General features: G+C 43.7%; 3 protein-coding genes and 1 pseudogene across 3 annotated transcripts; all 4 read left to right on the forward strand.

The window, feature by feature from the left end:
- Positions 1-25,804: 25,804 nt before the first annotated feature.
- LOC123067045 (cytochrome P450 72A15) lies at positions 25,805-27,900 on the forward strand. The gene is made up of 4 exons (XM_044490005.1): positions 25,805-26,361; positions 26,461-26,705; positions 26,853-27,237; positions 27,324-27,900. Exons 1-4 carry the CDS (start codon positions 25,834-25,836, stop codon positions 27,753-27,755), a joined length of 1,590 nt encoding a protein of 529 aa, XP_044345940.1. The 5' UTR covers positions 25,805-25,833; the 3' UTR covers positions 27,756-27,900.
- A 4,982-nt stretch (positions 27,901-32,882) lies between these two features.
- On the forward strand, positions 32,883-33,540 carry LOC123067047 (uncharacterized). Its single transcript, XM_044490007.1, has 2 exons — positions 32,883-33,103; positions 33,228-33,540. The coding sequence occupies exons 1-2, from the start codon at positions 32,960-32,962 to the stop codon at positions 33,297-33,299; spliced, it is 216 nt and encodes a 71-aa protein (XP_044345942.1). The 5' UTR covers positions 32,883-32,959; the 3' UTR covers positions 33,300-33,540.
- Positions 33,541-35,824: 2,284 nt separating this feature from the next.
- On the forward strand, positions 35,825-36,357 carry LOC123067046 (uncharacterized). Its single transcript, XM_044490006.1, has 2 exons — positions 35,825-36,027; positions 36,130-36,357. Exons 1-2 carry the CDS (start codon positions 35,905-35,907, stop codon positions 36,310-36,312), a joined length of 306 nt encoding a protein of 101 aa, XP_044345941.1. The 5' UTR covers positions 35,825-35,904; the 3' UTR covers positions 36,313-36,357.
- Positions 36,358-44,067: 7,710 nt separating this feature from the next.
- On the forward strand, positions 44,068-44,967 carry LOC123067048 (pre-mRNA-splicing factor ISY1 homolog; annotated as a pseudogene).
- The last annotated feature ends 27,122 nt before the right edge of the window (positions 44,968-72,089 follow it).

Genomic DNA, 72,089 nt, shown 5'->3' on the forward strand with positions numbered 1-72,089 from the left:
CTGCATTAGGACTCAAAGTGTGCCATATTAGCATATGTGTTAAATTATTATCTAAATTTTAGTACCGTATTGGACTAGACGTAGTACATACGGTTTGAGCCTTTGCGTTGGTACCGCCGCGTATGAGTACAACTTGGTTACTTGTCCTCCAAGGACTCTCATGTATTGCCCGCATATATACCCCATGTAGTCGCACCTAAGACGGTTTTGTCGTCTCGTGCTTGTAATACTCCTCCTTATAGTAATTGCGCCTTCATGCGTCCGTGGTTTTCTCACGCAAGGGTTTCCACGTAAAAATCCGTGTCTCTCTGTCTTGTTTATTTCTCGTTATTATCTAATAAGTGGTATACATAGCTAAGGTTTCAGATACGAGATTTTTTGAGACGAGAGAATTAGGGTTTTCGGGTGCGCCGCCGCAGGCGTCTCTGCGATCCGTCGAATCCAAAGACAGATCGCTGCTGCAGCCGCCGTTGAAACCGAGACCGACAGGAAAGCGATCTGCGCTGCTGTCCCGCCTACAAAGCCGTGCGCTGTTGGAGCCGCTCTTTCGATCTGCCAAGCCATGCGTTGCTGCAAGCACACGCATTAATCCGCCGAGTTGCCGCTGGTGCTAATCAAAGCAACCGGCTTCAATTCCCGAGGAGAAGGGATCTGTCCAAGTCGTCGTTCCTTCACGTGAAGCTAAGTTATTTGCTTTTTTGCTTTCATCACCGATTACTTTGGTCAGCCAGCTACTAGTACTGGTATTCGTCACGTGAAGGATACATGGCTATTTTTCCTTGGTCAACTGCTACGTACAGACTATCAGACTATCAGGTGCTACTTTTCCTATCCCGTTTGATCCGCATATTAAATTCTGTCAAGAATTTTACTACCGGGCTTGTACTACTTTGTGTACACAGATTTTATCCAGATTTTATCTACTCATGGCATCCATGAAGTACGATCTTCCGCTGCTGGACCGTGACACAAGGTTTACCCTATGGCAAGTCAAGATGCGGGCGTTGTTGGTCCGACTATGATGAAGCACTGGATAGTTTTAGGAAGAACAAAATTCAGGACTGGACTGATGAGGAGAAAAGAATTGATTGTAAGGCTTTGTCACAAATTCAACTCCATTTGCATAACAATATTTTGCAGGAAGTTTTGAGCGAGAAAACTGCCGCCGCTCTATGGTTAAAGCTGGAAGGGATTTGCATGACTAAAGATCTCACGAGCAAGATGCATCTGAAGCAAAAATTATTCCTGCACAGGTTACCCGAGGGAGGTAATGTTTTGAATCATATTTCAGAATTTAAAGAGATCATATCTGATCTAGCTGCAATGGAGGTTAAGTATGAAGAGGAAGATACTGCTTTAATGTTACTTTGTTCACTGCCAAGTTCTTATACCAATTTTAGAGACACCATATTATACAGTCGTGATACTCTCACGCTTAATGAAGTTTATGAAGTGCCTCATGATGGTTCGAGTTCATCCCAAGCCGAGGGATTATCTGTTCGTGGCAGGACAAAGGAGAAGAACTCCAATAATGGAAACAGAGGCAAAAGTAAAAACGGCTACAGGGGCCGGTCGCAATCCAGAGACAAGAAATATTGCAGATATTGCAAGAGAGACGGGCATGACATCTCAGAGTGTTTCAAGTTGCAGAACAAGGAAAAGAGGAAAGGTAACAAACAAGGTGAAAATTCTGCTAATGTTGCTCGTGATGATAGTTCCGATGATGCTCTTGTCGTTATTGCTGGATGTGCTGAGACCAATGACGAGTGGGTACTTGACACTGCATGCACTTTTCATATGTGTCCACATAGAGATTGGTTTAATACTTTTGATTCCACTACTTCTGCTGGTTTCGTTTTGGGTTTTGATAATTCACCATGCAAGATTGAAGGCATAGGTTCCGTTCGAATCAAGATGTTTGATGGCACAATCAGAACTTTGACAGATGTTCGGTATATTCCGAAGATGAAGAGAAATCTTATCTCTGTTAGTGCCCTTGATGCAAAGCGGTACAAGTATTCAGGTGGAGATAGTGTTTTGAAAGTCACCAAAGGTTCCTTGTTGTGATGAAAGGTGACTTAAGTTCGACCAATGGTCTTTATTACCTTCGAGGTTCTACAGTTTCAGGTAACGCTACTCCAGTTGTTTCAAAGAATTCTGATTGTGATGCTGCTAACCTTTGGCATATGCGTCTTGGACATATGAGTGAACTTGGTTTAGCAGAGTTAAATAAGAGAGGTCTTCTTGATGGATATGAACCTGGTAAATTGAAATTTTGTGAGCATTGTATCTTCGGCAAGCACAAGAGGGTGAAGTTCAACACTTCGACTCATACAACTGAAGGTATTCTTGATTATGTGCATTCTGATTTATGGGGACCATCTCGCAAGAAGTCATTAGGTGGTGCAAGTTACATGCTGACTATTATTGATGATTATTCGAGAAAAGTTTGGCCTTATTTCTTGAAGCATAAATATGAAGCATTCTCAGCATTTAAGGAGTGGAAGATTATGATTGAAAGGCAAACTGAAAGGAAGGTAAAAATACTTCGCACTGATAATGGTATGGAATTCTGTTCTAAGCAATTTAAGAATTATTGCAAGACTGAAGGCATTGTCAGACATTACACCATTCCTTATACTCCTCAACAAAATGGTGTTGCTGAGCGTATGAACAGGACCATTATTTCCAGAGCCCGTTGCATGTTGTCCAATGCAGGTTTGCATAGGCGTTTTTGGGCTGAGGCCGCTTCCACTGCTTGTTATCTCATTAACCGTTCACCATCTATTGCTCTTAATAAGAAAACTCCAATTGAGGTATGGTCTGGTTCACCTGCTGATTATTCACAGTTGAGAGTTTTTGGTTGCACTGCTTATGCTCATGTTGATAATGGAAAATTGGAGCCTAGGGCTATTAAGTGCATCTTTCTTGGTTATAAATCTGGTGTTAAAGGTTTTAAATTGTGGAATCCTGAAACCCAGAAGGTGGTTATTAGCAGAAATGTTATCTTTAATGAATCTGCTATGTTACATGATGTTCCATCTACTAATGTTCCTGTTGAGAGTGAACAGCAGCCTACTATTCAGCAGCCTACTGTTCAGGTGGAGCATGTTATTGAAACAGGTGATACATCTGGTAATGAAATTGTTGATGCACATGATGAACCCGTCGTTAATGATGATCATGTCACTCCCACTCCAAATCAGCCTATTGTTCCACCCAGTTGGAATCTTGCACGTGACAGAGTTAGGCGGGGTATTAATAAACCTGACAGGTTAATTGAAGAGTGCAATATTGTTTCTTTTGCTTTATCTGTTGCAGAAGAAATTGAAGGTAATTCTGAGCCTTCTTCATATTCCGAGGCTATTATTTCTGGTGATAGTAATAAGTGGATGACTGCTATGCATGATGAGATGGAATCACTTGAAAAGAATGGCACTTGGGATTTAGTAAAATTGCCTAGAGAGAAGAAACCTATTCGTTGCAAGTGGGTTTTCAAGAGGAAAGAAGGTGTTTCTCCTAATGATGAGACAAGATATAAAGCAAGGTTAGTTGCTAAAGGTTATAGCCAGATTCCAGGTATTGACTATAACGAAGTCTTTTCTCCTGTTGTGAAGCATAGCTCTATTCGCACTTTACTCAGTATTGTTGCCATGCATGATTTTGAGCTTGAACAATTGGATGTTAAAACTGCATTCTTACATGGAGAATTAGAAGAGGATATTTATATGGAACAACCTGAAGGTTTTGTTATTCCTGGAAAAGAAAAGCTTGTCTGCAAGTTAAAGAAATCTCTGTATGGATTGAAGCAATCCCCTAGACAGTGGTACAAGAGATTTGACACCTTTATGCTCTCTCAAGGTTTCAAAAGGTCTAATTATGATAGTTGTGTTTATTTGAAAACTGTCAATGGTTCAACTATTTATTTGCTCCTTTATGTTGATGATATGCTTATTGCTGCAAAGAGTATGTCAGAGATTAATGAACTAAAGAAGCAATTGAGTAATGAATTTGAGATGAAGGATTTGGGTGCAGCAAAGAAAATTCTTGGCATGGAAATATCCAGAGATAGACCGTCTGGAAAAGTATATCTAAGTCAGAAGGGATATATTGATAAAGTTCTTCGTCGTTTTAATATGCATAATGCCAAGCCGGTGAGTACACCATTAGCTGCACACTTCAAATTGTCATCAGCTTTATGTCCTAAGTCAGATTCCGATATTGAGTACATGTCTAGAGTTCCCTATTCAAGTGCAGTTGGTTCACTTATGTATTCCATGGTTTGTTCTCGTCCGGATTTATCTTATGCATTGAGTGTTGTCAGTAGATACATGGCTAATCCTGGAAAAGAGCATTGGAAAGCAGTTCAGTGGATTTTCAGATACCCGCATGGTACTTCTAATGCTTACTTATAGTTTGGGAAAACTGGAGATGGACTTGTTGGTTTTGTTGATTCTGATTTTCTGGTGATTTGGATAAGAGAAGATCACTCACAGGTTATGTTTTCACCATTGGTGGTTGTGCTGTGAGTTGGAGAGCAACTTTGCAGTCTATTGTGACTTGTTCCACTACTGATGCCGAGTATATGGCTATTTCTGAGGCATGCAAAGAAGCTATCTGGTTGAAAGGTTTGTACACTGAGCTTTGTGGAGATTCATCTTGCCCTACCGTATTTAGTGACAGTCAAAGTGCTATATATCTTACAAGAATCCAATGTATCATGAGAGAACAAAGCACATTGATGTCAGATATCACTATATTCGAGATGTTGTTGCTCAAGATGATTTGAAGGTATGCAAGATAAGTACTCATGATAATCCCGCTGATATGATGACAAAGCCAGTTCCGACCAATAAGTTTGAGCTTTGCTCAGACTTAGTTGGTATTTCTCATTAGTCCTATGGACTTTGACGCACAAGGTGTTTATGATGATTTGGATGGAGTTATTCACTTTCTTCGACTACTGGAGGAATTTGGATCAAGGTGGAGATTGTTAAATTATGATCTAAATTCTAGTACCGTATTGGACTAGACGTAGTACATACAGTATGGGCCTTTGCGTTGGCACCGACGCGTATGAGTACAACTCGTTTACTTGTTCTCCAAGGACTCTCATGTATTGCCCTCATATATACCTCATGTAGTCGCATATAAGATGGTCTGTCGTATCGTGCTTGTAATACTCCTCCTCATAGTGATTGCGTCTTCGTGCGTCCGTGGTTTTCTCCCACAAGGGTTTCCACGTAAAAATCCGTGTCTCTCTGTCTCGTTTATTTCTCGTTATTATATAACAGTATGTATCTTGTCACTAGCATTGGAGGCCGCCGCGCTAACCCCGCTGCTACATGACTATTCTTTATTTTTATTTCTTTAAATGTCTGCGCAAGCGCCTAGGCATTAGACATGCCCGTAGCAGCCAAATCCAGTTCCACACGCAACCGCCAACGCATCAGTATTGACCTAGCTAGTTCATGAGCGTTCGCGTGGTGACTAATCAATTTGTGACCGTTGTCAACACCTTATACAACATGAGGTTCTAAACCAATTCTAGCAGGTCGACATGGCAACTAGTTAGTGACAGCAGCAGCTTAACGATTTTGATGATCCATCTATCGACCACACGTCCACACACACCAGGCAGAAGCAGAGCAGTTGCACCGATCCAAGATAGCTGTGCTAACGTCAAGACGTGTGATAATCTCACACTAGTCTATGCACAGTTCTTTTGGCACTTTGTATGACTCGACCAACGACTATCTAATTAAATGGATAGGTATATCAGCTATCAGGATAAGGTTTTGCGAGCTAGGTCAAAGAAAATATCATGGCATCCTTGGCCAGTGTGTGCGTGTGTACGCCTGAAACAATGCATGCCACCACCGCTAGCACGGTTTTAGTTGCAGGCGCGTGAGGAAGCACTACCGACAGTTATAACCCAATCGATTGATCGGTCCCGAGCAGCAACTCTGATTAATTTGCTTATGTATCGTTGTCGTCGTCCCAGTAGTTGCGACATGTGAAATCTCCAATCGACATGCATGTATTGTATATATTCCACAGCCCACATGCACAATAATTCAGCTTGGATCAATTGGATGAATCATGCCAAAATGGCATGGCTAAGATGGTTACTTGATTCAACGTGGATATTCAAATGTCGTTTTCGCAAGGAAACCCCATTGTTTTTGTAGACGGTGGGATCGGCAAATGTGCAGAGTGTGCCTGTGCTAAAGCGAGTATAAAAGGCCACACTCGGAATTTCAATGAGAACCGAACTCCACACATTTTTTTTTCATAATATACTAACAGAAATTATGCCAGTAATATCTAATATATATGTTTTACGATATAAAATCATCATCATACAAAACTATTTTGGAATACAATTCTAATGACATCATAGTATGCCCTTAAATAAATTATATAGTAATAGAGTACTTATTGGTTAAAGCTTATTTTATAGCAAGAATTCGTCTACAAAAAGAAAAAAACAGAAAGAGTAGTATTTCTTTCTTTTTGTCCAAACGATAGGTGCTTTGCCTTTCCATTGAAGATCATGAATATGCATACTGCATACACTTATCGTTACAAATAGAGGGGAAACAGTTGCTGAAAAGTGAGGTCTCTACTACTACCTCCATCTCATATGAATTGACACTCAAACGGATGTATCTAGCGCTGTCTAAGCTAATACACAGAGACCAAAACAAAGACTAATGCGTGCAACCGCAAGAATTTCCACAGGTAACACCTGTGCTAATTAATGAACCTTCAGTTTGACTCCTACCATGGCTCTGGGCTGTATTCCCTCCCTTCGGGGCGGAACTTAGTTGTAGTGTCCCGGAATTGGTCAAATTAATTCGAAATGCTTTTGTGCAAGTGTGCTGAAAAGTCTAGCTACCTAGCTGCACAGACTGCAAGCTTCGAGACGACAGTGTGGTTTGACCTTTGACCTGGTGCTTGTTGTCATGCATTGCCTCCTTTTTATGTGACTGATCGATTGACTAACTGACAGCACTTTGGTCATTGGTTGTGACTATAGCTATAACCAGTACACGTAATGGTGCATGCTGAGAAAATTCCAAGCATGCCTATGCAGCCATAATTACATAGTCGCAAGTATTAAGAGCTACTCCAAACAATAAGGCTGGTCAAAATGGGGAGGAATTTAGGAGTAAGATCACACACTCCAATACAACTTTGCTTATGTGGCACATATTTAATGAAGAGAGAGATGCATGTGGTAACTAGCTAAGTTACCGGAACATCACCCACACTCCAAGAAACAATGAGTCTATAACCTAATAAATACATCGTTGCATGACACTACATAGATGTTCCTACCCACTATGAAGGTAGTAACATAGTCTAGGGAAGTGTGTAAGTTACTAGCTTATGTTCTTGCCCATTATGACCAGCCTAAGATGGTTTTTTTGCGGGTACAAACAATAAGATGTTCTAACATTATTCTAAATCAGATGTATATATACATGTTTTAGTGTGTCTGTTCACTTATTCCAGTCTGCTGGTAGTCCACATTGTAATATCCACAACGTCTTATAGTTAGGAACGGAGGTGATAGCAATTAACTTTGCCACGCTAAGCTAGATTGAGTTTCATTTCGAAAGTTAATTTTCTGTCGATTTTGACAACTAAAATCATTTCGCATTTCGTTGCATTGAATGCTTGGCATCATCATCATTTCGCTTATGACATACTCCCTTTGTTCACACAGATATAAGATGTTCTAATTTGCATGTGATGGTCAGACACGGCTGGGCTGGCTATTTATAACATAATCATGCGGCGTGAGCTAGCGCGCAGATTAGTTGGCGGAAACCCACGTTGCTAATTACTAATCAGACATGCACGTACGACCGAAGGTACCTACTCCACTGTCCACTGACGATGCATGAACGCGCGCGGCTCCTCTGCTGAACAAACAATTCCATAATCCATCCACCCACCGGCGGTAGCGGGCCTGCCTTTAATTTCGAGACGATCACGTGTCGGCGTCTTTTAATCTCTTTATTTTTTCTTGTTAGTCCAAATTAAAGAACCAGTACACTAATGCTAGGCAGCGAAAATATGTACTCCATCTTAGTGATCTAAACGCTTTTATTTTAGTTTACAAAGAAAGTACTTACACAATAGTAGTTGCAAGATCAACTCAAACCGCCGCCTAATTAACTAGCAGACGGCGACATGTCATGCTGCGTGATCATCAGTGAACTGAATAGTACTTACATTACGAACTGGAACGGAATAATCACAACAAATGTAACATACGGAAGGGCAATGGCGCAGCTTGTAGCAAAAAACTGGACGGGCTACAGTGCAAAGGAATGCTCATGGCTGACTCTTTTCTATACCCATGGCTGACTGTAATAGAAGCAAATGCTACAAAGCTGGGTGGGCCTTGTCGTAGCTCCGCCACTACGGAAGCGGGTCCATCAAGTCTCGAAGAGGTGGCCACCGTACGAGATGCTTAACTAATGGAATTAACCCAAATCACAGAATGCATCATATTTCTCTCCGTGGGAGAAGGATTCTACTATTACCTTCGTCTAGGAATAATTGACGTGGTTTTAGTTTAAATTTGAGGATACAAATTAAACCAGTTTCACCTAGTTGGTTCCCTGATTTTAACATCTTACTACTAGTAGCCAAGTACTATGTTAGTAGATTCCATATTTCTTTTTCAGCATGTAATACACATGTCCAATTACTCCCAATTCGCGTCAGAATAGAACACATGGGTGCAACCATGCAGGCAGCTTAATTTTGATTCGGTCCCCTATAACCCACATGCGCGCGTGCGAAGAACGCGTCTAATTGCTCGTGCGCAGAAGTTTATCGGAATTACCAACTCATCATGGTCATCGTCGTTGTCGCTAGCTAGCGTGTAATGCAATTAGGGCAAGGCGATTAATCAAATTGTCATTGTTAACACCTACCTACTGATTCTAGAAAAACTACACCTACCCACTGTACACCTGAGGTCCTAAACCAATAGTTCAATATTTATCTTGGTGACGAACATGACAAATATCTATCGATCGGCCTAACACCAACCTACCGGACTCGATCCATCATCCATCAACCACACATGCCAGGAAGAAGAAGCAGAGCACTTGCATCCATACAAGATCGCTGTGCTGATTAACCGAATTAACTAGCAAAATTAAGACGTGTAACCGTGTCACATTAGTCTATGATCGATTCTTCTCTTGGCAGTTGACACTACATATGACCCGATTGATAAAAAACATGTTTCGCGAGCCGGTCATACTAGAAAATATCATGGCATACTTGGCCATGGCTAGTTGGCGGTCGCGCGTGGGTATGTACGTACGCACGTGCCTGCAACCATATACATATGCCGGCGTGAGAGGAAGTATGCAAGTGGTTACAATTTAACATCATCTTGTTTGTATTCCCCTCTAATTCTGACCCAATGGGATGATCAGTCGACAAAAGTTATTGCAAGACGTGGAACAACAACTTTGTGACTATTAGCTTATCTATCGCTGTCGTACGTCATCACCTGAGCCGCGGCACGGAGGACGAATCACCAGTCGACATGTCTGTATGTGTGGTGTATATTTCTCCAGTAGGAACAATAATTCAAGGTTTGTATCAATTGATGGATGGATGAATCATCCGAAAATGACATGGCATATACTATGTGGCGAGATATAATTAAAGGAGATAGTTCGACGCAGATATTTAGCAGCACAATAGAGGTGTTTCCCCATCGAAAAATAATTTTGTCCACACTAGGATGGGGAGGGAGGCGGCGGTGACTTGGTGTCGGCTAGGGTTTTGGGGGGAGAAGAGCCTAGTCATCTCAGGTTTGGCAACATAATTAGCTTAGATGTCATTGTTGTTGTCCCATGTGTTGAGACACGCACACCAAATGAGACATTGGCCGACATGTATGTGTGTACGTATGTATGGTGTATTGGTCCAACATCACTGTCAATAATTGAAGTATCTGATCAACCGACGATGAATGATGAATCGTCCAGAAGTGGCCTGACATATGTATGATGTATGGTCCCTTGCCATATGATGGCATATCATCTGGTTACTTAATTTAAGTCAGATATTTTGTTGGTTCTGTAGGTGTTATTGGATATAAGTTTTTCCATTTTTTTATGGCATCATATTGAGGTATAAGAATGTGACATGTTCTGTATTAGGAAGAGAGGCTCTTTTACGAACAGATGGATCGAAGAAGATACTAACAAGTTTAGTGATCGATAATGCATTTTACTTCTTATATATTCATCAAAATCAACAAGGCGGCCAGCATGGAAGAAAAAGTTCAACGAGAAGGCCCAATAGTCTGGAGCCCATGTTCTATCACCCCGTAGCCTAAATACTTGCCTGACTGGATTCTTTCACATTCAAAACAATAAAGGATCCAACAATGATTCTAAAAAAAGGACCCAACAAAAACTTTAGCTAATATATTACATGCAGTGCATAATACTGATAATGAAGCGTCTTACCAAGAAGTTAATTTGGCATGCACCATTTGTCAATTAATGATGTATATCATGATGATGACCATTAACATGGTATGTCTGTCAGGACAAGGCTAGGAATTTTAAGTGCATATATGAACCAACTAAGGTTGCTGGGTCAAAGAAATACTCCCTCTCCTTTCACAAATATAAGATGTTTTAGATATTTCAATATAAAGTACATATGGAATGAAATGAGTGAACAAACACAACAAAACGTGTCTATGTACATCCTATTCAGAAAAAATGTTAAAATGTCTTATATTTGTGAACGAAGCCAGTATGTATCATGTTGTAATTACATACATGCCACAACAACCATACCACCGACACATACGGGCGTGTGAAGTGAGAGGAAGCACCTACTATTGAGTATCGATTAACAACTTATTCCTGTTTGTAATCTGTAACTTGCAAGAAGACATAGACTAGCAAATTGTTTTGGACCCGTTATATGATAACTAGTAGCTTATCTATCGTTGTCGTACCACGTCCCATGAGCTGCACCACGGACGTCAAATCACCAGTCGACATGTATGTCTGATGGTGTATATTCCACCAGCACAATATATTTTTCTTCAATAATTCAAGTCGGATCAACTCATGGATGAATCATCTGAAAATGACATGGTGTATATCTATGGTTTAAGATGTCCGGAAAAAAAACATGTATTTCCCCACAGATTCTTTCCACGAGGGTCCACATGGAAGTGGGCAAGGTACATGATGGTTTTCTGAATAAAGGCACAAATGGATAGGGCATTGTGCCTCTTGTCACACAGAGCAGTTGCATCCATCCTAGATCGTTGCTAATTCATCTGAATTAATCTGTAGATTAACCGATTAGTTAAGATGTCCAGTCATCTCACATTAGTTTATCAGCCGTTTTCTAGCTTGGCAAAAACCTTGCTCGACCTTTTGATGCTGGTAGCGGTGACACCGACAGGTGTCGTCCCTTTCTTGAAGGTGCTGCCATGACTGCTATCTGTTCCCCTCTTCGAGCATCCCCCTGTTTGAGCATCAGGGGAACCCTAGGTTCGGTTTTTTGGATTGGGCGGGGATGGCGTCTTGGCGTCATTTTTCTTTGTGATGGCGCTTCTTGTTTGCTCATGGTGTCCTTGGCCGTAGATTTGGAGGTGTTGGCCGCGATGTTGGTTTGATTTGGGCTGTTTCCCAGGACGGCGAGTTTAGCTATGTTTTTTTGTTTGGACTAAGAATCCCATGTCTCTTTGCTCCGGGCACCATGTTGACACCTCCTGCATTCATGTGATACGATTGTACCACCTCATGTACTCACTCTTAACTTCTTCTTTCAATCGAATGATACGCAAGCTCTACATATTTGTGAAAGAAAAAACGGCGTGAGAGGAAGCACATCCAACAAGTTGTTAACATCGTCTTCTTGTTTGTATATTGATGGGTCGACCAAGTTATTACAAAACGTCATGCACTGCTGGAATCAACTTCTTTGCCGTCTGCCATGGCAGACGGCAAAGGCATGGATGGCGGACGGCAAAATGTCCGGCCGAACGAGTGTCGGCAAAGGCCTTCTTTGTCGTCTGCTTCATAGAAGCGGATGGCAAAGAGTTGTGCCATCCTCCGTCGTAGCCAAGCAGACGACAAATATATTGGACGGCGGTGGGGTGGGGTGAGAGCCGTTAGGGGTTAACGGCGTGTTCTTTGCCGTCCGCCAGCAAACTGCAAAGAGGCCAAGCTCTTTGCCGTCTGTTGGCGGACGGCAAAGAGCTCAGCTCGGCCGGCATTGACAAGCTGCCACGTGGCCAGCTATGCCGTGGAAGGCCAAATAGCACCTTTTCGGGAGGTGTCGGGGGTCGGGGTGTCGTGGGTGTCGTGTCGGGGTCGGGGTGTCGGGGTGTCGTGTCGGGGTCGGGGTGTCGGGGTCAGGGGTCAGGGGTCGGGGTGCCGTGTAGGGGTCGGTGTGCTGTTTCGGGGTCGGGGTGTGGTGTCGGGGTCGGGGTGTCGGGGTGTGGTGTCGGGGTCGGGGTATCGGGGTGTGGTGTCGGGGTCGGGGTGTCGGGGTCAGGGTGTCAGGGGGTCGGGGTGCTGTTTCGGGGTCAGGGTGTGGTGTCGGGGTCGGGGTGTCGGGGTGTGGTGTCAGGGTGTGGTGTCGGGTCCGGAGGGTCGGGGTGTGGTGTCGGGGTCGGGGTGTCAGGGTCAGGGGGTCGGGGTGCCGTGTCGGGGTCGGGGTGCTGTTTCGGGGTCGGGGTGTCGGGGTGTCGTATCGGGGTCGGGGTGTCGGGGTCAGGGCGTTAGGGGATCGAGGTCTTTCCTTCTCTTCTTCTTCTTCTTCTTTCCTTTCTTCTTCTTCTTCTTTCCTTCTCTTCTTCTTCTTTTATTTCTTCCTTATTTTCCTTTTTCTACTTCTTTTAATTATATGACTAATTAACTTAAACACATGCACTAGTCTAATCCAATATAATCTAGCACTAAATCTAACACTAACACATATCTAGTCTAATCTAACAATTAAACAGCAAACAAAAAAAGAAATAACAGAAGAAAAAAACTCACCAGAGATGGCGTTGGCCGGGGCTTCGCAGCGGCAGGGTGGCGGTGGCGACAGGGGCCGCAGGCTCCTGGGCGGTGGCGCTGGGGCACTGGGCAGGTGGTGGGGGCAGCGGGGCGCCGTGGTGGTGGGCCGTTCGGGCGGCGGGGCGGTTGGGCACCGCGGCGGTGGGCCGTTCGAGCGGCAGGGCAGCGGGGCGGTGGCGGGAGGTCGGGGCGACAGGGCGACGGGGCGAGGGGTGACGGGGCAAGGGGGCGGCAACGGGTGGTGGGGTGGTGGGGCAAGGGGGCGGCGGGTGGTCGGGCGACGGGTGAGGGGCGGTGGGTGGGCGGGTGGCAGGGCAAGGGGGCGGCGGCGGGTGGAGGGGGCGGCGGTGGTCGTCGGGGAAGACAGAGAGAGAGAGAGGGGGGGGGGGTGGGGGCTCGGCCGTTAGTTAGGTCAATTTTTTGCCGTCCGCCCTCCTTTGTCATCTGCTTTTTTGCTAGCAGACGGCAAAGAGGGGGGCTGTTAGGTTTTTTCTAAGCAGCTCGTTAGTGGGCCCACCTCTCTCTTTGCCGTCTGCTGGCTGACGGCAAAAATTCTTTGCCATCTGTCCGTTTTCTGTAAGCGGACGGCAAAGACCTTCTTTGCCGTCAGCCAGCAGACGGCCAATTGGCAGACGGCAAATAAGCTAATTCCAGTAGTGATCATGACTATTAGTTGATTTATCGTGGTCGTACATCGTCACCTAAGGTGTGACATGGGCGTTGAACCACCAATCCACATGTACGCATGTGTGGCATATTAGACCAGCACGAACTATAATTCAAGGTTTAGGTCAATTGACGAATAGATGAATCATCCGATAATAACATGGCATATACTATATGGTGCGATATAGTTTGTATGCAGATATTTAGCAGCACAACGGGGTGTTTCCGCATTGATAACAAATTGTTTCCACACTAGGATGATGGGGAGGGAGGAGGAAGGAATTGGTGTCGGTCAGGGTTTTGGGGAGAAGGGCCTAGTTATCTGAGTTTGGCAACATAATTAGCTTAGATATCATTGTTGTTGTCCCATGTATTGCGACAGACATGGCAGATAAGCATCAGCCGCGTATGCATGGTGTACATGTATGCCAAATGATGTTTTGGATCAATTGATGGATGATGAATCATCCGAAAATGAAATGGCCTGCGTGTGATGTATGGTCCCTTGTCATCTTCTGGCATATCATTTGGTTAATTAATTCAACTCAGATATTTATTGGCACCATAGTTGTTATTGGAAATAACATTTTCTTTTATTATGGCATCATGGTGAACTATAAGAATGTGACAGGTTCTATATTAGGTAAGACATGTTCTTTTACAAACATATGGATCGAACAAGTTCAGTGATCTTTCCCTAAAAGAGAAACAAGTTTAGTGTTCCGGAATGCATTTTACACTTCATATATTCAACAAAATCGGGACCTCTTGTTTGACGTCTTAAGTGTCGAGCTGCTCCCTATCGCTCACGCGCCCCCTCTGATGGGCTGGCCAAAGAAAAAGGCAAGCGCTCGCCTGGGTTCCTGGTCGCTCGATCGCGTTTGTCAGTTGACCAGTCAACCATTGACTTTCCAAAAAAATGAAAGAAATCACCAAAAAATTAAAAAAAACAATCATAAGTTCGAAAATGTCCACGAATTTTGAAAAGAAACTTCAAAAAGTTCAAAAAAGTTCATTGATTTGAATAAATGTTCATTTGATTTAAAAAAACTTCATTGAATTTGAAAAAATCAAAATTTGAAAAAAAAGTATACCTTTTTTGTAAAAAAATTAAACAAATTTGAGAAAATTTTGTCAAAATTGAAAAAGTTCATTGCATCAAAATTGAAAAAAGATCATCAAATTTGAAAAAAGTTCCTCTGTTTGAAAAAAAAATCATTGATTTGAAAATTAAGTTTGATGAACTTGAGAAAGTTCATGCATTTTGGAAAAAGGAACAAAACAAAGAAAAGAAGTAAAGGAAAAGGAAATATATTAAAGAAAAGAAACTGTAATAGAAAGAAAAAACCAAAGAAAAATGGTCCAAAAAACTAGAGAAAAAGAACGTCCAGAACCAGGAGAGGGGAGCTTTCTGTGGTGCGTTTGGGCCGACCCATTTAGATCGACAGAAGAGAGAGTATGTGTGTTGCAGGAGAAAAATCCTAAAACGGGCGCTTAAGGCGCTGTATAGAAAATGCCTCAAATTAAACAAGATGGCTAGAAAAAAAAGATTCAACGAGACGGGCCAATAGTTTGAAACTCATCTTCTGTTACCTCGTAGCCCAAATACTCGCCTCAAGAGAGCTCCTAGTTACGTCCGTGCCCAATCCCTATTTTGTGCCCTATTTACTGCCGGTCAGAGTGCATTTCTCCAACCGCCGAACACCCATCTCCATACTGGGCTTGGCCCATTTAAGTTTTTTTCCTCATTCGGGAGCTGCTACTGTAGCCTAGTTTTGGGGAGGTTTAAGCTTGCCAAACAATTTTTATTTGTTCTTCTCTTTTCGGTTTTCATTTTCCGTTTCCTTTTTCTGTTTCTGTTTCTTTTTTCATTTGATTTCTTTCCTTTCATTTTTTCATTTTCATTTTTTGTTTTTCCATTTTTTTCCTCTTTTGTTACTCAATTATTTATGTATAAAAATTAAATGATGGGTTAATTAGAAGCAAGAGAATTAGTCTAAAAAATTCCACGTTAATTAGAAAATACTAGCCCTCGATCTGGTCGGTCTTTTAAAATTATAATCATGTAACCATTAGATTTGCGTAACATATATAGCAACACCGTAATAGACCACGAGTCTTTAACGTGTCATACCTTTATTTTTTAATTTACATACATGCTAACGTGACATACCTGGTCTCTCAGGAAAACTATTACGTAACCACTAGCACAAATGCCCGTGCGTTGCAACGGGATTTTTTTTCTGTTCCTATGAACCATGGTTGATTGGGTCGAGGAACTATGTCGCGGGATATGTTTCTTATGACCAAACAAATTTGAATAAATTTGAGGATCACGAGTTCAAGACATGGAGCTTAGGACATGGGTGCGATGCAGAGTAAATTGATCTGACTGGCAACATATTCTTTTGGTAAAACTTTTGATCTATTCATAACATCATGGCAAAATAAAGAACATCAAAACTAATAAAATGTAGTAAGTAATAAAAATTACATCGTGCATTTCAATGGAAAATAAATTTGTTTCGAATCTGGTAAGGAATAGACAACGTCTGGGAGAAAAATCTAGTTTCCATAAAAAACAAGAATTTATATGATTACTAGTACTCCCTTCGATTCAAACATAAGCGTCATGCTTTTCGTTCTAGGGAGTACCTATTAGTAGCCTATCTATCATTGTCGTGGCATGTCCCGTGAGCTGCGACATTAACTTCAAATCAGCATTCCACATGCATGTGTGCTTGTTGTATATTTCACCGGTACAATAATTGGGGTTGGATCAACTAATAGATGAATCATCCGAAAACAAAATTGTGTATATCTATAGTTGAAGATGTCCAAAAAATAAAAGAAGACACAACTATTTTGTGGTATTTCTATACGTATTAATTATCTATATCTATACTTAATAATAAATAATCTACTGTTTCCGACGGTACGCCATTAAAATTGCCCCCAAAATTGCAACACATTACTCACCAATGCCACCTAAAAGTGGCAAAAAACGTTTTGCAGGAAATTCCTCACCTGGGCCGGCCCAAGCATAGTGACCGACTACACTATGCTCGACGCGCTAGAGAAGACACACAGCGCACCCGTTTGGGCCGGCTAATTGTCGGGCGCCTATTTTGTTCTTTAATTTTAGTTTTTTTACTTTATTTTTCTGTTCTGTTTTTATTTTTTCTATTTGAAATAATTTGGAAATTCAGAAAACTTTTGAAATTTAAAAAAAAAACAGACAATTTTGATATAAAATGTTCAAGAAAACATAAAATGCTTGTGAATTCAAAAAATGCTCGGGAGTTTACTAACAATGTTTGCATATTCAAAATAATATTCGCAATTTTAAGAAAAATGTTCTTCAAATAAAAAAAGTTCATGATTTTGAAAAAATAAGTACGTGTATTCAAAATTATTAATGAAATTGAACAAATTTTTGGCTAATTCAAAAATATTTCATGCATTTTACAAAATGTCCTAAACTTCTAAAAACAGTTCGTGAATTACAAAAGAGAGTTTATTGATTCATAAAATGTTTGCTAACTAAGAATCTGATCATGCATTTCAAAAACTGTTCGTGCATGTTCAAAGAAAAATCAACCCATTTCGAAAATTCATCTTTTATAGAACTGTTCGCCGATTCAAAGTAAAATGCTTAAAAATCTTTCGCTATTAAAAAATAGTCACAACTTTTAAAAAAAAATTAAATAGTAAAACATGTTCACGATTTTTAAAAAATGTTCCCATATTTGTTAAATAAATCATGAATGGTCGAAAGTATGTAGTTAAATAGTAATGCGTCTGAATATTTGTTACTATACACCCGCGTGAATTTCGAGGAATTAACTGTCAGGATGGATCGGAATATTATAGTGTGTTTTCTAAAAATATTTTTTGAAATTCAGAATATTTTTTTGAATTACCAAGTGTTTTGACAACCACGATTTTTTTTCCGAAAATGTGAGCAATGCTTCAGTTTGTGTCGCTACAGGCTGGTTGTGTCCTTCCGCTCGGTATGAATTGCTTCAACAGACTAGTGGTGGTGCATGGTTATGTCGTCTAATGCAAATCAACCAACGACTGCCACTTGCGAGGACGGTGTGACACCTTCGGAGCGGCCCAAACTTGGGATTTTGGTGGTGGCAATGTCCTTTCTCTCTGTCAAAGACTTCGTCGTGCAGTGGCGAGCGCCTCTTGTGCATATGCAGCTACAGGGATTGTGGCAAGTGGAGGAGACAACACATGACTTCGATTCGTAGTGCTTTGCAGTGAGTACCCTATCTCGAGCTACGGGATGAAAATCCTAGGTGTGACCCTAGTCTATTATAACTGGGCAATGTCAGCATTCTATGCGTCATAACGTTGGTGAAGGCATTGCTCGGAGTTTGTTCGGACTTGATCATCATGGTGAAACCACGATCTGACCTTCGATAATTGGATCCGGCGATGGTGGCGTTTGCATGTCGTTCACTTCCTGGAGACGCCGCTTTTTGAACATCTTTCTCGTGGTTCTTCTGTTTTCATGATATGATGGTGCTGATGGTCACCGCTATCACTGTTTTTCATTGCTTCGGGAGTTTGTGTTTTTTCTTTTCCATCCGCGGGCATAGCTTCCGTCACGTATGAATTTGCTTCTTGCGTGTGTGACCTTTTGTGTGTGTGCGCTAGTGTTGGTTGTGTGCATCCTAAATATGCAGAGGCCGGGTGTGAACTCATTATGATTGTATCCCTTGATGCTACAATATGAATCAATAAAAAAATGCACTTTATACAATAAAAAAAGTGTACTAACACCGTTGCAAACTTCCAATTGACCTTAGTTGATCCTATTCAACTGGCATGCATATAGCATGCATCTACCTCAAGTGATTACATTGTACTAATTTTTTTAGGTCAGGTTTAATTCTCCTAAAAACCTAATTGAAGGTGCCAACGAGCTGTGATAGGAGTGAGTAATGAAATCTGAATTATTGATGAGTTTGAGTTTGGTGCTTTGATTGATAGAAAATTTTGGAGAATGCTGACCTTACTTTTACTGTCTGAGCGTTTTGGACAGCAGCAGATGGAGAACTGTACATTCCTTGAGGAGTGAGTATCCCCTGGTTATTTCGTCTTGCAGTTCAAATATAGCAGTGTTGACGGCTTGAGCGATACATTTTATTGCTTTGGTCTGAATATTAGGTTTATATCTCGCAAAAAAAATGAATTCATCAATGAAATTTATTAGAGGCATATACTTTGATTTATCGAAATTTTCTTCTTTTCTCAAATGGCATTGGCCTCATAATTGAACAGTTTGATGTCGAAACCTGGCCTTCTCCGTGCGCTGGGATGTGGTGTTGTCGGTGTACCTTATGTAGGCAAGCATGGCTATGTCTCATGTGGACGGTTAATTGCCTATATTTCTTTCTCTCTTAAATTTATTGTTGTTTTCCCGAGAAATCCAATAGTACTTTCTCAATGTATAGACATGCAAGAAATTGATACTATTCTTTCAAATGACAAGTGGTGGCAACTGGTTGACGAGGGCTAGAAGGAGGATAAGCAGCGACATGGATGGCATGCCGTGTCAAAATAAAAGATGTGTGGTGGGGGTGAGTCTTGAGTCATGCTTATTTGTCAAAGGTTTATTGTGTCAAAGGTGTAATTTCTTTATAACAGAACGCTTTTTTCTTCTTTCTTTTCCAAAAAGCTAGGGTTTCTTTTGTCTCCCGTCGGCGCCGCCGCCGGTCCGCCCCATCTCCGGTGGCCTTAGGGCCATGGAGGCGGAGTGTATCTCGGCCCTTGCCGGTGGGAGGGCTTCGTTTTTAGATCTTTTTTTGAGTTTTTTGTTAGGGTTTGTGTCCTACTCAGGAAGGCGAGACGGCGGCGACTCCCTGAAGATGGAATAAAGGTCTCCCCGCCTAGCCCCCGTTTCGGTGATGTGTTTAGCATCGTCGGTGGGCGTGTGGAGGTGTGTCTCCGAACGGATCTGTCTTTGGTGGATTTGCTCGGAGCTATTCGTCGTTCGTCTGTGTTCTTGTGTCTTCAGGTTGGATCCTTCTGATCTACACTCTTCATCGGCGGCGGTTACTGTTCTGGTGCATAGGTTCTCTGGGACCTTCGCACGATCACTTTTCGACTGTCTACTACAACAAGGTTTGCCCGGCTCCAGCGATGGAGGGGCGATGACAGCAGCGCGCCTTCGGCTCGCTTCAGTGCTTGTAGTCGTCGCTAGGTGGTTTATGTATCTGGATGTAATTTTTATTATTTCTAGTGTTCGTTGTACTACCATGATTGAAGATGGATAGATTGAAAGTTTTTCTCGCAAATAAAAAGGTGTAATTTTTTTTTCCCGTTACAGCGCAGGGGTATACTTACTAATCTCAGAATCAACACAGACAGATTGTTTCCGCGAGGGTCGGCCCTAACCGAAAATCTATGAAATTGAGCGCATCTAGCTGAAAGAGGGTGGAAATGGATATGACCTTCTACTCGTCACGCAGAGCAGTTGCATCCATCCTAATTAATCCGCCTTCACCTGCAAATCAACCAATTGATTAAGACGTCTAGTCATCTCACATTAGTCTATCAGCCCTTCTCTACCTTGGCAGCATGTATGACTCTATCCCTAGAAAAGTCGATCCCATAGGGTAGATGGATAGATAGTAGACAAATATCTTGCAACCAAAGTCAAAAAATAAAAATCACGCGTGCGTGTGTACATGACACCTGCTATGCCAGCGCTGTAACAAGTCGTTGCGGGCGTGAGAGGAACCACAACCAACAATTTAGCCTCCTCTTTTTGTTTGTATTCTAATTCAAGTTCGAATCCGAATTCTGAGCCTATTGGTCCCTTGCCATCTGAGGGGATGTCAGGTGGTTACTTTTTTTCGAAAAGGGGTTTTACCCCAGTCTCTGCATCAAAAAGATGCATACGGCTCATATTATTAATAAAAAAACCCAGCAACAAGTCTCCAAGTCTCGAAGTATGAAATAAACAAATGCTCATAAGAGCTAAACAAAAAGCCACAACCGGCTGGCAAATAAAATAGGAGCACTACATGCCTATCCTATTACATGACCACCATCCAAACCGGTTGAAAATATCCCGAGCTACCATCTCCCATCGGGTAGACGCAGTAATCAAACGCTCTCTGGCCTCCGTCGGAGTGAGTAGTGACCACATACGGATCAACGCCATGGCCCTGAAGATAACCTGCAAAAAGTGAATGTCCGTTGATCTGTTAAAAACCAAATCATTTCTGCAGTTCCAGACAACCCATAATAAAGCACAAACGCCAACACGAATGTGCCTCGCTGTATCTGAGTCAACCCCATCAAGCCACGTTCTAAATAACGTGTTGGTGGAAGTAGGCGGATTAATATTAAAAGCAATATGAATCGACCGCCGCAGAATCTTAGCCAGCGGACAATCAAGAAAGAGGTGTTTGATAATTTCGTTATGGTCACAAAAACTACATCTTGCAGAACCCACCCAGTTGCGTTTTGCCAGATTATCCTTAGTCAAAATAACTTGTTTATGCACAAACCACATAAACACTTTGATTCGCAAAGGTACATTTACTTTATAAACGTGCTTCGAGAGGAAGGAATGACGCTAGAGTTTATGACATCCACATACATGGATTTGACCGAGAACACGCCGTGCTTAGTTAGTTTTCAATACAACTGATCTGGCTGCTGAGACAGCTGGACATCCATAAAATGTCTTACAAATGAAGCCAGGCCTCCCAACGATTTCCAACCAGCGTCCTCCGAAAACTAATATTGAGGGGAGTGGATTGTAGAACGGTTGCAACGTAAGCTTCTCTACGTTGAACAACATTATACAACGTAGGATACTGAAGTTCAAGGGGAGTCTCCCCAAGCCACGTATCCTCCCAGAACCTCGTATTAGCTCCATTTCCGACTAAGAATCTTGTCCTGTTGAAAAAGAGTGGTTTGACTCTCATCAAGCCTTTCCAAAATGGTGAGTCAGTCGGCCTCACTGTCACCTGGGCCAAGGTTTTAGACTGAAGATACTTATTTCGCAAAATCTGAGTCCAAGTAGCCTCCGTCTCGGACGAAAGTTTAAACAGCCACTTGCTAAGGAGACATTTGATTTTGACTTCCAGATTTTCAATACCTAGACCCCCTTGGTCCTTCGGCCTACAGATTATATCCCATTTAGCAAGCCTATACTTTCATTTAAGCTCATCACTCTGCCAAAAGAATCGAGATCGATAGAAGTCTAGCCTCTTCCTGACACCCACCGGACCTCGAAATAGGATAGGAGAACCATAGGCATACTGGTGAGGACCGAATTAATCAAAATTAATCGCCCTCCATATGACATGAGCTTCCCTTTCCAATAACTCAGTTTCTTCTCAAAACGATCCTCGATGCATTTCCACTCTTTGTTAGTCAGCTTACGATGATGAATGGGTATACCTAGATACGTGAACGGTAACGTGCCCAATTCACATCCGAACAATTGTTTATAAGCCTCCTGGTCATCATTAGATCTTCCAAAACAGACAATTCGCTAATGTGGAAGTTAATTTTGAGCACGGACAATTGTTCAAATAAGCATAACACAAGCTTCATGTTTCTCGCTTTCGCCAAGTCGTGTTCCATAAAGATGATAGTATCATCAGCATACTGAAGGATGGAAATACCTCCATCAACTAGATGCGGAACAAGGCCACCTACCTGCCCCGCATCCTTAGCCCGTCATATTAAAATAGTCAGCATATCAACCACTATGTTGAATAGGATGGGTGACATGGGATCTCCTTGCCTTAACCCTTTGTGTGTCTGGAAATAGTGACCTATGTCGTCATTCACTTTAATCTCTACACTCCCTTTTTGCGTAAAGGATTCAATCTGGTTTCTCCAGGCCGTGTCAAATCCTTTCATACGCAAAGCTTGTTGAAGAAAAGGCCATTTAACTTTATCGTATGCTTTTTTAAAATCCACTTTAAAAACAACGCCATCTAGTTTTTTAAAGTGAATCTCATGGAGCGTTTCATGCAAGACGACAACCCCTTCAAGGATATTTCTATCTGGCATGAAAGCAGTCTGGGACGGTTGCACAACAGAATGCGCAATATGCGTAGTCTGTTCATCCCGACCTTGGTGAAGATTTTGAAACTAACATTAAGCAGACATATAGGCCTGAACTGCTCAATGCGAACGGCCTCTGTCTTCTTAGAAAGAAGAGTTATCGTTCCAAAATTCAGCTTAAACAAATGAAGTTGTCCAGCAAAAAACTCATGAAACATCGGCATCAGGTCTCCCTTAATGAAGTGCCAACACTTTTTATAAAACTCCGCTGGAAACCCATCCGGTCCTGGAGCCTTATTATTTTTCATTTGTGCGATGGCCTCAAACACCTCTTTCTTCGTAAAGGGAGCAGTCAAAATCTCATTCTCGTCAGTCTCAAGTTGAGGAACATCCTCAACCCTTGACTCATCTAAGAACACCAAATTCTCTTCCGGAGGTCCAAACAACTGCTTATAATAGTTGGTAATGTAAACTTTCAGGTTTTCTTGACCAACTATCGTTCCTTCGTCTTGTTCTAATTGGAAAATTCTCTTCTTACGATGCTTCCCAGTAGCAATCAAATGAAAGAATTGAGTGTTATCCTCGCCTTGGAAGATTTTGAGAACCTTAGCTCGCAACGCCCACTTCAATTCCTCCTCGCGGAGAAGCTCTTTCAGCCGCAACTCAGCCTCCATCTTAGTTTCCAGCTCACTGGTACCTAAGATAGAAGTTTCAACTTTTACTTCTAGGGTCTGAATAAGTAGAAGGAGTCGCTCCTTCTCCGCCTTATAAATCCCATGCGTATGCTTAGCCCATCCACGAAGGAACCTTCGAAGATGACGAATCTTGCATTGCCATCGCTCAATGGGCGACCTTCCTCCTGAGCCTTTAGCCCACTCTCTAGCTAACAACTCGAGGAACCCTTCTCTTTCAAACCATGCAAGTTCAAACGAGAAAATATTCTTGTTACCCACATCTGTTTGAGCCCCCGAGTCAACTAGTAACGGCGTGTGATCCGAGATACCTCGTGTCAACGCCTGCACTGTTACCAGGGGAAACTTCTGTTCCCATTCGACACTAGCTAAAACACGGTCAAGCTTCTCAAAAGTCGGTACCGGTAACGAGTTAGCCCAACTGAATTTCCTACCCGAGAGCTCTATCTCTCTGAGATCCAAGATAGGGAGCTGCTCGTTACCGCAGACACGGACCAGATCGGCCAAGAAATCTGGCTTGAGTTCTGGTTGCGCGGCTCCGTAAACCGCCACCAAAGCCCAATCAAATCCATCGGCCTTAGTTCTGACCCGAAACTTTACCGCAAACTCTCCCAAAACTACACTCCGAACTTCCAAAGTCTCACACTTAACCCCAAGTAAAACCCCATCGGATCTTCCTCGCGGGGGGAGGCAATGCCAGTTGAAATCTACCCCCCCCCCCCCCCGATAAAGTGCTAAGAAATTGTAAGGTGAAGTTGTCTCTTCCAGTCTCAGACAAAGCAATAAAATCCAAATGATGTTCAAAAGAAGCATCCGCTAGAAACCTTCTTTTAGCCAAGTCTTTAAGACCTCTGCTATTCCAGAAAATGCCTCTCATATTTCATCATGAAATTTTTTATAGGTACGGATCTTAGCACTTCTACGCACAGACGACACTGGATAAACCTTCTGTTTCTAAGTCCTTTTAGGCTTAATGCGATCTTCAGATCGGTCACCACACTCGGGCTCTGCCGCAATCACCAAAGACTCATCTACATGGTTAGAGGTCTCAGGATAGGCAAACCCCTCCTCCTCCTCCGTCTCCGGTAACGAAGGGTCAAGATCGGCACACAAACCATCAAGAGCCCTAACGCCAAGCGCATCAATCTCCGACTCATTCATAGGCTTAACGACAGCTATGTTACGAATCATTGCTAACGCTCGTTCAGCTTCCAAATCAAGAATGTCATTAACTGACCTAGAGATCTCCATATCATTATTACCAAGCGATACTCCTAGTTGGTTTGCATTGTGAACAATCTCATCATTGGTAAAATGCATAATTGAATTCGATTTATTAACAGACAGCTGCATGTCATCAACGTCCGGCTGCTCCTGCAGCCTCCCACTGATCCGCCTCCCCTCAGAGACAGGATCCGGGATCCCACCAAAGGCGATGACCTCCTCGCGCGAAGCTCTGCTAGGGAAAGGGCCTCTTGCCCGTCCCCCAACAGCGGTGACTCGTGCCGGGACCACCGGCGCAGCACCACAAGACGACGACAACTCCCGCGGCCTGTCCACGGAAGTCCCGCTGAAAGCCAAGACCGGCGAGACCAGCCTAGGGCGATCCGGCGAGTGTGGCGACAAAACGGCCACGCCACCCGACCCGCCCTCCGAAGCAGGACGCGTCCTGGCAGGAGGGGATACGGCGGCCTCCTGCACGCCCACCCCTGTCTGGTGATTACTTGATTCTAACTCAGATATTTTATGGTATTATAGGAGTGTAGATGTTATCGGATATAATATTTTCATTTATATACGAGAAGAGACAGGTTTTTTTTTGAAGAAATACACCCGAAGGGCATCAAGAGAGGTTTTTTATTAGCACATGGATGTATGGATGCAAGAAGATGCTAGAGGTATAGAGCTGGGCATTTATATATTCATCGAAATCAACCAGAAGGCCAGCTAAGAAAAGAATCAATGAGATGGCCCAATAGTATATATGAAGCCCATCTTCTGTCACCCCTGTAGCTAGAATACTCAGCCTCAGGGAGTTCTTTCACACACAAAACTATGATTTCACGGAGGCACCACCGCTGTACCCATTCAGATGACGTCACCCCTGTAGCTAATGGATATTGTTGAAAAAAATAGAGTTTCTTGCCGGCCAAGTTCCTTTGGACGAGGCATTGACTCTGGCGTCTGGTTGACTAAGATGTCCACATGCCACACCATTAATTGCAGCGCAAGAAACATAAACAAATGAGCAGACAAGACTTATCTGTCCTAGCTAGTGACACTTGTACATATATATTCAGAGTTGTGAATGCCAATCCAATCCATCCCACGAGAGGCAAGCAATGAATCCTGAATCGGTATTCAGTCCAGCAGCACTACCATGGAGCTACCTCGCCTGCGGCCTCTTGGGCCTGGCGCTCCTGTGGCCGACCACCCGGCTGCTAGACCAGCTATGGTGGCGGCCGAGGCGGCTGGAGCAGGCTCTTCGCGCACAGGGCCTCCGTGGGACGTCGTACCGTTTCCTCCTCGGCGACATGAGCGACTACGGCAGGCAGAACAAGGAGGCGTGGTCGAAGCCTCTGCCGCTGCGCTGCCACGACATCGGTGCCCACGTCTTGCCTTTCCTCTACAGCACCGTCGAGGAGCACGGCAAGCAGTGCATCTCCTGGTTCGGTCCGGTTCCCAAGGTGAGCATCACCGATCCTAACCTGGTCAGGGAGATCATGTCCAACAAGTTCGGGCACATCCAGAAGGTCAAGTTCCCGGCACTGTCCAAGCTCCTCGCCGTAGGCGTGGCGACCCACGAGGGCGAGAAATGGGTCAAGCACAGAAGGATACTCAACCCTGCGTTCCATGTCGAGAAGCTCAAGGTAACTACATACCTGCGCAGTTGCACCTAGCTCTTTCTGATAGCATCTGTGACAAATCTACTGCGTGACTGATCATTCGCTCGCTCAATTTACATACAGATCATGTTGCCAGCCTTCTCTTTGTGTTGTGAAGAGCTTGTCAACAAATGGACACAGTCCCTTGGTCCCGACGGGTCATGCGAGGTGGATGCTTCCCTAGAGCTCCAGAGCCTCACCGGAGATGTCATCTCACGCACCGCATTCGGCAGCAGTTATCTCGAAGGAAGAAGGATTTTTCAACTGCAGTCTGAGCAGGTCGGACGGTTCATGGCAGCCATTCACAAGATCATGATTCCCGGTTACATGTGAGTTTCCTTCTTTTTTTCTTCTTCTTTTACAAAGCCATGTATTTACAAATAGAATTTTATCCTTCTAGTTAGTACTACTTACCACCACCGGTCGGGTGCTTTGTGCTTATTTACTCGTATACTGACAACGCAAGTGCACTTTAGGTCCTTCCCTACTAAAAATAATCGAAGGATGCGCCAAATTAACAACGAGATAGAGTCCATTCTACGAGGTCTAATTGGGAAAAGGATGCAAGCTATGCAAGAAGGAGAAAGCACAAATGATGACTTACTCGGCTTATTGCTCGAGTCAAACAAGACTGACGTAAATGAAAATGGCCAATCCGTTCCAGGAATGTCCACTGAAGAGGTAATAGAGGAGTGCAAGCTGTTCTACTTTGCAGGAATGGAGACGACATCAATATTACTCACATGGACGATGGTCGTACTTAGCATGCACCCAGAGTGGCAGGACCGTGCAAGGGAGGAGGTTCTTGGCCTATTTGGAAAACATAAGCTTGACTACGAGGCTCTTAATCGACTCAAAACTGTGAGTGTTTATTGAAATTACTTGAGTTGATGCAAACATAGGATCAGAGGCATAGGTACAACATCTTATTAATATATGCTGTGTAGGTGACAATGATTCTTTATGAAGTTCTCCGGTTGTACCCACCGGCTAGTGCGTTCACCCGGCAGACATACAAGGAGATTGAGATCAGAGGCATCAGGTACCCACCTGGTGTGATTTTCGAGATGTCCGTGTTGCACATCCACCACGACAAGGATATCTGGGGAGACGACGTCCACCAATTCAGGCCCGATAGGTTCGCTGAGGGGATCTCCAAGGCTTCCAAGGAACCGGGAGCATTTTTCCCGTTCGGATGGGGGCCACGGATCTGTATCGGTCAGAATTTTGCACTGCTTGAGGCCAAGATGGCATTGTGCATGATTCTTCGGCGCTTTGAGTTTAAGCTCGCGGGGTCGTATACTCATGCGCCACATACCGTAATGATGTTGCGTCCCATGCATGGTGCTCAAATTAAGCTGCGGGCGATCTCTTCGTAGTAGTATCGCCATATATACATTATTCACTACATATTATTATTTTCAAGTACAAAGGACTCTTATCTTGGCCATGTAATAAGGCTTTATTGCCTTCTGTATTTGGTAATAAAGGTCCAACATGATTTAGGGCCATGATGGCTCATCTGTTTGTACTCTTTGACCAAACGTATCTATGGTACCACTCCTATGAAGCTATTGTGCAGCATTCATATGATGTAACACTGGTACGCTCTTCAAATGATTTTTATCATTTCTCGTGGGCTTTGGCCAACCATTGTCTTCGAGAACAACTAGCCATAGTAGTGCCTAGTGCCCACCTTGGCGCGCAATGATTTAAAAATGCACGTCACTACTGGAATCACCACGTTTTCCAAGTGCCGGAAACACTCAGTAAAGGGCCAAAAACCCTTGGCAAAGCCTTTGCCGAGAGTTGCACTCGGCAGAGGCCACCCGACGTATACCTCTCAGGCAAAAAAAACTTTGCCGAGAACCAAAACACGGGCACTCGGCAAACAGTTTGCCGAGAGCCAAGCGACCCATCTCGGCAAAATAAAGTAAACTCATGGATGGCAGATGGAGATGGGGGCTGCCACGTGGCGACGCTTTGCCGAGAGTGGCTCTCGGGAAAGCAGGCCAATAGGAAAGTGCCACATGTCCAGGACCCGGCGTATACGGAAATTCCAGTAGTGTGTGTAGATAAACATCAACCTACCGAATCACCGCAGACCAGGAAGATCCTGACTGTCATTAAAGAAATAGATACGAAGTTTCGGTTTGTGCACTCATGGACCAAACGAAGTACTTTTAAACTAAAAGTCAAAAGTGCTAATACATATGGGTTTAACAATGCAGGAAGTGCTAATGCATACGATGCATTATGAATCTGGAATTATAATTTGATCAAAGTTCTCAGTTTGTAACTAACATTTGGTATAAGCTAAACAAATATTTGCGCAAATTGAATTGGTATTACCTCCCAAGCAAAAAAAAAGATCTACAGTGGCTGACCCAATCTTCTGAGCTTGATGTCTATGCCCAAGATTAAGAGCTTTGCCTCATTCTAGTTAAATGAAGGTTTTACTGTTTCATTTATTCTAGGCAAGGAGCTTCAAATCACACACAAAATCAAGTGAATTAATTAGCTCATTTTAGTGTAGGACAAATAGCGCATTCGCATCAGTCACATCAAAAATAAAAACACAATGTACGTACTAAGTACTAACCTGGCTGGTCGTCCGCTTCTCCTGAAGTTTCTACACAGCTACAGTACTCCATCGCCCATCTGGCCACCGCGGCGCCTTTGGACCTTGGTCAAAAACCTGCCAAAATATACGGTGAATGCTGATACCAAAAACACTATCAGCATATAACCTTCAACCATCAATTTCCGGGCCAATAGGCATGAAGCAATGGAACTACCCAATCCAGATGATAGCTGATGGTAGATAAAGCCAAGAGGAATGTCTTTGCCATTTGGCCTCAATGCCGAAGTTCAGAGGAAGATAAAAAAGTGTACATTGAGCCCTTGAACATTGACTGTATGGCTCCCAACAATGTATTTTTTTAATCAAAAGATTTATGGACACAGTTAGATTGCCAATTCTAATTTAAATACATGTCTGATATTCTGTTGCAGCAAATAAAGCGCCAAGCATACTTGAACCAATTGCTTTAGCTGCAACCTTGAACTGAGCGATTAAGTCCTTGCATTCAGATGAATCTCCCTAGTTTTCACTCCATGAGGACATTATGGTATACACAAATGTAGTTAGAGACTTCGACATATACAAATACCAGAACATCCGCGATTGCCCCATCTGGTAGTAGTACAAGGCACAATACAAGCACGAATGGCAGGTAGCCATGGAAGCTCACACGGATAAGCTACGGTTTCAAAAGAATGCGGCTTGTATTTGTATTTCGCCACCTCCATGCTCTCAAAGTCGATGGAAAACAGCCATTTCCCCTCTGCCATAGAAAACACGATAGAGCTCGTGCTGGTTGAGACAATCTTCGTAGGCTGACGGAAGTACTCATCCTTGTGCCCTTCCAGTCCACGAGTAGCCTCCATTAATTGTAGGCTCTTCTGAAGCTCCCAGTCAGGGCTATCATACCGCCTTGCCACAAAGATGCAAAGGTTGTCGCCCTGCAAGCAAGCAAGATGCACCATGTCGTCGTTGATATTGAGTACCCACAAAGCCGATCCTCGGATGTGGTCCGGCAATGCGAGGATCTCAAACTCGTCTTTCCACTGGAAATTATAGGTTAGCATAGAGGAAGGGTCATCTTGCATGGCCCAGAAGATAGAAATTTGGGCACGACCAAGGAAATGCAGGGATTCCGTGGCATGGAAGCGGAATTCAGGACTGGCCCTCTCTGGGTACTTGACGATGAACCAGCTGGCACGCTTCCCCCTCCATCCCTCTTCGAACACGTAGGCGTTCGCCGTGCCAATGTTATCACATACCCCGATGTGATCATTGAAGAGCAGGCAAATCACTCTGAAACTCGACATTTCATCGATGGCACGGCCCCACCGTGAGGTATCTCCTCTGTCATTGAAACCATGGAGGAATACACCAATGCATCGGTGGTATTTCTTTTCCTCCATGCGTGGGATTAGTTGGTAACGTCGTGTGAGGGGCTCGCAGACTACGAGGTCAGGCAAGGTATGACGTCTCCACCCAGTCTTCTTCTTGGCGAGGAGGAGGAGGGTGTGGCGGCTATCAACGATCTCCCATGACCTTCTGCCGCCTGCAGGGAGGAAGTCCAGGGAGAAGTGGCGGCTATTGACAGCCGGCGCTGGCGAGGAAGGAACAAAGCTGAGGCGGCGGCCGTCGAAGTAGGTCTGAATCCCTCCAAGTAAGTAATTTTTATCCTAATGCTGGCTCTGTGCTGGTACACTAGCTTTGTCATAATGCTGGCTCTGTGCCCTCCAAGTAGGTCTGAATCCCTCCAAGTAAGTAATTTTTATCCTAAAAAAAAATAGGTCTGAATCCCTCCCAAGTAGTTGTTGTGGTTAGATTAGCATACTTTGCTTGTCAACGGGTTCCTTGCCCAAATTTTAATTGTATTTCGGGTATACGCGTAACTCTGTGCAGTTTGAACCAGACTTGAAACGAACAAAGCCATGCGACTATGTATCAGGAATATTCTTACCTGTGAACATGTACATTTTTTTCTTCCAAAATCTTCCTCATCTTCAGTACCCCGCCATCTATTTCCACATTTTTTCAGTTAAACTGTCGTTTGCAATTGGGCAATATTTATCCTCGGCTTCATATATACTTGTGAGCTCTACCAGGCTGAGAAGAGGTAGTGGAGCCACAGGTGCGGCCCCAGCACGAGGCATCTCCTCTGTGACTGAAACTATGGAGGAATACACCAATGCATCGGCGGTATTTCTTTTCCTCCATGTGTGGGATTAGTTTGGTAACGCCGTGTGATCGGCACACAGACTAGGACGACATGCAAGGTACGGCATCTCCACCCAGTCTTCTTCGCGAGGAGGAGGATAGTGTGGCGGCTAAACTAGAACCGCAATAAAACCTTTCCGAGAAATAGAAAGCGGCAAAATGGAAAGTCGGAAACCAGCTCTCTTTTGGCGAGTGCCAGATAAACAAGGTGTTTCCCTATGCTTTGCTGAATCATGTGGAGTACCGGAAGCACCAACTTCAACTCTAGGCATATATCAATGCGAACTCCATTAATCTTAAAAAGATAGCCGTCGAATATTCAGGGGGAAAAAATCTTGATACTCCAGGTAGCAGGTACTTACCAAAGGTAAAAAGCAGAGGAATATAAACTATGGCCGCAATCCTGCATATGTGGCACATGATTGCTTAGTGTAATTAAATCTATATGATGAGACTGGCACATGATTGCTTAGTGTGACGCACTAAATGTCCAAGATATCTTGGGCCAAGTTTAAAGTGAAGCATCCAACTGTATCTTATGCCAGTATCATAAAGTATGTATTCTTATTTCTTGTTTGATGACCTCAACTCATTACTGCCAGAATACAAATTATATCTGAAAACAACGGATCTCTACAGGTGAGCAAGGCATACCACGGACAGTTTTTGATAATAAATGTTTTAAGAAAACATTTTTTAATTAAACCATTACTTACCATAACATTAGGCCAAATCCCTCCACAATAGTTCCGAAGCATTGAAAAAAGGGTAGATTCTGCAGCTGGTAATAATTGAGAGCAACTAATGCCCAAGGAAAAAGTCCAGCTATGAATACCGCAACAAATTCCATCTGTACACCCTCGCTGTTGCATATTCAGAAATGAGCATCTCAACACTGTAACCTAAAAAAGAGATTTATATAAGAATTGATATTACAAAACAATTTCCGGATTTTCTCAGTACGAAACTAAAAAATTCATTTTTATTGATAGATGTAAGCAACATGCAGCACATCATGTCCAAATTCATGAAAAAGCGGTAGATAAGGCTGTCGACGTTATGATGATTTTGGTGTCTATCATCAACACCCTGAAGCTGGACACATACAACAAGTTCATGCTGAATGGCTGATGTGAAAAAGAGAAGCTGAAATAAATAAAAGACAAGCACAAAGTCTGCCCACCAGTAGGTTTGGTAGCCCGGCACTCACATATCCAGCTCCAAAATAAAATGCATCAATTGCGTCCTAATAGCATTGTGAGTGTGAGTATCCAAAAACGTAAAGAAAATAATTGTTAACTACCTGTTATAGGTGATGGATACATTATTAAAAGAGAAAATTGAGTAGCCTTTGTTAAATTTAATCAATGATGCAGATATTCTTCTAGTAACGATGACTAAACTAGAACCGCAGTAAAACCTTTTTAAGAAAAAGAAGGCGTGAAAAATTGAATGCCTGAAACCAGCTCTGTTCTGGCAAATGACAGAGAAGGTTTTTTTTTTTTGAGGCAAAAATGACAGAGAAGGTGTGAGGAAGGAGGAAGAGTAATCCACGAGGACGGCCCATCAGATTTTTGTTTTTTATTTTGAGAATTGGACGGCCCATCAGATCAGTCTGAGAAGCCCAGCCACGTCCATGTGCGGTCACCCCGCAGCCCATCGAATAATTAATGAGTTGCTCGCGTCCTCCCTTAGTGGACTGGACTGGATAACTATTCTTTCTGTCACAGCACACAACAACGCCCATCGACTGACTCTCGCGCGCGCGGCCCAGCAGGAAGGAGGAGGATGAACGGCGGTGGTGGCGGCAAGAAGTTCGGCGGCGGGCGGGTGCCGACGGGGACCCCCTCGCTGGCGTGGTCGTCGGTGGTGGTGGTCGCCTCCCTCCTCGCCGGCGCCTCCATCGTCCACAACATCTACAAGCCCGACATGGTCCATCCCCTTTTCACTCATCCCACCACACCTTGGGCATGCACCCCAACTGTTCGACGTAATGCTTCCCCGCGTGCTCACCTCTCTGATACTCAGTCCATCTCGTTTTTTTTTGTCACCGCAGACTCTACCGCCGGTGGAGGTCGCGGACAGCAACGGAACCGGAGCCGGCAGCGGCGATCGCAAGGAGAGCTGAGCTAGACCCGACGGCGCCAGCGCCGGAGCTCAAGGCTCGAGAGGATAGATAACTATGGGCCACAGACACATGTGGAGTTCTTTGTTTTGTAATCTTCAGACAGACGTGAACAAAACAATTCGAGCTTTTATGTACTCTGCTTAATCTGCTGTGCTGTATTACTGTTCTTTGTGTGGTGATTGATTGATTGTATGTGTTATTATGGGGCTAGGGCCATATGATATTTTCTATAGTTTACTTCTAAAGAATATTTTTATATTTTTTGCTTCTTGAAACCACGACTTTGAATAATTTCATCTACTGAATAATACGTGTCTCAATTCCAGAAAAATATCATAAAAATGAATGTAAAATATGTGTTCCAATCCCAAACTTTCTGTCTCAGTGGTAACAACTAATCAAACTTTTGCTAGCTTAAAGAATAATTATATTATTATTTTTCAATACAACCAAAATTGTGCCAGCAAAGGGGCATGACTTAATTTGCCTTTTTCACTGTAACAAAAAAATTTAGGTACCTATTTATCAGTTTAGATGTATTATGTTCTTTTAGAAGGAGGCCCGGAATGGGGATAACTTTTTTCTGACGTGATGCAAGGGAGAGGCTTGCGAACGTACCATGCTAGAGTGTGATGACCAAGCTCATCGCCTTGAATTTTCATGTTCGTCATGAGGTGGACAATGTGACCATGTTGGCAAAGACAGTGGTATACCGGATGGATCACTTGGAGGGATTTGTTTCTTCCGTTGCAACGCACGGGCATATATGCTAGTGTTACCTAACAAAGCAACGAGAATATGGCGAACGACCACCAATGGTACCTAACAAAGCAACGAGCATATGGATAACAAATAAGAAAGATGATTTTCTCTTCTCATGAGGTGTCGGTGTCTATTTCGATTACTTGTGGAGATGGGGCTTCTCCTCTTGTCCAGGTTGGGTGTTTATTTCGGGATGGAGTGGGGCCCGTCTATTTTGCTTTTTTTCTTCTTCTTAGATTTGGTTCCCTGCTAGCATCGACGAGGTGGTGGTGTTGATGGTGCGTTGATCAGGCGGAGACCAAGGGCATGTCAGAGTTTTATGTCGCCGGATCTGTTGGCTGTCGTCGAACCTTGGCAGTTAGTGTGTCTATCAAGGAGAGCAATTGGCTAGCTATTGGTGCAACGACTTCGACATCTTCCATGTTTGTTCTAAGGCATGGTCCAGTTTCATTAACACTCTGGACCTGTGATGATGGATTGTAAGCGTGTACTGTATCGAGTGATGATCCATCCAATGCTGCTTCAACAATTTCTAAATCTTGCCTCAAGGGGCGAGTGGCTACCGAAGCATGTACTATGCTTAATTTGTACTAGTATTGTACTCTTTCTTTTTTGCATCGAATTGGGAACTTTATTAAGGAACTAACATCCTGTTACAATCTACCATCAGGCAACTGATGAGAAAATCAGGGCTTTGATCAAGCCAACTTTCTGTCCCATCTAGCATACAAGTACGCTGGGCACACTGATGAGCCGGCATATTAAGAGCCCTGCCGACATAATGAAACAAAAAAATAAACAAAACTATACACTATGTCATCCAATTTCTTTAAAATAGGTGTCACAGTTGATCAGGAGCGCACATTCCATAGGTTAACTAGCTCCAAGCAGTCCACCTCCATTATCACATGTGAATAACCATGAAGCCAGGCAAAGATCACCCCCTCACGAAAGCCAAAAGTTCAGCAATGAATGGATCCAACATTCCTGGCAGGGACTTGGTCCTTGCCCCAAGGAATGGCAGATGTGATCGAGCTAGTCCTCCCACTCCTCCTGTCATGGCATCAACAAAGACTGAACCATCGGTGTTGATAGAATGATAGTCACATATGCCAGGTCAGGTGGCCTCCAACATTGTCCTACCGGCGTCCGTGTCCGGCTCGATGGAAGCTCGAGCAGGGATGGTGTTTTGTGAACCCATGTGCTCGCCTGCACCGAATCATATTCATCACGATCATGACTCGGCCGATTGTGAGATGACCAAATAGAGTGCATAATGGTGATAATTTTGCATTTTGCGTTGTGTGAGAACATCTGATCCAGAAAAATATCCCGAGCCCAAGTTTCTGATGAAGCCTCAGTACATGAAGATCAAACCGATCCTTGGCAACAATCCAAAACTTCTTTGCGTGAGTGCAGCACAGCATCTGATGAGCGCATGCATCAAATTTTCATCCATGGCCTGACGACCGAGCTAAATCTGACAGCGGCGCGGGTGCCCGAAACTCAAGAGGATAGATAATTGAGTGTCACTTAGCAGACAAGCGTGGTGCCATTCTGGCTCGCTACAAACATATGGGGAGATCTTAGTTTTGTATCTTCAAACCTGGATAAAGAGAACAGTTGGACCTGTATCTTCAACAGTACTCTTATTAATCTGTGTGGGGCGTGCCACGGCCTGACACTGCGGGAGGAAGGAATATCCATGTATCAGGGGCATAAAATTGACACGATACACCAAGCTACGTACGTTGGCCGCTCCATCCAAACTCCAAGCCCTAACACGTAGAGTACGTTAGTTAATCCACGGACAGATCGATTCATCCATAGGCATCGACGACCAATGTCATCTCTGCTGTGGCGTTCTGCCGCCGCCGCCGCCCGACGGCAGCTCGGCCGGCCGCCCTCCGCGAGGACGACGATTCGCTCCATGGCCTCCTCCTCTTCCTCATCGGAGAACACGAAGGTTCACTCGCTTCTACCATATACCCAATCTATTTGATTTGGTTTACTGCTTCCATCTGCCTGCATGGTTAACAAACAATGACGATCCACATGTGAGTGACAGGGAACAAGCTGGCTCATCATTGCCAACATCGTTGTATTGTCGGCGTGGATCACCCGGCTGAACAACAAGACCAAAGCGCACACGGAGGAGATTCAGAGGCTGCAGGCGTCCAACACCGAGCTGCAGGACCAGCTGAAGCGGGATCTCACGAGCAGGCGGCGCGCCACAAACCGAGCAAATTGAGAGATATTTGCGTGCTGGTAGACGCGTACGTGCATTGCAGACACATGTGGGCTGTTACTTTATTTCTAGCTCGCTACAGACACATGTGGAGTTCTTCGTTTTGTAATCTTCAGACAGACGTGAACAAAACAATTCGAGCTTTTGGAGCTTTTATGTACTCTTCTTTGTATGGTGATTGATGATCGATCGATGGTTCTTGTTATATTCCTCAAAAGATTAGTCCGGGATGTCTACTGGTGGGTGCCAAGTTAATTTGATCCAAGCAACCTCTTGTCTTTGTTACTATTTTGAATTTCAGTTTTGCTATTTCACATCTAGATGTGAAATAGCTATCTCACATCTAAGTCAGGGAGCCGTTGGATCTCGCCTGGCATTAATATTCGTCAATTCGTGCAACTGTGATCCCGTACAGCAGTCCTCCTCATCACGATGTGCCTCCGTATCATCAGTGTCTGGGCCTGTTTTTTTGATCGCATGTCCACACCAGAGAAGAGGTCGTGAAAACGCTGCTTCGCATGCCCAGGCCTATTGTTGTGGGCCTTCGCTTCCTTTTTTCTTTTTCAAGTAGGAATTGTACATGGAAGACTCAGTCCTAGTCCTCACTTTTCTGTACTCCTCACCACCCTGCGTTTGTTTTTGTTTTTGTTTTTTCATTTCTTTTTTTCTTTTTTGTATCATTATTTGTTCAAAATATGGACTATTTTGTATTCATATTGTTTATATTTTCCGAATTGCTAACATCTAGATGTTTTTTACGAAAAAAATCAAGATGTTTTTTAAGGGTGTCATCTTAACCGTTTGATATATCACACTGTAACTGTCGTGCAGGGTTGATTCATGTCGTGCACTTCGTACGCTCGCTGGCCGCGCACGTCACTTGGGCTATTGTTCTTCTTTGTTGGTCCAGGCTCTATTTGCACGGACCCGTCTGTTTCCTTTTGTTATTTTTGTCTTTGCTGGGCTGCCGTTGTAAGAATTCCAAGCCGCTATTTGTTTTCATGCCCATATGGTGTACGATATAGGACTGGTTGGTTTCACCTCTCACTCTTTTTCATCCCGTTTTTATTCTTTCTTTTTTTCATTTTTAAATTTCGTGAGTGTATTTTAAGTTCAAAACTTTTTTTTAAATGACGTCTTATGTAAGTTTGTCATTGTTTGACTTAGTTTCCATAATTTTTGTGCAAGCGCATTATCTTTCGCTTTGTTTGTCAATGTTTGTTTGTAGTGTAGTTGTTGGCCTAGGTCTGTTTGGCTTCGCTTTTATCGACCCATTATCACATCCCACAAGCAACCCATTCCCTATGTTTCTAAATTGCGACATAGAATTGTACTCCCTCCGTCCGAAAATATTTGTCATCAAAATGAATAAAAAGAGATGTATCTAGAACTAATATATGTCTAGATACATTCCCTTTTGTTCATTTTGATGACAAGTATTTCCGGACGGAGGGAGTATGAGACAAGAAAAAGGAAGTCCTATCATGGTCGGGGCCCCATTGTAAGTCTACCTTCGAGGACTCGACTATTTTTTCTCTTATTTTTTTCTCAGTTGCAAGTCCAACCTTGGCTGGTAATTGGGGGCCTGAGCATTTTTGTCCCGCTTATAAGTCCACCCTCAAATCTCATTTAGGGTTAGAACTTTTTTTTTGTTATTGTCGCAATCCCACCCTGGACTCACAACTAGGCCCCAACATTTTTTTTGTCCCAGTTGCAAGTTCACCCTCGACTCGCAACTATGGCCCAACATTTTTATCCTAGTTGCAAGTTCACCCTCAATACGGAACTGGGACCTGATATTTTTAGTCATAATAGCAAGCCCACCCTGGACTCGCCACTGAGATACGACTTTTTTTGTCCCAGTTCCAAGCCCACCATCGACTGCAACTAGGGCCAACCTTTTTTTGTCCTAGTTGATAATCCAGCCTCGACTCAATACTAGGCCAACCATTTTTGTCCTAGTTGCAAGTCCGCCGCAACTAGGCCCAAACTTTTTTGTCCCAGTTGCAAGTTCAGCCTTGACATGCAACTAGGGCCCGATCTTTTTTGTCATAGTTGCAACTTCACCCTTGACTCGCGACTGGGGCCCATCATTTTTTTGTCCTAGTTGCAAGTCCACCTTCGACTCGCAACTCAGGCGACCTTTTTTGCCCAAGTTGCAAGTCCACCATTGACTCTCAACTAGAGCCCGACCATTTTTTGTCCCACATGCAAATCCACCCTTGACTCGTAACTAGAACCCGGCCTTTTTTTTTGCCTCAGTTGCAATCCAACCCTCGACTCGCAACTTGGTCCGACCTTTTTTTGTCCCAGTTGCAAGTTCACCCTCCACTCAGAAGTGGGGGCCGGTCTTCTTTTTCCTAGTTGCAACTCCACCCTTAATTCGCAACCGGGGTCCGACCTTTTTTGTTCCAGTTGCAAGTCCATCCTCGACTCGGAACTGGGGTCCGACCTTTCTAGAGTCCATGACTTTTTAAATTTAATAAGAGTATTTTAAATTTAGAACTTTTTCAAATGATGTCTTATCTAAGTTTGTTATTGTTTGATTTTAGTTTCTGCAATTTTTGTGCAAACGCTTTATTTCCGCCTCGCTTGTCACTGCTTGTTTGTCGCGTATCATATTGTTGGCCGTTGCCTATTTGGCTTTGCTTTTGCCGAATCATTATCACATCCCACTGGCAACTTGTTCCCTATGTTGTTTCTAAATTGCAACATAGAATTGGAAGACACAAGAAAAAAGAAGTTCTATCATGGTCGGGGCCCCGCTCTAAGTCTACCGTCGAGGGCCCAACTAATTTTTCTCGCATTGTATTCTCAGTTGCAAGTCCACCCTTGACTCGCGACTGGGGCGTGATCATTTTTATCCCAGTTGCAAGTCCACCCTCAACTCGCAATTGAGTTAGGCATTTTTTCTCCGAGTCGCAATGCCACCCTCGACTCGCAACTAGGCCCCAACACTTTTTCCCTAGTTGCAAGTCCACCTTCGACTTGCAACTGGAGCCCACCTTTTTTTGTCCCAGTTGCAAGTTCACGCTCAACTCGCAACGAGGCCCTGATCTTTTTGTCCTAACTGCATGTCCACCATCCACTCGCAACTGAGATCCGACCTTCTTTTGTCCCAGTTGCAAGTTCACCCTTGGCTCGCAATTGGGGTCCACCTTTTTTAGTTGCAAGTCCACACAATCTACACGCAAATAGAGCCCGACCTTTTTTGCCCCAGTTGCAATCCAACCCTCGACTCGCAACTGGGGCATAACCTTTTTTCTCATAGTTACAAGTCCACCCCCACTTGCAACCGGGGGCCGATCTTTTTTGTGATAGTTACAACTCGCAGAAGGGGTTTGGCCTTTTTTTGTTCCAGTTGTAAGTCCATCCTCGACTCGCAACTATGGTCTGACCTTTTTTTTCTCCTAGTTGCAATCTCACCCTCGACTTGCAACTGGCCCCTACATTTTTCCTAGTTGGAAGTCCACCCTCGACTAGAAACTGGGGACCAACCTATTTTTGTCCGAGTTGCAAGTGCACCCCCGACTCATAGTTGGGGTGAACCTTTTCTGCCCCAGTTGCAAGTTCATCCACTACACGTAACACCTTTTGAGTCATATCATTTTGTATATAAGGCTAGCTTGTTCACCAATTCAAAAAATGTTCATGTTTTAAAAAAATCTAGAATTTTTAAAATGTTTGTGTTTTAAAAATTGTGTTCGCCAATTCAAAAAAAAATTGCTTCAATTTTGTTTTAGAATTTCAACAGATATTCTAATTTTCAAGTTTTGTTTAAAAATTCAAAAAAATGTTCTGGAATTTTATTTTTTATTAAATTTTTGAAAAATGTATAGCAATTTTAAATATTGCAGCTACTGGGCCCGATGTTTTTTCTGCCTCAACTGCCCCAGTTAGAAGTCCACCTCAACTTGCAACTGGGACTAACCTTTTATTTTTACATTGCGTAAACATTTATTCTAAACACAAACACATTTTTGAAACACTTGAATATTTTTTAAAGAGAATTAGTCATGGCTTTAAGATTTGTGTTTTTAGCTTTTTTTTAGGCTGGTCCTGTACTACTTCCTCGATCTGCATGTGGCATGTCCATTTTGCATGTGGTTTTTGTCCATGTGCTTTGGGCCATTCTTTTGTTTTTCTTTAGCAAATTTTCACGTGTGTAGAAGATGAGGGACTTGAGCTCTCGTGTAGTAGTTTTAGTAGCACTATGTGTCCACACATACTTGCGTTGCACTCGTATGAGCCTAACAGTGCACTGGCGCGAAACATGTTGTGCCGGGCTGGACTAATGTCAACCAAAACAAACAAGCCCACAAACAAACATGTATGAGGTAATGAAGTTGAAAGCGAGAGAAAGGGAACACACCTCATATTAAATGTGAGATATTATCTCGCATCTAGATATGATATAGTCACACCCTTTGAATTTTCGTAGCCTTTGCATTGGTCCAGGACTGTCATGCATGGGTGGTGACGTGTCACGGCCGGACATCAGGAGGAGGATTGGAACTTAACCAAACGTAAACGACACATCTATTTTCTCAGGCAATCGAGATTTTTGTCCCAAACAACCGATTTCCTAGAAGAAGTGGCGCAGAGATCCGAGGTCGAGACAGGGGCCACGTTATTCGCGGTGGAGTCGATGACGGATGGGGCTTTCGGTCCTAGAGAGGAGAAGAGTGCCAGACCTATTCAAATACTCTTACTTTAGTCTTATTTCATAAAAACAATTTCAGTTATTACGGCTAGATTGGCGGAAGAATACTTAGTTCCTATTTTTTTTTCTTTTGCAAAAGCCATCAGGTTTCTGGCAATCTTTTTTGCAGAAAGCACCGATCGCTCGATTTGTTGCGTTTGATCACTTTCTGAAAAGCGGAGTCCGATTGTAAGGAGCTGATTTGGCAAAGAAATTGCATACACACCCTTGTATCAAAAAAAAATTGAAAAGCGATCAACCCCGGGTGGGCGCAGGGGGTCGTGGTGGTCGCCTCCCTCCTCGCTAGGGCCTCCATCATCCACAACATCTACAAGCCCCACATGGTCTATCTGACTTTCACTCCCCCCCCCCCCCCCCCCCCCCCGGCCTTGCCAGTGCACGCGATCCGTTCGACATAATGCTCACCTCTCTCCTATTCTTCTTCTCTTGTATTTGACCCTGCATACCCTCCCGTCGGTGGAGGTCGCCGACGACAAGGGAGCCGGGTCGGAGCTGGCGGCGATCGCAAGGAGAGCTGAGCTAAATCTGACGGCTGGCGGGCACCAGTGCTCTGCTCGATGCCGAAGAGGATGGATGATCCATTACCATTATTCCTTTCTTTCTTTTTATTTCTCGAGACAACATGCAGGCGTGGTGCCATTCTACGTTTTAGCCCGGTTCAAACATATGTGAAGATCTTCGTTTTGCTGCGTCTTCAAACCTGGACAAAGACAACAGCTGGACCTGTATCTTCAGTACTACTCTGCCTAAACTGTACAACTTTGTGCTTGTTAATTTGATGGCTTCGATGGTGCTTGTTAATTTGATTATATTGCTGGGTCGATCGATTAGTCCAAGATGTCTGGCGACAGGTTAATTTGATCCAAGCAAAGCCCGGCTGGCTCTTGGTTTACTGTTTCGAAGAAGTAATTACAGTAAGCTGGTTACTAGTAATAATTACACCATCCATTTCATATTAAGTGTCGCTGATTTAGTACCGACAATACTTAATATGGAACGGATGTTGCTGTACATACAATGGCATGTCCGTGGACGATGCTATTAATGAAGCCGGTGGTGTTAGAAATCAAACTTCAGTACATCCTCAGATTTTGCATCCTTCTTGAATTGGCCATGCCTCTGTGGTGCGCAAAGTAGTTTCGATATGGAATGGTGGAAGTAGTTAATTTGCATTGCCTTCGACTTGGTCCCACGATTCACATGCATGGGGACGTTCCTAGGCCAGACACGGGGGGAGTATATAATATAGGTGTATAAAACATAGGAACATTTGTTCTATGAGACTATATGGAGACAAATAATAATAAAAAAAAAGGCGTTGCTACGCGTCGGCTAACGGATATTTTTAAAAGATCCACCGCCTCGCGAGCCGTCTGATGTGCAGACATCGGGCAGCAGAGCGCTGTCTTTCACCATTGCAACAGAGTTGCGGGTGCGGAAGTTTTGCAACAGAGATCTTGTTGCAGAAAATCTTTGCAACAAAGGTATTGTTCCAGATTTTTTTTTTGCAATGAAGGCCCTTCTAGAATATCTTTGAAGTTCTTATAACCTTTCAAAATCTTCCAGGACCTTCTACAACCTTTCGGGATCTTCATGAGTACTCTCGGGACACATGCAATCGTAAAGCGGCGATTCTAGCATGAATTTTAAAAGTGATGACATATGGCAATTCCCGTGGGCATTCCCTCTCCTATGCACCCTTCACAGAGAACAACGCAAACATTCCCTCTGATGCACCCACCCAAGGAAACAACCTCGTGTAGCATGACATCCACCCACGATGTGAAGCATGCACATTACTAAAATCATGCATGACTACTTCTCTGCATAGCATGGCGAATCATCCCGCTGTAGCATGGTAATTCCTACACATGCATGGTAAATTGACAATTTTCTCTGTTGTACCATACCATTTTTCAGTTGTAACATGGTAATTCCTTTCTGCTAACATGGTAATTCTCTTTTGCGCATGTCAATTTCTAAACATGTGAGCAACTTCCTCTTCTCTTTAGCATGATAATTATCTCTACTGCAACATGGCAATTTTCTGAAACGCATGGCAATTTTCTCTGTTGTAGTATGGCAATTTTTGTTCTATAGCTTGTCATTTTTTGCTTGTTTAGCATGACAAATATTTCTATTATAGGATAACAAAACTCTTTGTTCTAACATGACAATTCTTGAATGTTTCTCGGAGTGATTCTTTGAGCAAAGGACAAGGAAAATCGGTGTTTGGTCATATAAGCTTTGTTGAGAGGAACATCCGTGTGGTGAAACCAGCTCACTAAAGTTTAAAACATATACTTGGCACTGGTGCCTTTATCTTGCTAAATTTATTTCAGTGTTTCCAGTAATGATCGTTCAATGGGAGGAGGTGTTTCCATTGACTAGGAGACGTCAGTGATGACTTCAGCAATATCAAGCAGTTGTGTTGGCTCGATATCTCGGAGGTTCTCATAACATAAGGTGTGCGTGCGTGTACTCATAGGGATGAATGTATATGCGTGTATGTGAGCATATGTGGTTATAACATGTTACAAAATGTTCATTCTCACAGAATAAACATTAGCTTGCCATTAGGGTCCTTTTTATTTTGCGTGGATTTACACCTAGTTGTCAGAGATAATTTTGCTATAATAAAAAATAAAAAAAGAATCTTTTAGTTGGCGGACGTTCGCTGAAGAGAGTGACATTTCGAACAATTTCCGTTGCAATTTTAGCTGTAGGGTGACATATTTTGAGACTAGCTAGCATGACAATTTCATCCTAGAAGACACTTTCAGATTTTTTTTTTAAATGTCATCATTTAATCTTGATTAAACGGCTGCGAGGACGTTCGTTGGGAGTTACTTTGCAGCGAACATTCACCAGTTAACGGAAAAGAAAAGACTGGTCCGGCGAACGCAGAGCCCGGAGCGGATACGAACCAGGTGAGCCATCGAAGCTGCTTCCTCTTATATATAACGTAATACATAAAGGTAGCGCAGCCCGCAAACCCCAATCCCTCGTCCACACAAACCCTCGTCCCCAAGTTCGCGAGCGAACATCGGCGCCGCTGCCACCGGCCGCTGTGCGCGACCGCCCACCATGGCTCGTAACGAGGAGAAAGCGCAGTCCTTGCTGAACCGCTTCACCACGATGAAGCAGGAGGAGAAGAGCAAGCCCCGCGAGCGCCGGCCGTACCTCGCCTCCCAGTGCCGGGACCTCGCCGACGCCGACCGCTGGCGTGGTGAGGTCCTGCGCGAGATCGGCGTCAGGTTGGCCGAGATCCAGAACGAGGGACTCGGGGAGCACCGCCTCCGAGATCTCAACGACCAGATCAACAAGCTTCTCCGCGAGCGCAGCCACTGGGAGCGCCGCATCCTCGAGCTCGGAGGCCACGACTACTCTCGGAGCTCCAACGCCGCCCTGATGACCGACCTCGACGGCAACATCGTCGCCATCCCCAACCCCTCGGGCCGTGGACCGGGCTACCGCTACTTTGGCGCTGCCAAGAAGCTCCCCGGCGTCCGTGAGCTATTTGACAAGGCACTTGACGTCCGCAAGCGCGGCACCCGCTACGGGATTCACAAGCGCATCAATGCCGGGTACTGCAGATACTATTACTATGACGACGAGGACGGTGCGCTTGAACCCCATGAGGCTGCTGCTGAGAAGCGCATGCGGCACGAGGTTGTCACGGAGTGGCACCGTGTGGCGCGGGAGGCCATGAAGAATGTGGCGAGTGGCGAGGTGGCGGCTGCAGCAGGTGGGAGTGGTGGGGAGGCTGCTACTGCTAGAGAGGTGCTGTTCGAGGAGGTGGAGGAGGAGGTTGAGGAGGAGATTGAGCGAACGGTGCTAGAGAAGAAGGAGGAGCTGCTGAGCAAGTACACAAGTGATGCCCTGCAAGGCGAGCTGATGGGGGCCAAGGAGATATGCTCAACGTGCAACGCTAGGACTAGCTAGGAGATAGACCTACGTGTATATATATATGTTCTTGTTTATCTTGGCTGTAATGCTCTACTGCTCTACTGATCTTTGTTGCCCTGTAATTTGTGTGTGCCCATTTACTCTTTAGTGCCTTCATGCTGCGAATGGTTTTTTAATTTTTAGGCAAAGGCGTCTTGCACTATGTGAACTAGGTGATACCCGCGCGTTGCTACGGAACATTTTATAAGAACCTATTGATGGGTACACATGTGCAACCTAACAAAAACAACACATGCATAGTTTCTTATAATTTATATAAATCCAAATAATATTAAAATAAATACGGACACTTAAATGGAATTTCGGCAAACAAAAGACAGCTAAATTGACTTGCTAGAGTTAAGAAAGCAATGGACTTACTAATAGGTTGTTTGGCTCCGTTGGAAAAAAATAATTATTGATATTACCCTTTTCGATCTATTTTTCCTGATAAAGTTGTCTGCACCTTGTATTCAGCTAAATACAAAATTAATTCTTACCATCACTAAGCTTGAAAGAGCTTTGCTGTACTACTATAAAGGAAGTTAATGGTGGGGTGTTGCCAAAGTAGAGATTAATAGTGCTTTGATTAAAATGAGCAATCAAGTAAAACTTGTGAACTCAAATTGCAAGTGTATAGTTTATGTGCAATGTGAAAATAGTACCAGATGAAACTGCGATAGTGTGTCCAATGTTCAAATATGCAGTACCAACCAAATGAGATACTGATATATCACCAATCAAAAAATTTCAAATAAATGTATGACCAAAACCCAGTGAAGTAACATTATTACACATGGACTTTGTCCAAATATGTCGACTGTTGCCAAAAAAGCAAAACCTTTGCCTTTCAGTGATGCGACTTATCTATTCTTTTAGAAACTGTACCTGGACAGAGGTACTTCAAAAGAGGTTACATGAAAGTGCTCTAATATCACATAGGTCTCTCACCAAGTGCCAGGCAACTGGCAGCAGATTAAAACCACTGACGCTCCTATGAGTAGGAGAAATAGAGTGAACGGAACCAATCAACTCATCCATGCTTATACCATAAAAAATGGTAAGTTCAGTTGGTTGAATGTAAAAGCTAAAGAAATGAGGAATTCGGGAGGGCAGGGTAAGACTGTTGTAGACTGTTGCATGCATGGACCACCCCGTTTGAGCCACCCGCTGAAAATTTTGTCTCGTCCGATACTTGTCTATTAATGGGAGCGGCAACAATACCAGCAAGGACCACCAAATTGTCCTACATCCTTGCCATCAGAAGAAAATTGTCCGACACTTGTGACAGGTGAGATCTGAACAAATCTGAATATAAGCTTGCCATCCATCACATGTAGGTATCGTATCATATTTTTCAACTGTAACAAATAGAAGCCATCAGGTTCATATTCCCATGCTCTCTAAATTAGTAAGTAGGCTAACAAAATGCGCATATGATAACTCAATGTCGAAAATAAAATTCAGATATGGGAGCTTGTGCTCTCTAAAGAGGTATGTAGGCTAACAGAATGAGCATGAGAGAAACACACTATTTGCAGAATCTTTTTCTGGTTTAGTTTTTGTGTAAAAAAAAGTGTCATGGGTGAAGTATGTCAGAACGGCATAAGACGCATGGATTAAGAATATGATCGATGTGTTTGTCCGTCAGATGCAAAATTAATAGATTGCACAATGCACATACATAGTTCCACTACACGTATACCTGACTGGTGGCTGCTGAAGAGATATACTCCCTCCGTTCCGAATTACTTGTCGCAGAAATGAATGTATCTAGAACTAAAAAATGTCTAGATACATTCATTTCTACGATAAATAATTCCGAACGGAGGGAGTAGATGTGAGATACCCCTGCTGCCCTGCAGCTGCAGGTACTGCTTTCTTCTGGTGTCAACGATCAAGTCCTCCATACTGCTTCACCGTTTTGCAAGTAAACTGATGAAAAAAATGGTTCACGGTCACAGTTACACGGTCTGCACTCTGCACAGAGGATCATACAGAAAGAGCCTGGATTGAAGGCGTACCTCCTGATCGCCAGCGCTGCGCCTCTGAGTCTGAGGGCATGGTCAGTGGCGCCGAACAACATCCTTCCACCACAGCGTTCCTGAGAGATGAACTTCTAGCTTTGGCGGAGACCCCTACCTCTCCGCCCAAGGGCTAGAGTTCGGCAACCGGCGCTGCCGGCCTGCCGACGAGGCACGCCGCGTTGGACGACAGGAAGAGCACATCAGCAAGAGCGCATCAGCAACAACATCAGGTCAGCTGGGCACTGATTCCTACCAGGGGGAGGCGAGTACTCATGGACGGGAAGCCGCCGATTTGGCGTGGCTTGTGAGCGTGGGAGGCGGCATCTCGCACTGGTGTCAGATTTGGAGATGCGAACCAATAAGATGGAGTAGCGAAGGCCAGATTGGTTGGGAATTAAAGTGAAGAGCACTGCTATACAGCCGATATTTTTAGACGACATGCAGACGACGTTTCCCATCCAGCCATCAGTATTTTGGTCCCTAAAGCATCTGACGGTGCAAATTATTTATCGGCTGCACATCGGGCACATAGTGTCGTGTGCATATTCATTCCGTAAAGTGAAAGTGGAAGGGGAATAGGCGGCTGCATTTGGTGCTGCGTTCTTGGAGGTGAGGAGCCAAGGGAGGTGGAGCAACGTGGAAGTGGAACCAACGCAAGGGGGATAGACTGCGGGAGGTTCAACGCAAGAACTGCAGATCTGGCCACCCGTGGTTAATCGAATGGATGCAAGTATTTGTGGTGACGTGGTTAACTGTGAGGGCAGCAAAATCAGGTAGTGGGGTGCTCCTATTTAGATATAATAATAGATTATCGTTTGCGCTGTACCATTGATTGTGTGCTTTGTTTGAATTTCGAAAGTTGTGCTCACAGTCATGGTACCAACAGCTAGCTAGCGAAATACTCTGCTGGAGCCTGAGTTAAATGAGATTCACTGCCTCTGGTTACTTTTTTTTTTCACAAATCTTGTTTGAACCCGATGATGCTCCAAATAAGCAATTTCATTATATGCTGAAATTATGAGTTTAGGCAATAAATTGATACATCAAAATCATATACGTTGACCGATCAGCGCTTAATGGTCCAATATCTTATTTCATTAGTTGATGTAGTTCATTTAGTTAACGTCGCTGCAGCTATTATGTTTCCTGCTTATGAGTTGTCATACGTATTGAGTAAGCATTTTGTGTTTCTTAATTTGAAAACCTTTTAAAATATACTCCATTCGTTTCTAAATATAAGTCTTTTTCTAGATTCCAATACACACTACATGCCGAGTAAAATGAGTGAATCTACACTCTAAAATGCGTCCATATACATTATCGAAAAATGCTTTCGCCCCGCTTTATAAATAAAGCAAGATCAACAACATCCTGGTACAGACGCACTCCACCACAACACACGCACACACCCAAGGCAAGATACATGGACACTGAGCTCAGCAACACGACCCCAAGCACTACTCGAGCAACCGGGGCTCCACTAGTGAACACTGCCACCACGAAGAGATGCAACCACATACGACGAACCGTGGGCTCCAAGACGGTGCCTTCAGGAGGTTACGACACCGGAGCGCCGCCACCGCCCGATCCGAGGATCAAGGTTTCCCCAGGAACCACACGACAGACAATGAGAGAGCCGCGACAACGCCTTTAAGAAGGCAACGAGCTACGCCGCTGCCGGTCTGTCCGAAGATAGAGCAGGTTTTCACCCCGGCCAATACTCATTGCCATCAAACGCCGCACCCCCGACAACCACGTCGCCCACACGGCCATGTCCACCGGGCAGTACCAAGCGACTGGCTCTGCGTGAGCACCGCACAACCACCACCAGGGCCGCCGCCCCAGAATCCAAGACCCAGGAACCACCTCACCCGACACCTGCCGCTACCCCAGCGGAAGAGACGATCGGATCCCGGGGCAAACAAGTCCATCGATTCATCCTACAGCTCCGGGCGCGGGACGAGCTCGGTCCTGCTGCCGGGAGCGAGACGAGTAGGTCCTGCTGTCGGGCGCGAGACGAGCTCGGTCCTGCTGCCCGTGCACGAGACTAGCGATGGGTCGCAGAAGGGAGAGGGCCATCCCATAGACGAAGATTGCGCCCGGGCATCGAGAAGAGGGGTCGAAGCCCTTCACAGGCCGCACACCTACGGGCCGACGCCAAAGAAGTCCAGCAGCCGCCGTGAGACGATCTTGACCACCGCCATGAGCCACCACCACGCCGTGGTAGCCCACATCCATGCCGAGCACAACCCGCGGCCCCTGCCATCACTGGATCGGCCGGGGGCTGGCAGGCCCACCACCACTAGGGAGCGCCGTAGCAGGGGCGGCCACCGGAGCAAGCCACCACCTGCGGCGGGCCGAAGCCCCGCCACCACAAGGGCCCAGGTCACCTGAGCCGCAGCCGCGATAGATCAGGCCCGCGCCCAAACACCACCACCGCCGGGAGCAGGGCACGCCCCCAGCCCGCACCACCACCCACGCCGCCGCCGGCAGGCCGCGCCCCCGTCGCCAGCCGCCATCGCCGTGTCGCAGCCCAACAAGGATGGCCCGTGCCATCCAGTGCCGCGCGGAGGAGGAAGACGCCCCGCCGTCGTCCGAGCTGGGGTGGCGGCGAGGGGAGGGAGGAGCGAGGACCCCCCCCCCCCCCGGCTGCGCTCGTGGGAGCTGCCAGGGAGGGGAGGGGAGGGGTGTCCATATACATTCGTACGTAGTCCGTATTGAAATCTCTAAAAGGTGTTATATTTAGAAATGGAGGGAGTACAAGAGTATTGTTTGAAGTTGATGATTTTTTTGTCAAATGTCCTTATGACCTACGAAGTTAGATACGGAAGGATAATGCCTTGTTGGTGCTGACCACAAGATGCTTTCTTCAGGGTTACAGTTCGACTATATATCTGTAGTTCTGTACTAATGATGACTTTTAGTTATTTATTTGATATTGTTGAAAAAAACCTTGCAAGCAGGAAATCGCTGGCTGGTGGACGAGTCTCGTAGGCCATAATCTATATCACATAGCTGCTCCTGCAGGGTCGTGAGTTGCTCTTGATGAAGCACCCATGTTTTAGTGTCAGGAAGAGAGACCTCATGCTCGGTGTTGTCCCCAGGGCCAGACATGAACTCTGATACCAAATTGGAACCGCCTATGGATCGGAGGGCTACTCCGTGGCTTGGAGGTGCTTGGGGGTCAATGGGCTGTGGACAGGGCGGCGGCGTCGCCGGCATAGTAACAGAAGATAGCGGGGATTAGAGATAGAAAACACAGATAGAGAAACTAGACTTTATTGATAATTTCTTGCCTCTAAGCTTACATGGGTGTGTCCTTTATATAGGACACGGACTAGTACTACTTTGACATACATTGGACTCCAATTGGAATCCGACTCAAACACTACCTTATCCGATCTGGAGATTACCAAAACAGATGCACCCTTCAGGACATCAAACTGCCCTTTTCTATCCACAGCTTAACCTGCCCCTGCTGCCCTGCGCCTTCCATAATGAATTCCCCACGTAACAAAATCATGCTAGTCGGTTGAGTTAATTGACAAGCAGGTACTTAGTTTCTTTATCGAAACTAATATGTCTGCTTCGTTCATTTCCTCATCAAACATTTGGTAAAGCAAGTCGCATTTGGGGACACATGCAAAAAATATGCGATCTGGTTTAGAATTACAGAAATGATAAATCCCAAACGTTCAGATTTTAAGTATGACAACCTGAACATTTTGCATGGCAACTTCAGCTGAGGCGAGGTGGCAAGTTTAGTCGGCAAACAAAATTGCCATGTTTGCCAACTAAACTTGCCACCTCATCTTAACTAAGGTTGTCATAAAAAATGCCGGGTTGCGATTCTTAAAATCCGAACGTTTGGAAATTATAGGGGTCCTAGAATTAGTTGTGCTTATGGTGTTTGATTAATGATTTCATTCTAGAATATTCCTTGTCAACTGAACACCCCATTGGATGTGGCTTGTGTTATGTATAGGCTGGAACGTTGTTTATTACCCTAGAATGAGTGATGCCAAATGGGTAAACCTGAGATAGTGGTGGTGAACTGTCACTGTGCATGTATGTGTTATATTCACTAACACTTGTGATGTACAACAACTACATCCAATGGCTACGCACCCTGATTGATATATATCTATAAAAATACTGATAAAACAGAAGTCGGATGGTATCATCTCCAGACCATAATGAAAGCTTTTCTCAACACTCAAAGATGTAAGGGCATCTCCAATGCTAACCCCTAAATTTGCTCCGGCATCTGTTCACGCACAGAGATAAATAGTCCGTGGACAAGGACACGGAAGACAACCATCCAACCGTAGCCATAAAATGTCCGCAGCGGTCTTTTGTTAATTGACCCTAAACAACGGTCAATTAAATAAAATGAAACAACACATTCCGCAAAACAAGCAACATATATTACATGCACCTTCCGCCAATGCATGCATTGCATTGCATGCACCTTTCCGCCAAACACTTTGGTAAAAGCAATGCATTTTGAAAGAGAAAAAGATATTAACGTCGGTGCCATGTTCCATCATTTGGCACATGCGAAGTTAATCACGTTTAGCTCGATAGTTATGTGCCTTCCGCCAAAGCAAGCCAGCTAGCTTGAATCCTTCCGCCAAAGATCATGCTAATTAGGTAATAACAAATTCTCCTTCCGCCAAATAGCATGGGCCTTCCGCCCATCATGCACGGACGAGGGCACGTGGTGACTTTCCACTGGCCAGACGGATATCTGGACTACTACATCCTCATTTTGTCCTCGGTTTATGAGCTCGACGGACCGATGCAGGCCCAGGTTGAAAGGCAAAACACATCCGGACAACACAGTTCAGGCGTATATGGGCAGTTTGAGGGTCGGCGTTAGAGGTGCCCTGACATCCAACATGCTGAGCATCCCTAAAGGAGTGGCATCCGACATGCTAAGCATCCCTAATCCATGACACCGGTTGTAGCCCCTGAATTGGTCATCAAGCTGAGGAGATTCCTCAGCCTCTCGAGGCTACTCTCAGTCTTCCGTCTTCGGCCTTACAAGCTAGTTCACCTTACACAATCTCCTGAAGGGATTTCACCTTTAGCCAAGGAGTCGTATACCTCGATCATCCGAGGCGCCCCACAGTACTTTCGTGTCTTATTTAATAAAAGATTCCTTCAACGCCCAGGAAAGGTCTGTTGGATTCTAGCCCCCCACCCAGTCTTCTCTATCCATGGAAGCAATCTAGCTTCTTCCTCGGATGGCAGGAAGTCATCAACCATGGGACTACCACCCGACACCTCCCACCCCATGTTGGGAGCGACCGCGCCAGGTTGTGCTACCTCACCTATCTGCGATGAAAGATTTAGGACAGTGCGCCCGACGAGCTGGAACCGCGGTCGCTGTTTGCTATCATGGCTCCATCAGCGAGCTACAATTAGCAATCTTTGGTGGTACGAAGAGCACCGCCGGATCTTGGAACCGGTTCTCTACTTTTGTATCAAATGGTGGGGGTGGGGCCATGTCGGCAATATGTGGTGCACGATTGCTACAACCAGCAATGACAGAAGTTGGGGCTGGCTATTTTTTTTGTTGCTAAAACTATGATGGAAACATTAGGGGGAAACGGGGGTTGGCGCGTGTTGTTTGCTGCATCTAGCAACCACAAAAGCTATAAACGGTGAGTCCTTTTGCTGCCATGGTGACGGGGCAAAAACTGCAAGATTTTTTTCTGGAATCGTCTGCTACGACCGTTGGAGAGTTTTTGCTGCTACGACAACCCAAGGGAGAGTACATTTTCGCAAGCTCGTTGTCGGAGGTGCTACGACCAGCGACCATCGCCACCGAAACTACGGCTGTCGCCACTGCGAGTTGCAACCACGAGCGCATGCTGCTGGATGCACGGAGCCGCTAAGAAACACATGCGACGATGGCGGCGAGGGCGGTGACCAATGTTTTAAATAGCGGGCTATTGAAAATAGCGGCGGGCCTCCAAATCAGCTATAGCGGACTATTTATGAAGGCGGTCATTTAGCAGCACCATGCTGAAAAAGCTATAGCCGGCTATTTAATACTATGGCGGTGACCGGTGTCGACAAGCGAGACGTGCCGGGCAATGCTTTGAAATCTGGCGTGCCGGTTGTCCATGGCGACGCGGCATGCGTTGTTTCTCAGTGAAGAAGGTGCGAAGGGGAGGAAGGAAGGAGATTGTGCTATTCAAAATCATGTTATCATACGCCGCGGGTGCGACCAGCAGCTAGCGCCGCCCTTACCGTTTGAATAATAAATTGAGTTTTTTTAACAATGTACAGATGTAGACGCTTATAATATGCACATACACTCACCCCTATGAACACACGCATGCAGACCCTGTCTCTATGAGCTTCTCTAAGGGACTGAGCCGGCACATCATATTGAGATTGACAAAAAAAATTATAGTCAACGGGAACGTCTCCTCCTACTTAACACACACCGCTGAAAGTCCCAGAATAAATCCAAGAAAATGCGAGTACGCACACCCTACCCCTATGAGCACCTCCGAGAAACTGAGTCGACACATCATCTTGAGATTGACAAAGACACATTCATCGTCGAAGGAAACATCTCCTCCTACTAAACACACATTGCCAAAAGTTGTGAAATAACTGTAGGAAAATACGAGCGCCAGTGCCATGTCTAGGACTTGAACCCTGATGGGCTAGGGATACCACTCTCCTCCTAACCATCCGATCGCAAGTTGGTTCGCAAATTGAGTTGGTAAGTTTATAGTCAGTTACCCCATGCAGATTTTATTAAGATGGTAGACACTCCCTTGGCGGTTTGGATAGCACGCAGAAAAGCAATACACGAGACAATTTATCAATGTCCAATTCAAACACATCTATTGAGGATTTATTTCATAGTTGGATAGCCTAAAGAGGATTACGAGAACAATGGCACTGCAGAAGCGTGGACGCGATAATGATTTCTAACACATGGAAGCCCTCCCCCCCTTTCCCAAGTGGCCATGCAAAGATCTATGTCGACGGAGGTATGTCTCATGATGGCGATGTGGGTGCAGCAGCCGTGGTGTGCAGAGACGAATATGGCAAATATCTCGGATCCTCGGTGGTTGTCCTCCCAGGAGTGAAAGATCTCCTAGTCCTCAAAGCTATAGCGTGCCGCTGGGCATTGGCTTTAGCTGATGATTTGTCTTTGAACCGTTTGATGAGCGGCGTTTGATGACCGGGTGCGATTGCAAGCCAGTAGTGGAGGACATCAACAAGGAACCGTGAGGTCCTCATATTATAGTTGTGAAGGAAATAGAAAAATAAAGGCTAATTTTGAGAGATGTGATTTTAGGTTCGAAGGTCGTCGTGATTCAAAGTGGGAGGCACACGATCTTGTAAAACATTCAGTAGCGCTCGCACGGGTTGCCATTTGTTGTTGATATGCCCTCACAACCCTCTTTCTATCCCTTTTAATGGTGTTTCATATTAATAAAATTTGGTATTCACAAATTTTTTTTACAGTATTAATAAAGTTTGAGATCCCTAAAAGAACTTAATAGTTAGTTGCTACTCCTTGGACTTGGCCCCACGACAGACATGCATGATACATGAGTGGACGTGCCGGAAGAAAATCTGGTACGACCGGGTCATACGCACGCAAACATGAGACCATCCCCATCGCTTGATATCTGGAAGTACAAATCTCAAAGCACGCAGCATCACCTTATCCAAACTGGAGACCAGATCGAGCACAGATCGACGCCCAACCTCTCCAACGCCCCCAACTCCTGCCGCCGGTGTGCTTTGCTCCGGTTGCTTACCACATCGCCGCTGGTGATCGACGCTCAGGAAAAAAAGCTCCTGCCGCCGGTGAGATCCGCTCTGGCTGCTTGCCACATTGCCGCCGGTGTTCTCCTTGACGCTCGGCGTACTCCATTCCCCGCGTTTGTTGGCGACCCAGGTCGCGGCAACGTAGAAGCTGCCCGCCGGCGTGCTCCGCGATGCCAGCCGCCGTCCTCCTCAGCCACCCTCGCGGCGTGGCTGACGTACTATGCAGAACAAGTTCATGTAGATTTTTTGTGTGTGTGATTTGAGTTGTAAAATTTGAACAAAGGCTGCTCCTGCTTATTTTTCTTCTGAATTTTATCCCATACAAGATGTGGCATATGATGTAAACAAGACCTGCAATGTATATGTTGGTGTCCATTCTTGGCATAAGTGTGGTTTGACGTTTCCATATTCTGCTGTCAACTCTTGGATAAATGTAAGATGCATTTGCATTTGCCCTGATAATCTGATACAGTCTCAACTGTATGGCATGAACAAACATTCATGGTTTGCTACAGAGGAAAATGATAGCTTCAGTTTTATATTGCAGCAAGTAAATATCACCATTTGCTCCTTGGCCCTGTGCCGCGATGCCATCGTCGGGCGCCGTAGCCATCTTGCCGCCACGTCGCTGACGGGATGAAAACAGATCTCGTGTCTGTTCGTTTCTTTTGGAAGATGAATCATCAGAAGATGAGAGGATGGTGGAAACGGACCAGCTAATTCTAACCCCGCTTGGGCTTTTTTTCTGGAACTCAAGTTGGGCCGGATGTTTGGGATTGCCAGATGTCAAGCGCTCGGGCTGGTCTCACGTTTGCGTTCGTACGACCATAAAAGAGACACTGAGGGAGGAAGGAAACGTAACCATGTTGTAGGCTCATAAAAGAGACACGGTAGACGAAGGAGTACGTACGTAGGCCGCTCCATCCAAACTCCAAGCCCTAACACGTACTCCTACATTAGTAGTTAATCAACGGACATATCGATTAATCTATAGGCATCTACGGCCAATGTCGTCTCTGCTGTGGCGTTCTGCCGCCGCCGCCGCCCGACGGCAGCTCGGCCGGCCGCCCTCCCCGAGGACGACGATTCGCTCCATGGCCTCCTCATCATCATCATCCTCATCGGAGAACATGAAGGTTCGCTCGCTTCTGCCATCTACCTCTCCAACCGACAATTCGATTCGATTTGGCCTACTGCTTCCATCCACCTGCATGGCTAACAAACGATGATGCATGATCCACATTTGACAGCAGGGAGCAGGCTGGCTCATCATTGCCAACATCGTTATATTTAATGCGTGGATCTATAGCCTGAACAACAAGACCAAAGCGCACACGGAGGAGATGAGGAGCGTCCGGCAGGAGATTCAGAGGCTGCAGGCGTCCAACGCCGAGCTGCAGCACCATCTGAAGCGCATCTCATGACCATGCGGCGCGCCACAAACCGAGCAAATTGAGTGATATTTGCGACGCATAGGTGCATTACACGGCGTAATTGCTAGTTATTAATATTATGTGCTTGTCTTTCTCTAATAAATTGATCAGAAGTGTACATCATGTTTTTCCTAATTGTATGTTTTGCGTGTTCGTCGGATGTTATTTACAACAAGGGTCTGTCTAGGACACATTATTGCACATCTAAGTGATTCAATGATATAAGACTTGGATGTGCAATATTTAGGACACATCAAGATAGGCAAAACTGTTGCAACAAACAGTAAAGATGGTTTTCTCTCCTCCTGAGGCGTCGGTGTCTCTTTGGCTTACTTGTGGAGACGGGGCTTCTTCTCTCCTGTCCAAATCGGGGTGTTTCTTTCGTGCGCTCTGAGTTGACAACGTGACGTGCATGGGCTCCCATGAGAGAAAGATGGTGATTTTGGGCGGAATCGTATATCGATAGGACGACAAGCACCAAAAGACACCATGCTCCTAAATTGATCTAGTGCTGAGATTATTTGACTGCAGCTAAAAGAAGTTTTCAAAACTAAAATTAATAAAATATTATTTGTGGTCCACACTATATCACCAGAAAGGCTCAATGGTTCGCCAATATGTTGTATTCAGAAGAATGAGTTGCATACTATTGATCTTGACTCTCTCATCAATAATTTTGCATAAAAAGTGTACGAAGGAGTTGATCATTGGATGCTATAGGTGCATGACATTTCTCTTTCAATGTGCTTTGTAGCTTCTAGGAGACTGAATTGTGACTGGGAGCTAGGTCGCCCCCAGGGTCCGAGCTAGTGCCGGTTCGCCCCCAGGCCGCTCTTTTTAGGCGCCCTGGAGGGGGCGAACGGCTGGAGATGCTCTAATGTGTAGAAACTGCTACTAGCAATTAACCAACCGTGAATTAGCGTGAAGGGGAGAAGAAACCTCTTGTTGGGTGTGTGTGACGAGTCTCGGCCGTACACTATTAGCTAGGCTGATTTAAGGAAACCATAAAGTACCATAGAGGCATTGTTTGAGTTCTTCTCGGAGAGGGAATCCGCAGGCTTTTACTCAACATCGGTCAACGATACACAGGTCCATATATATTCGATCGATGTCAGAATGATCCATAGTACTCCCTCTGTCCCATAATATAAGAACATTTTTGACACTAGTGTAGTGTCAAAAACATTCTTATATTATGGGACGGAGGGAGTAAGTCGCAAGCTAGCTCCATCGATCCTCCAAGCCCGAACACGCTAGGTGTCGATGTAGGGTAGGAACGATGTCGCAGTTGTTGCGTGCTGTCTCTGCCGCCGGGCGATGGCTGGTCCGGCCGCCCTCTTCCGTCGGCGGGACGATGGTCCACGGCCTCCGCCACTCCATGGCCTCCTCTTCCGCCATTGCGAGGACGGTCCACAGCCTCCGCCGCTCCATGGCCTCCTCCCCCGGCTTCACGAGGACGGTCCATAGCCTCCGCCCCTCCATGGCCTCCTCCTCCGGCTTCACGAGGACGGTCCATAGCCTCCGCCCCTCCATGGCCTCCTCCTCCTCCGCTGCCACAACGGTCCATGGCGGCCCCTCCATGGCCTCCTCCTGCCACTGCCATGACACCATGGAGGTTCGCTCGCCCTACCAGCTCTTCAATCTATTTACCACCTGCACCGCATTGCATTGCATTCTTATTGACGATAATGTTGATTTATATGTGAATGCATGCATGACATGAGTACATGACGGACGACGTGCTGTTCGATGATGCAGGGACGCTGGATGATCACTCTGGCCAAGTGGGGGCTCAGCTACACAGTGGGCAATGCGGTGGTGGACATGAAGGTTGACAAGGAGGCCACCAGCATCCGGGAGGAGATGTTGTCGCTTGAGGAGGATACAATCTGCATGCAGCACGAGATGTTGTTGCTTCATGCGTCCAACGCCGAGCTGCGGGAGCTCATGGAGCCCTATATTGCCAGGTGGCATGCCAACAAGGAAGAAGATTTAGAGATCATTTATTGAGTATAGTATATGTAAGATATATTCAGATTTTCATATTAGGCTAGCCATAGTGGGAGTAACTTACTAGCTAGTAACACAACACATACCAAGACACATTGGCTTATGTGGTAAAGAGTTAATGATGAGAGAGGTGTTTGTAATATGTCTACAACCTAATTAATGTAGGGCTTACATGACACTATACTTATGTTATTACCCACTATAAAGATAGTAACGTAGGCTAGTAACATGCATGTTACTAGTCTAAGTTACTTTCCACTATGGCGAGCCTTAGTGCCACATCATGTTCACTTAATGTGGCACGGGAATAAGAAAGTCTTAACCAGCATTGGATGAAGGCATGCAAAATACTCTTTAGTTTTGGAAGAAGAGGTCGTATTTTGTCCGTGGATTGTTGTTCAATCAGGACTCAATTGTATGAACCGAACAACACACCACCAACCATACCTAGCAAAGCAACAAGCATATGCACGAAGCAGACCTTCTGAGTTTGTGTGGTTTGTTGATGATTCCATCTTGATCGTGTTCAGGAGTAGTTCAGGAGATCGTCAATGGCTGAACCTCCTCTTACGAGGCTCGTCAAGGTGGTGGGTACTGAACTCTGGGCGAAAGCCTTGGGCAACATGGCTTGGTACTGGCGGTGAAGGCACCCATGAGTGTCTTCCCCTTTCTTTGAGACATTGTTGAAAGTTCAACCTGACGTAAGACCATATTGGCTGGAGCTAGGCCAACGTAGTTTCGGCTAAAGTTTTATCCCGACCGGGGTCAGTGTTGGTGACTTTGACGCATGTGGCCGCCATTTTTTCCTCGGATGCAATATCTAAGAGCTCCTCCACACTGCCCTCGGTCTTTCCAGCCCTCGGTCTTTGTTTTGCGTCAGATGGACTCTTGTTTCGATTAGGGGTTGTTCGTCTTCAGCATCAGGATTTTCACATGAGTGTCCCTTAATCAGTTATGATGTTGTGTGATTTTGACCTAGTCTTTTTTTAACCGAACGGAGCGTGTTTGGTTCGGTGGAATTGGAGAGAGGGAATGGGAGTTTGAGGCTTAGAGAGTTTTACTCCTTTGTTTGTTTAGGTGGAATGGGAATTCAACAGGGAAGTGGAAAGGGAATTCACGTGTAAAAGTCCCACATATCTATTACCTGGGGGAGGGCTGGTAATTGAGATGGGGAAAGGGAATTAGAGTTAAACTCCCATTCCCCTTCCGTTAGTTTGCCAAACAGGCTGTAGAGATACTCATGCATCATTCAGCTTTGCCACGTGAGCGGATGCCAGTAAGAATGAAACAGCTGCCCCATGGTCACGTACAATGCAAAGCAATATCTTTCCCTAATCTTTTACCTAATCTTTACCTAATTTTTTATTTTTTAATAATAAAGCAAATTGGGTTTCAGTCGTCTGTCATTATAATTACCCTCCAAATGGTAAAAATTACCCACCAATACCACCCGTAAGTGGAAAAACGATTCAATTTTTCGGACAAAAATCGTCGCCCCACTGGTTATTTAAAAGGGCCGCGACGAATAGAATTCATGGAACAATGGGCAGCAGAGTGGTTGGGCGATTTCTGCGGCGAGACCGGGGTTCGATCCCCAGTTTCCGCATCTTTTATCGTTCTTTTCCCACGCATGTCCTATCCATGTGCGGGCTTTTTTGTCGTTCTTTTCTCATTCTGTTTTCTTTCTTCTTTAAATTAATTTGGAATTTTAATATTCTAAAGTTGCGACTTTTTTAAAAAAAAGTTTGAGAAAATCATAAAAAATATGTGAATTCAACAAATGTTTAGAAAATCATAAAAATATTAGAGATTCAAAAAATGTTGGTGGTTTTGCAAAAATGTGCGCAAAATTATTTAAAAAATCACAATTTGAAAAAATGGTTAGGAAATAAAATCATGTTCATGATTTTGAAAAAATGACCGTCTATTGGAAACATATTCGGGAATCTGAAAAAAATGTACATGACATTTTAGAAAATGTTCACAAAAATAAAAGTAAATATTTGTTTTTTAAAATTTGTTCCCAATTTTTTTAAAAAGTTCATCGACTCAAAAATTGTTTGTTGAGTCAAAAAATGTTAATGAATTCGAAACCAGTTCATGCATTTAATTTTTTTGTAAACAAAACCAATGTTCATGATTTTTTTTGAGAAAATAAAAAATTTCAAAAGAAAATGTTTGTCGATTCGGAAAACTGTTCACTGATTCAAAAGTATTTTATATCTAGGATTTAATTAGTTTTTCAAAAGTCTTTATATGTCTTGGCGTTGGGATTAGTTCGTGGTCAATGAGATTTGTTCTAAAAGTTTTTAAACATTCCCTTGCGCAACATAGTGACAAGTGTGGCATGCACTGGCAAACTCATAGCCTTGGGATTTACCACGTCGAATGCATATTGACCACGTGGACATCAAGACCATCATCGGCTAGGGTGAGAGAAAAATGGCAACATGATAAGCCACTGTGTAAAAATAGAGTATGCTCATATATCAGGATATTGAGTCATACTTATTTGCTTACCCATAATTTTTGTCTCCCGTTGCAACGCACGGGCATATTTGCTAATAATAATGAAGCAAGTTGGGTTTCTTTCGTCCGTCATGGCATTTTTCAGAAAAGTCCCTCTATTTCAGAGAATTCAACCCGCAATCCTGTTTTAAGTTAAAACGAATCGTTATTTTTGTATTTTACACAAAAGTCCCTGTCATTTCTTGAAATCAACCCGATGTTCGGATTTAAGTCACAACCGAACCGTTATTTTACATTTTTTGAAACCCCCCCTGATGTTTTAGGTAATTCATCCGCGGATCATATTTAAGTCAAACAAATGCTTTTTAAAATCATCCATATCTTTTAAACCGTAACTCCGATTTGAACATGTTATATATGAAATTTGATTAGGAAAATATGTAGAATATGAATATGAGATTATTTTTACCTGTTAAATATTTTTAAATATTATTTTGGAATATATTTGAGTGAAATCAAATGATCTAAATTATCGGTATCCTTTAAACCGTAACTTCGATTTTAACATATTATATATGAAGTTTTATTAGAAAAGTGTGTGGAATCTAAATATGATGTTAATTTTACCTGTTAAATATTTTTAAATTATTGTTATGGAAGCAAATTTATAATTTATAGCACAAGAACCGTTTTTTCATACCGGCGGCGACCCAGATTGTTTGCCTTCTCGAAGAAATAAAGCTGCATATCCCCAAACTCAACTGTTGTGTCACCATGAGGACATCTAGCTGCTTGTTGTTCTTTAGTTACTGTTGCTCTTAAAATTAATGTGTTAGATATTCTTAGGATAGAAATTTTATGGAATTTAATGATCATTCATTTAAAAAAATATACGTGATATTTCCTGTAAAAGGCTGCCTTCCCATTTATGGCCTGCTATTAAAGGGGAGTCACTAGGTCATTTCCACCACCTCGATCGATCCTAACCTCCTCTGTTTTTTATTTTTAAGCTTGCAGCGATTCCTGACTCCCACCGATTTGTCTAGGAACAGATGCCCATCCTCCCATGTTCGGTTTTTAGTTTGTTATGGAATATTAACTATTATCTGTACTCCTAAAGGGGAGTTTGCAGCGGTGATTGTATGGTTTGATTTCGTTCGTTTCATTCCTCCGAATGAAGGATCTCGATCGATATTTTCCGAACCTAACCCATCTCCTTTTTGGTCTTTCCTACTGATTTCCTGCCAAAACGAACGCGTGGAAAATCAGTCCACACTACCAAAATTATTTCCCCTAGCTTCTCCTAATCGTTCTGGAGCGGCCTCCTCTCATCTCTCTATCTGGGATGCCCTGGCCTCTCCTTTCTCTGTGTGCAAGTGATGGCAGCGGGGGATCCGGGGAACGCGGGCCGGTGGCCGACGGGAATGGGGACCAGTGGCGGCAGGGAATGAGATCTGGTCGCGGTCTACTCCTCTCTCTCTCTATCTATGTATCTATCTCTCTCTCTCTCTTCCCGGTGCTGGTGTCGCCGATGCAGTACCAAGTCAGGGTGATCTTAGTCTTCTTCAAGGTGTCAGACAGAACTGAAGAAGATGTTGGTGCCATGAGAGACTTTGTGATGCAAACGAATCATCTCTGTAACTTTGTGATACAATATAAACTTTACAATATAGTTGGTTTCCTATGCAATATAAACTTGACATCTTCGTCTTTTTTGTTTATATACAAGGGATGGTGACTATGTTATTGTCAATGGTGGTCTGACCTATGACCCATTTGACATTGGTTTGCTACATTTTAATCTTACTTTACATGAATTCTTGTGAGGCTTGTAATAAACTATAATGATATTACACATCACTTTCTGTACTACATTTATGTGCATTCGGATCTCGCCAAGGCTAAGGTACTGTGATTCAAGCTTTTCTTTCCAGGATTTTATTTTGTACAAACTGAAGATATCTATGATTTCTGAAGATGCTTTCATTTCTTTGGATCTTTTATTGTTGGTTGAAATCTGCGTTGCAGCCCCAACTAATGCATCAACTTGGAACCAAGGTTCCCCCTCTAATAATCAGGTAGTTTGAGGATGCATATGATCATCTTAGTACTATAGATCCTCAACAACCTCTGCATCTGGGAATGCTGGCAGGAAAGGGTTATCTGATATGGTCATGAATGTTGATTTAACATGAATACTTGCATATATGCCACATGTCACGTGTCAGCATAGTTGATCTAATATGATATTTTATTTAACTGCAAATGACTGTTTTTTCACACGATTGCAGCATATATGCCGCATGTCAGACTCATGGGGGTCAAACAGATGAGGAGAAGGAAGCAGCAAGGAAGAAGGTAGAGGAGATGGATACCTGATCTGCAACTTCCTGAATTTCAACATTTATTGCGTGTTGCTGTGGTAATATTGGGTGCAGCAATTTCACAACTCTGGGAAGAGCTTCTGCTGGAGGGCATCACCTGCGGCATCACCTGCATCGACCTCTTGCTGATTACCATCCCAAGGATGCGCGACCGACTGGCGGAGCAGGGCACCAGTGATAAGTTCACCGATTTGGTCGTCTCACCGTTCCCTTCCTCTGTCCACGCAATGCCGCTCGTTGTTGTTAGGTTGTTAATTCATCAAGCCCCTTATTGCGCTACATAGTTTGTTCATCTCGCATGCCTTCTTAGGAGAAATCATGTAATGAAGATAAGCTATTCTTGATTTACATTTTATTTATTTCTTCCTGCTACGTGTACGATTTGCTTTGGAAATCTTCTGACTACTTGCACGAATTTTAGAACCTACTTGTACAGTTGCCTGCATGTTGTGTTTGAGAAACATCTGCTGATTAAGTGTAAAATAATACTTGCAAGTTCTGTTTGTTGACTGCGCCATGATAAGCTTTAGGCCTTTAGCTATACAAAAACTGCTAGAGTAGGTCGCAACCACCTGCAGCTCAATCCTTGTTTTTCTCAACATTGACAATGTAAAGTAAATGCGGAGCCAAGATCGATGGGTCTTGTCCACCACATCATTCTCCTAATGATGTGATCTCGTTATCAAATGAAAACTCATGTTCATGGTTAGGAAACCTTAACCATCTTTGATCAACGAGCTAGTCAAGTATAGGCTCACTAGGGACACAATGTCTTTCTATGTATTCATGCATGTATTTAGGTTTCCAATCAATACAATTCCAGCATGAATAATAAACATTTATCATGAATAAGGAAATATAAAACAACAACTTTATTATTGCCTTTAGGGTATATTTTCTTCAGTCTCCCACTTGCACTAGAGTCAATAATCCAGATTACATTGTAATGATTCTAACACCCATGGAGTCTTGGTGCTGATCATGTTTTGCTTGGAAGAGGCTTAGTCAATGGCTCTTCTATACTCAGATCCGTATGTATTTTGCAAATCTCTATGTCTCCCTCCTTGACTTGATCACGGATGGAGTTGAAGCATCTCTTGATGTGTTTGATTCTTTTGTGAAATCTGGATTCCTTTGCTAAGGCAATTGCTCGAGTATTGTCACAAAAGATTTTCATTGGACCCGATGCACTAGGTATTACACCTAGATCGGATATGAACTCCTTCATCCAGACTCCTTCATTTGCTGCTTCCGAAGTAGCTATGTACTCCGCTTCACACGTAGATCTGGCCACGACGCTTTGCTTGGAACCGCACCAACTGATAGCTCCACCATTCAAAATAAATACATATCTGGTTTGTGACACTTGGAGTCTTCCGTATCAGTGTAAAAACTATCCTTGGTCCTTTTCAGGTACTTCAGGATTTTCTTGACCGCTGTCCAGTGATCCACTCATGGATTACTTTGGTACCTCTCTGCCAGACTTATAGCAAGGCACACATCAGGTCTGGTACACAACATAGCATACCTGATAGAATCTATGGCTGAGGCATAGGGAATGACTTTCATTTTCTCTCTATCTTCTGTAGTGGTCGGGCATTGAGTATAACTCAATTTCACACCTTGCAACACAAGCAAGAGCCCTTTCTTTGACTGATCCATTTTGAACTTCTTCAAAACTTTGTCAAGGCATGTGCTTTGTGAAAGTCCTATTAACCGTCTTGATCTATCTCTATAGATCTTGATGCCCAATATATAAGCAGCTTCATTGAGGTCTTTCATTGAATTTTTATTCAAGTATCCTTTTATGCTATCCAGAAATTCCACATCATTTCCAATCAACAATATATCACCACGTATAATATTAGAAATGCTACAGAGCTCCCACTCACTTTCTTGTAAATACATGCTTCTCCGAAAGTCTATATAAAACCATATGCTTTGATCACCTCATCAAAGCGTATATTCCAACTACGAGATGCTTGCACCAGTCCATACATGGATCGCTGGAGCATACAAACTTTGTTAGCTCCTTTAGGATCGAAAAAACCTTCTGGTTGCATCATATACAACTCTTATTTAAGAAATCCATTAAGGAATGCATTTTTGATGTCCATTTGCCAGATTTCATAATCATAAAATACGGCAATTGCTAACATGATTCAGACAGACTTAACCATCACTACGGATGAGAAAGTCTCATCGTAGTCAACTCCTTGAACTTGTCGAAAACCTTTTGCCACAAGTTGAGCTTTATAGATAGTAATATTACCATCAGCGTCAGTCTTCTTCTTGAAGATCCATTTATTCTTTATGGCTCGCCAATCATCGGGCAAATCCACCAAAGTCCACACTTTGTTCTCATACATGGATCCTATCTCAGATTTCATGGCCTCACACTACAAAAAAATACGTGATGATACATGTTTGTCACAGTAGGTCACGTTTTTTGTCATGCATGTACATCCATGACGATTTTATGATAGAATCAAGATAGTCATACCTGTGCTGTCGTAGAAGTGTTCCATGACATTACCAAAATTATCATCACGAAAGTGTCCACTTCCATGACGATAAATCGCGCGTTACAGAAGTGCTTTCGTCAAGGGTGACCGACACGTGGCATCCACTATAACGGGATGCCGTTAAGCTATCGGGTCGGGTTTTGGATCCGATAACCCGTTAACAGCCCGGACCAATGGGAAATTTCCACGTGTAAAATTCTGATTGGCTGGAGGAAACACGTGTCAGCTCGTCAGTGGGTCAGATAGGCGCCTATGATATGTCGACACGTGCGACGGCCCACCACTGACCCGTTTAGCTTACAAAGCCGAGCCGTTTGACTTGGTCAAAAGTTAGTGGGCTGGCCCATGAAAAGCCTGTTAACTGTCTCTTCGCAAATAGCCCATTTTACGGCTCGATAACTCATGGCCCGTTAGGGCCTAACGGAAATCGTCCCAACAACGTCATGTGGTCCGTTGAATATAACACCGGCACGTTTCGCTTTCAGCCCATGTATGGCCCACGACGTCTTTCGGCCCATATGAGGCCTTCGTATCTTTAGGCCCTTTAGAGGCCCACGGTGACTCTAGCCCATAATGAATAGTAAATTTCTTTGTACCCGTTAACGGCCCATGATTCACATGAGCCATTTCCAGCCCGTGTTAGCTTTTGGCCCACTGATGGCCCATGCGTTTTTGGGGCTCCTTTACTAACTTGGCTGACTCTGTAGCATCACTGATGGCTCATGTTTTGACATTTTTCAAGTAAAAATACAATGGAGAATTCAGAACTAAGGAAACATCATTGAGCATTATATATGAAACCAGAAGGAAAACACTTGATCTAAAGTGCACTGTTTGGGTACCTAGAACAGAACCATGGCACAATTTCACTTGTGTGCAGAACACTAGGAATCAAACAACCATATCATGATGACTGGTAATAAAATTAGAGAGGGCAAATCCACAACAATGGTGACACTAGCAATTACACCGGAATCATCACGAGAGGCGTAAGTGTTTCGCAAAAGAATTAGATATGGTACTGTCGTCACCGGCAAAAAAAAATAGAATCAGATAAAGTATCCAATACGATATCCGGCAAGCATTGACAGGAAATATATTTTGTTATTTTGTTAAAAATTGACAAGGATATCAGAAAAATTGCACTTTTTGCTGAAGTAGCAGCATTTGTTCATTCAGCTGCGCAGCTGTCCTGAAGAAATCCCTCTTGAAAACCTGAAAATAAAATAGTATCATGAAAAGCTAGAGCTAACCTATGAAAAGCACTGGAATGAAATATTCAAGATTTTTATGTCTTTCCTTTGATGATTCCAGACGTCGTCCAACGGTATACAATCGCATATATATCATGACTAGTAGATAACAATCAGAGCTAAACATGAGGGGAAAATCCACTAGAAAGGTGGCACTAGCAATTACACAGGGATTATCACAAAAGGCACAAGTGTTTGCGCACGTCCTGCCAAATGGAAGCCATGGGGGTGAGGGGCTGCAGTGGAGTTCAGTTAAAAGGGGCAATGTGTGGGCGTGTGTTGCGAACCTAAAACTCTGAATTTCCTCTCCAATACAAGTCTGTATCTGACCGTCTCTATCGTGCACATCACCTCCCCTCAAATCTATCGATCTCTCTCTTCCCTGTCGCAAGCAAAACTGAAAGTTAAGTGTTGGAATCAATCAAGACAAGACAAAATTGGCATGGATAGGCTCTCACTTGTGTGACCAGCAGAAGAATCATGGCTACATGAGCTCATCTTGACTTGTCGAATCTCACTTATACTAGACACGCACACTCGGCATCCACTCGGCATCCACTCGGCATCAAAGATCGCCACCAGTGCAAATATAGGGAACACCCTACACTATACAAAAATGGCTTGCTGTTTTCTTCAGCCGTTGGCTGCACGTTAAGAACAAATTTTGTATCACAGCAAAACAAATTACAACTATAAAACAAAATGAAGGTTGGCATAAAAGCTAACAGTCTAGCAGATAAATGCACCACCAGAAGTTTAGAAGCTCAATTCATTTGACCTGACTGTTACGTTTTCATGCTCTATTGTCCGATGGAGCACCATAACCTTCGTCTTCATTTCTCCTAGGCTTCTGAACAGCATAGCAAATGTCTGATAGTCTGGTTTCAAAACCATGCATATCTTGACAAAATCGAACAATGTCTCTCCTTGTTTCACAAAGGGTCTCTGTTAGGGAATGGACTTGTGTCTAGAGCGCAGATATAACATTGATTTGAGCTTGCATATATTGATCATGAGGCAGTTTGGACGAGATTGCCTTAACAACCAACCCAGTATTACGCAGGAACGTGCTTTTTGGTACTGTTAGTGGACAGGTACTAACCCACTGCAGCAAGAGCTGACATTGTGGTTATAGTTGCCTCGCCACCTTCAGAAGGTGGCGGTTCCACCATTTTTTCCATAGCTTGCTGAAAAGTTGAGCTTTTACATTAGTAGTACCAGAACAGAAGATATTAAGGAGGCAGCAAAACCAAACAAAATAGCTTTGGTCTATATAGAGAACTTATTCTGGTGAACCCATGTAAAATATTAGTTGTATTTTATTGCAAAGTACATAATAAAACCAAGTTCCAAACATATGACCATGTACCATCGCTAATGTATTGTATATTTCTTCATATTGTATTGACAACTAAGGATAAAGACACGAAGTTTATAATACGGTAAGCATAGTATGACATCATTCATATCACAAAACAACTGAGAACAGACAAACATGCAAATGTAACGTTGTGTGGGCAAGTCCAGTACGGAACTAGATTACAGGTCAAGATCAAAGGAACATCACTCCTCTATTTTAAACCTTGTAAGGCGCAATGATACGCTAAGACAATTGTGTATAAAATTGAAAAGAGTAATAGACATTGGCCGCAAACCATGCAGTTCAAGGCACAAGTCAGAGTAAGTAGTAGTTAAAAGGCATGAGGATTAAGGACTTACAGCAGCTGCTTTGACTGGTGTAGTCATGCCCCTCTTCTTGCTGGTGTGACAGTCCTTGAAGATTTCCAAAGCATTTGGTTCGGGTACTTTTTGGTCCTTGCGGGCTTTCCTCTGCATTTGGAACAAGTCAATATAGATCTGATAATATGGTACATCAAAAAGAGTGAAACAACAGCTAATTACAAGAGTCTCGTAGTGTGCAATATAGCTACGAGATCCTGTCGTCTGTTGGAATTTTAATTTCGTACGGTTGACCATGTTCTTTGAAGAGTTCACCTACAAGAAGATAGATTTGTGTGGAACATGCGTAAATAGGACTTCAATATGTGATCTGACCACACACACACACACACACACACACACACACACACACACACACACACATATATATATATATATATATATATATATATATATATATATATATATATATTGTACCTAATACTTCGGATCAGACCAGTGTTTAACGAGGCCTCTCCAGTCTTCATCTGATATATTTTTCATTGGAGATGTTTGGGCAAGTTTACTGTTAGCCTTGCCTTCAAAGTGAGTTTTCCTCAAGTTATACCGATACTGTCGTAGAGCAGACTTTAAAACATGGGTGCAAGCTTGTCTGGTTGCATCATCTTGGCTATCCAACTTGAACCTCATCTGTTAAAAATTATGAGAGTCTCATTATCAACAACCTAGAAAGCATGCGACAGAGCAAGACGATATTACTAGTTTCCATACATAACCATACTTACAGATAAATGGTCAAGGAAGGTGTTGAACTGGGTTTCGTCTTTGTCATTCCTGTACTGAAACCATGTTGGGAGGATACGCACATGACACCTAACGACAACCGTTGCCTCTGATACTAACTTGGCTGACTCTGTAGCATCACGTGGCCTTTTTAAACCTGCCTCTAAACGGATCTCCATTCTTCCTCCTATGGATTTAGTTAACCTATCGAGCATTATCCCTGATGTTTGTTTCCTCCTGCGCCTAGGTGCTAGTCCAACAACGAACATAGGAAGTGTTAGTGTACATCAAACTGCGAGACTACATATAAAGAAGCATGCAACTGTAACTTGACTCCATCAACTACCTTCTTGCCGTTGAAGCTCACAAGGTTCATCTGATCTTGCCAACTCGTCTTGTGTCAACAGTGCTTGGGAAGTAGTGTCAGGTGGCAAGGGAGCTTGGGAACGTGCTGTTAGCTCAGTTGACGCATGAGTAACTCATGCAGCTGGTAGTGCTGTGGAAGGTGTTGCAACAACTAGGGCTGTCTTTGCTTATTTGGTGGCAGCTATTTGTTTCCGTTTGGCTTGTTCTGCAGCTCGTGTAGCACGGGATAACCAGTTCGTAGAATTTTCCGCTGGACATTGACCTTCTATTGCACCATCAGTACCAGTAGAATCTGCAGGATTCTTCCACTTCCCATTCCCTGTCATTCCGTGTTGCTTATTCTTTCTCTGTGCCATGTTAAGTCAAGCCGACAAGAAAAACGAATAACAATTTTGTTCTTCAGAATAAATTGATGCGTGATACAGACGAACTTGTTCTTGCAGAATAAATTTATGTTTCCATGGATTTTGTTTAGATTTTTTTGAAACTTCTAAATATACTTTTTGGTATTTTCAAAATAACGAGCTATCTAGAGCTCGGCCTCCAAAAACCCGCACTCAGTTTGAGTTGGCCTTTAAGTCCTTCCCGGATATTATGGATGGGATGCCCTACTACTATGCTTACAGGTTAGAGCAATGAACTTCAGGAAAATGCAACTATTATTAAATCTTCAGCCAATTGCAACTTACCATATGTATCATGTTTTCCTATAACTTGTAGATCAATGAGGAGTCATTGGGAGCATGAGAATCAGCTTGCTAAGTGCCAGAAACCATAGGATCTCCCCCCATCCCATATCCTCAGCTATGTCCTACTTCTGCTCTTAAACTTTGAGATGACGATATGCACGATCCTTACAGAGCATCACGATGTGGTTCCCCCAGAACCAAATATACTCGAAAAATCCTTCGCACATTGCTGCCGAAATTTAAGGATAAAAATGTAAACTAAATACTAATTCAAAATTTTATATAATAGTCATGAATAAGTTGGTCATCAAATAATGTATAATAATATGGACAAACAAAGAGCATAGAGATAAAATTTCATAGTATATAGCATGCACTATTATCAACACATAAGTTTCACAATATACATGTCGTTAGTCAAACTGTAGTCTCTAGTCATGAATTAGTCGCATAGTGTCCATCTAGTATGCAAGTAAAATTTTGTATTAATATAAACAATAAACGCAAAGGTCTTACTTTCAAATTTAGTGAATGTGAAAGAATATTTTAGAAAAGATACCTTTAAATTCCTTTGGGTCATTTTTCCTATAATATAAGATACACAAACCTTGGGCACATGTGACAGAATCTTGCAACCAAAATAGTGAAAATGACTTGATTTTCTATTTATAATCCATAAAAACTTGGACGATAGAAAAAAAAACCAAGAAGACGATTTGATTTTTTTAGTAAACAAAATAAAAACTGATTTTTTTTAGTTAACAACATACAAATATGAAAACCAACACATTATTGTCATGTTGTATCTCCATATGTTATGGACCAGATGAAGAAAAGAGTGAGCAGCACAGGGAAATGCCAAAAGGAGCCAACCGTATGCAACAGCCAAATCTACATCTAGTCTTGATGGTAACATGGCATGGACAACAAAGTTGGAGAAGTGAGGAATTATGTAGCATGTGGGAAGCAAAAGAGGCATGAACAGGAAGCGCAACAGAATGGGAATGAGAAAAGAAAGTTGTTTGCGCTTTCGGAACAAGACGATCACATTAACAACACATGAAGTCAAATGAGTGGTTGAACGGGGACTTCTGTTGGACGTCTGGAATGGATTCAAGACATATACATGAAGCAAATAAAATAAAATAATCGATTATTATTTGTGGCATGCTGCACGTACATGTAGAGTAAGTGGGAGCATACACATGAAGACTTAGTGGGAAAACGTTTTTACATGATATACCTGCTTGATAATGTGGATAGGTTACATGTCAAGATAAATAATATAGTGGGGATGACTGTTGAGCAATGTTCAAAATATTGCTCTTGGGATTTTTTAGAATTAAGTCAATTGGCATCTAGTCGGTCCCTACAGATCGTTGTTTTGTATTTCTTCTAGGACGTCACCTTGACTGACATCTTTTGACCATATGATCCTGACTCACCTCTCCTCTCTCCTGAATAGTTACTTCCACTCACACCCGGATATCCCTTTTGGAGCTCGGCCTCTAGTGAGGCCTCCAAATACAAATTTCAAATTTCATCAAAATTCATATTTTAATATTTTAAAAAATTCTAAAAAATAATACAGATATACATGAAGGCATAACACACATGTTTGTAAATTTTCAGTTTAAAATACATTGAAATGAGGGCTGTGCAAAAAAGACAAATATGATGT

Source organism: Triticum aestivum, chromosome 3B (genome assembly GCF_018294505.1).
Source record: "Triticum aestivum cultivar Chinese Spring chromosome 3B, IWGSC CS RefSeq v2.1, whole genome shotgun sequence".
In the NCBI taxonomy this organism is placed as follows: Eukaryota; Viridiplantae; Streptophyta; class Magnoliopsida; order Poales; family Poaceae; genus Triticum; species Triticum aestivum.

Excerpts from the sequence above, each read along its gene's own strand:
- LOC123067046 (XM_044490006.1), top strand. The coding sequence starts at position 35,905 with ATGTCATCTCTGCTGTGGCGTTCTGCCGCCGCCGCCGCCCGACGGCAG. Across the intron at positions 36,028-36,129 it reads CCTCATCGGAGAACACGAAG|GGAACAAGCTGGCTCATCAT; the intron begins GTTCACTCGCTT and ends TGTGAGTGACAG.
- LOC123067047 (XM_044490007.1), top strand. The coding sequence starts at position 32,960 with ATGAACGGCGGTGGTGGCGGCAAGAAGTTCGGCGGCGGGCGGGTGCCG. Across the intron at positions 33,104-33,227 it reads ACATCTACAAGCCCGACATG|ACTCTACCGCCGGTGGAGGT; the intron begins GTCCATCCCCTT and ends TTGTCACCGCAG.
- LOC123067045 (XM_044490005.1), top strand. The coding sequence starts at position 25,834 with ATGAATCCTGAATCGGTATTCAGTCCAGCAGCACTACCATGGAGCTAC. Across the intron at positions 26,362-26,460 it reads TCCATGTCGAGAAGCTCAAG|ATCATGTTGCCAGCCTTCTC; the intron begins GTAACTACATAC and ends ATTTACATACAG. Across the intron at positions 27,238-27,323 it reads CTCTTAATCGACTCAAAACT|GTGACAATGATTCTTTATGA; the intron begins GTGAGTGTTTAT and ends TATGCTGTGTAG.